Below are 70,436 nucleotides of genomic sequence, written 5' to 3'. Positions count from 1 at the left end.
CTTCCCCCGACGGGGCCCGAGGGTGTCTGGACCCGTGGCCGGATTGGAGCGGCGGCCTCTGCTGTCCACACAGAGCCAGGGGTCCCTGGACCCCCCGGGCGCCTCCGAGGGCTCGACTCCTCATTTGACGGCTCTGTCTCTGGGGCTGTGTGGGATCCGCCTGCTGCAGGTCGTCTGCTACTCAAAGTGTCTGCACGGTGCAGGCCGGTGCACGGTGGGCGGCCAGCACCGCCTTCCTACTGCCCCCGGAGACGGTCGCCCGTCCCGGCCAGGCGTTTGGCAGTGGCTGAGATGGAGATGGAGCAAGGCCGTGACACGGCGCTGCCCGGGTTGGGGTTCAGCCTGGCAGCCGCCTCTCAGCACACTATGGGCCTAGAAAGGCAGCGCCTGACCTGGGGGAGGCTCAGGCCGCTGCCCGTGGGCCAGGGAAGGCCTCAAGCAGGCTGTGGTCCCCAGCAGACAGCGTGTGTGACAGCCCACCCGGCCCAGAGGGCCCGGAGCAGGCGCCTATCCAGGGCTCTCCCCACGTGCAGCCTCACGGCGTGCAGAAGCATCCGGTCCCCGTGCACAGGGTGGACCCGCACACACCAACAGGCCCTGGGCCGTGTGGGCAGCCGGTGCCTCAGCCGGGCCCGGAGTGCGCTGCGAAGACCCACATCCTGGAGTTGGCTCCTTCGGGGAGCCCCCAAGGCAAACAGAAGCACTGGAAGTGGTTTGTTGCGGTGACCGGATGGATTAGTAAGACGGTTATTAGCAGATGCTGGCCAGACGCACACGTCCGGTCTAGTGCTTTCTGACTCGGCGTTAATACCACAGTTTTCACTGCATGGATAAGAGAGAACAAGTTTCATTTTGTCTTCAAAGGGAACTGTCTGAGAAATGCGAGGACACATTCTGGAAATGCGCCTTTGGGTTGTAAAGGAGCAAGTATGACACCTTTCCAGCCACACGCTGACCATCGACGTGTGCTCGCCACTCGTTCCGCTCATTCTGTCGCCAGCAAAAACAGAATGAGGCAAAAGAGGCTAAATTACACCAGCTTAGGGGGGTGAGCTGGACGGACTCACGCAACTAACCGATCCAGGAGTGGCTTCGGCGGCGCAGTCACCGAGCCGGGCGGTCCCTGGCAGAGCTGACCTGCTGGGGTGCTAGCCCTGGACACATCAGTGCTCGCAGGGGACGGCCACTGCGCGGCCAGGCCTGGGTCACAGACACGTCCCCGTCCCTGGGGGCAGGGTTTCCCCACAGGTCTGAGACTGCGGCTCCGCTACACAGAGGATGAGAAGCCACGCGGAGGGGAACGCACGGGTACGCCCGCCAGGGACCCCCCGCAGCCAGCGCCCCCCACCTGATTCCGAGCAGGGGTGATTCCGCCGGCGCCCACGGCTCCCTCCCGCGCTTCGCGTGCTGAAACACGTCTGGTGTGTAACACTGGGAAATGACCAACCGAACGACGCGGCCCAGGCCCCCGAATTCCGGGGCGCAGTCCCCACAGCCGGTTCTCTCCAGAGCGAGCAACGTTTGTCGTACGGGCTCCTTTTGCCGTCGTGCGTAGAATTAGGTTGAAGCGAAGGATGCACATTGACTCAGGGCCGACAGCCTGGTGAACTCAACCCGATTCGCTGCGGCTCTTCCAGGAATCGGCCAGAGAGATCACAACCGAAATCCGTGGACGTGTTTGCACACTGGCCGTGCCGACGCCTTCACAGTGTTCTGAAGGGACGACACAGAGATGTGACCTCGCATGAGTTAAAACCGAATGGGTTCTTTACCATGGACGATCCGTGGAAACAGAGACAAGCGACTGTTTCTCACGCTTCGGACGACGTGGGCAAGGCCAGGTTTGTCTCCATTGCATGTCGGTGTCGAGGACACGTGGCTGCCACCTCGACCTTGCCGGAAAAAGCGCGCGAAACTCAGCAGCCGAACCGCCTCGGGCTGCTCCGCAGGGAACGCGTTCGCTGATCGGCTGGCAGACGCCACCCCCGCTTAGCACAGCCCCCGGCACCACTCAGAGGCGCTGGCCCTCCGCCCGGGCTGGTCCGCGAGGTGGGTGACTCGTTTTTTGAATGGATGATAATTCAGATTTGAAACGTACCCAGCTGCCCACCTCGAGTGCAACAGCCTGTGTGTCCGTTTCAGAGGTGGCCGGCAGCAAAGGCCAGTGACCCCCGGAAGTGCCCACGGAGGCACAGAGCGCGTCACGGCGCATTTGCTAACCTGTCCTAGGAGGGCGGGTGTGTCCCCAGGGGCAGAGCCTCCTGAAGGTGAGGCAGGGCAGGGCAGGGCAGAGGGCGCGGGCACAGCCCGTGTCCGAGGTCCCGGCAGGCTGACGACCCCGGCTGTACCCACCCGCCCTTCACCCCTCAAACGTGCGCCACGGACCGGGGCTGCAAACCCAACCACGGTCAAGACGCAGTGCCAGGGAGCCGAGGGCCGAGGTCCGGCGTCCCGGCCGACCCCGTGTGCTCCAGACGGCGGCCGCGCTGAATGGCCGGCTTGTTCACCTGCGACCAGCGCAGCACAGCTTCGTGCCGTGCGCGAGAGCCTCTCTGAAGTCGCCCCCACCCGCTTCCAGGAAAGAGGTCGGCGGGCTGGCCAGAAAAAAGGCGGCTTTCTTTCCCAGACGTGTCCTCTGCTCGTGCCATTTTGAGGAAAACTTTTTCTTTGTTTCTGAGCCCGTGTCTTCCTGCTTAATGCTCAGATGCTAAGTGACTCACAAATGCGGCCAAGTGGCTTTTCTCGGGAAGGGACTGCACCTCGAGCCCCTGCACGAGGCACGGCACAGCAGACGTGCTCAGGAGACACCTGAACGAGCTGCGTCCCTCGAGCAAAGGAACGAAATGTGGAAGAGGCACTCGCCTGGCGTCAGAAGATCGAGGGCCAATCAGCTTCTCAGGACACAGGACGCGCTGAAATCGCGGCCATGCTCTCGGCAGCGTCCACCCAGGCTGGAGACGGGCAAAGCGGGTGGCAGTGTGAGACCTCGGCAAGGAGGGAAACGACCGGAAACGAGGCACGGACTTCGGTCCTGGCCACCTCGAACACTCCGACGTGACCGAGAGGCCGGGGCCGGATCGGGGGGCGGGGGCCGGCGGCACCGAGAGCGGGAACCGCGGCAGGAGGGCGCCTCGGGCACACGCCTCCCCTCGGATGCCAGAAGGAACGTCCGTTACTTAAAAACCAAAACATTCAAGGTGAAACGACGTACAGTGAAGTCGGAGCTCAGCGTGGACCGGCCTCCGCGGGGACAGAGACCCCCAGTGAGGGAGGACGCGGAGGAGGAGGGCGGAGGGACCGCCGGGCGCACAGCACGGGCGCATTCGCCAAAAACGCCACAGCCCGTGGGGCCCCGGGGAGAAGTTTAAATGCTAACGGATAAGAAAATACATTCAAACATCTCTTTAGGGAAGAAATGGGACTTAAAATGAAACCGAAACACAGTTTTCATTTAGCGAACTGACGAATGAGACAAAAATAAGCTGCGCTCGTAATAATGGTGCATGGCGGGGAAAGGTGTGAGCGATGCCACAAGCTGTTGGGGGTTTTTTTTGCAAAGCAGATTGGCAATGCCCACCGATAGCTATAAAATATTTCTACCCATGGACCAACTGAGTTTCCGCTCCATGACTCTGTCCTGATAAATAACACGAAAATTACAGATGTAGCAAACGGATAGTCCTACAAGTATTTTTCATAATATTAAACAACGGGAAAGAAACACACAACAAAATAACGTATATTATGACACGTGCACCGTGATGACCAGTCACGAGACTAGAACTGATAAGGATAATCCTTAGCCGTGTGAAAAAACTGTACACTCTACGATGCCAAGTGACAAACAGCAGAGAGACGGTGCTTGGGGACAGCGTGACGGGGGCAGTGTGGCTTCGACCTCAGTGAGGCTGAGGGGCCTGAACCCCACCGCCGCCGACACCAGTGGAAGCTTTAAAAGCTATATTCTGGGGGCCAGAAGCCCCACCTCACCAGCCGTCCTGGAAGACAGAAGCCCCAGGAAGCACACATGGCACCGAGTCGGGGGGGTGGGTGCCACGGAAGGTGCCGGAAACACAGGGCTGTGGCTCCCTCACCTTGGGGCCCAGAACAAGCGGCGGTGACAGCCAAGGTCTCTCACAGCCTGTGACCCTCCCTGCTCCCCCAAACCTCAAACAGGGATGGCGAGAAGTGCCTTGCTACTGAGTGGCCTAGGGTCTGCCCGCCTTTGGAAAGGAAGTCGCAACCGTGACACACACCGCAGCTGACGGGACCCCCAGCGCCCGGGTCAAGCTCACTTTAGTCCCCCGAGAAGAGGGACTGAGCGAGCGTGGAAACCTCCACCAGAAGAGGTGGGCAAAGCCCACCCTGTGACGCGCATGCTGCATCTCCTGACGGCCCCGGCCGCCGTCACCGAGCATCTCCGTCCGACCATCCCGTGCCTGTGTGCCAGCCTCGTGGGTGACCCGTCTCCCGAGACAGCGTGGGGTGCTCGGAAGAGACTCGGCAGATGTTCTTATTGGGTTAATGGATTAATAAAAATGATAACTGTTCCTGAAGTCGTGACCGTGTATTTCAAATACTCCGTTGTTTATCTGACGCGTGATGGATGCCACGGAGCGGATCTAGTGTAAGGAAAACACGTTTTTCTGCTGAGGACGGAAGCGGTCGGCAGCCACGTGCTCTCGCAAACCCCGCGGGGGCCCGGGCCGAGCTGGCCCAGCCCAGCAGCTGGGACGTGTAACCTCATCAGTGCAGACACACCGATGGAGGCAGACGGGCTACGAAAAATTGGACTCGGATCCCAGCATCACAGTAACTAAACTAACTGGGTAATTAGCAAAGTTCTAGCTCTTCTTGTAATATGTGGACATGACCAACAGAAGTACAATTGTGATTTTTTTCCCCTACTCGTTGGTAGATTTTTATTCCGAAGAATAAAGCAAGCATGTAGATATGGTCGTAAAAATCGAATTAGATTAGGTTTCAGAGGGAACTTGGAGTTTATCTAATCCAATATTTTTATTATCAAGATCAGGTTGAGGCTGAAAGGTATTAATTTGCCCCGGTTTCCGCCAGCGGCTGACATAGAGCTTCCGCTTCTGGAACGTACCGGCTCACGCTCTACGCGGGCTCGTCTGTTTAAAACGTAGATACGTTTGTCTCTCGCAGCCTATTAAAAATCAAAGGCTGCCCTGTTTCCACGTTATTTTGCTTAAATCACATAAAATGGAAACTTAGATCAGCAAAATTCGCTGCCACCGACTGTAAGCACACCCTCCTGCGTCACCCCAGACACCACGGCAGTGAAACGGAGCGAGCAAGGGCAGACGGGAGACAGAGAGCACCCACGGGCCCCGCTGGCTCATCCCGACGTCTCCGACCCCGCGGTCCTGGGCCCTCGGGGTCGGGGCGGGCAGCAGGGCACCCTGCTCGGAGCAGGGCATGCCCACGCCACCCACGCAGCCGCAGAAAGGGCCGAGTGCGGGCGCTGGCCGACGGACGGTTCCCTGTGTCACGCTCTGCACAAACTTCTCACCATGAAACGCCAAAGTCTTTAGTAGCGGTTGCTTCTTCTCTCCACTACTTTAAAGTGTTTGTTTTTCCCCGAAGGAAAGCAGTTTGCTGAATTTCTCCATCCGTCCAGTCTCCACAGTTCTCAGCATCTCTCCACATCATCCTCGACGTCGGCATCTGAACACTGAAAACACTGGACCGACAGATCGATGCTTCACCACTAGGTGTCACCCAAGAGTCACCCGTGACGCCGGCCACCGCCGGAGGCCAGCCAGAAGGACCTGTGCTCACTCAGCACGGCCAGGAGGACACCAGGCCACCTCGTTCCTCGGCACGAGCCACCGGATGCGACACCTTTCACATATCTGAAAGCAACCCCAGGGCGTGTTCACAGAGAAGTCACGTCATTGTCACCTCGAGTTATCTCAGGATGAGCACACACGGCAATACAGTGGTAGCAGATACACATCCGCATGATTCCTCCCCGTTTTCTTGGGAAAATAAGCACAAGGAGGCCATTCCCCTCTGAGACGTCCGTCAATGTGGGCATTAACGCCACCTGGCACGGAAGGTGATGCTGTCACCACGTGCGACACCTCAGCCCCAGGATGCGGAACTGGCAACTGAGTTTGCGTGTTTAATGGCCTTAAATCATTTCACGACAGTATATACTTTTCATTCATTGGATTAATTCCCAAAAGGAATTAAAATGGAACTATCTGCTTTTAAGGTTTTATGGTAGAATTCCTTTAGAGAGCAAACTTCCATGCCACAGGTATGATTTTATCTGAAAGACCGAGACCAATCGTCTCTCTTCCCGTCTAGGGTGAGTAGGGCAAGGGGCACCTGATGAGCAGGCTTTGACTCCTAAAGACATCAAGAAGGAGACGTTGATAATAAATTTAAATAATGAATAAGTTCTCTTCTACAGACCGTTTTTTACAACGTGCTCAGAGCCACTTTGGGCGGTAAATCTCTTCCCCGGATGTGCATTGCTGCAGCATCTTTTTTTCAAGACACAATGTGATATACTCGAAACTCTCGCCTGAGCATTTTTTAAGTTTTCCTTTAAACGCTCACTGGTTATAATTTGCTTTCCAGGACCTGGACTTTTTTTTTTTTTTTTTTTTTTTGCACCTGTCCTAACTTAATCTCCGTATTTCGGAGAACACACTGAACATCACCAGGATGGAATATCTAACTTCATGTGCATCACCAACTCAAGCCCTCCGAAAAGAAACGAGGCTCCGTACTCCAGGACTGCCACGTGCCACGGCGGCGGGCGTGACGGCACGTCCGGCCCACGGATCGTGGCGACGCTGACCACTCGCTTTCGCGTGGGGTTCGGGAAGGGTGGGCAGGGCGCACGGAGGCCCGAGGCCTCTCTCCGGGCCTGTTTCCTGGCACGTGCCAGTTCTCTGGGTGCTGGAGAGGGCCAGGGCCAGGGCCGAACCATGCCAGTTCAGATAGCTGTATGCACTTGAGCCAACGAAAGGGCCACACTCCGCTCTCTCAGGGGACTGTGACGGACGTCACCGGTACCGCTTGCTTTCTAAATGACTGCTTGCACCCAACGGTGTAGTTTCACTCCTTCCCTCGGAGAAAATGGTCGACACGATTCGGAGAGGAGGAACCGCGACTCCCTCTGGGTCGAGCGAACCTCGCGGTGGGGGCAGAGGCCGGGGCGCGGGAGGCGCTCTCCGTGCTGAAGTTTCGATCGTCTCTCCCCGCAGGGCACGCGGCCCACTGCGACGTCCCCCCGTGGCTCCTGCTGTCCAGCTCTGTGACCCTGAGCCCCAGACCTGGCAGCTCAGCAGACAGCCAAACCCCACATTTCCAGCCCTCGTATAAACGCAGCTCCGAACTCGCTACGGGACCAGCGTAACTCAGAACATCAGCCCTGCGTCTGTGGGGACTGACCCCTCACCTCTGCAGCGCAAGGAGACCAAGGTGGCCGCCAGCCCCCGGTATCTCAGGACAAAGGTGTTACCCCCTTCCCTCCCCGGAGGGCTGTGTGACGCCAGGGGCCGCGAGAGGCCCACTGAGCCAGCGCCCGAGTGGAGGGTGGACGTCTCCCGGTCTCCCGAGAACTGTCCTGGAACTTCTAACTCTGCCACTTCGTAACCTGTCTTCACCACTGGCAGAGAAAGTCACCGAGTCTTGGAGAAGTGACCACCGAATTCGTGGCCAGAGGTCACGGCGGCCCCGTGCCATGCCGTCACCGCGCTCGTCCCTCCGTCTGTCTGTCCTCGTCCTGGCACACCTTCGCGATGCTCCAGAAGCCGGATCGGATTGTTCTGATTCTGAGACCTGGGTCTGGTGTCTGGAACACGAGCTGCTGAGAAGCGGGGAGTGATCGAAGCAGAGCAGCGAGGCCAGTGGCGGCCAGGCCGCCGACGCCGGAGGACCGCGACCCGCCGGGCTGCTCCCTCCGACCACTGCCGACCCTCCGGCCATTTCTCTTTTCTGCCAGAGACAGTCTGCGGTCGCCTGTGTGCTCATGTCGCCCGTGACCGCCTAGACCATCAGTCCTATGTCACTGTCGCTCTCGAGTGCTCGGCCAATATTCCCAGGACTCACGTTAAGAAAAAACGCGGGCCCCGGCGTGCGTCTGCCGAGGCCCCGCGTGACCGATGTCTCTGCCCTGTGTAGGGACGAACAGGCTCCCGTGTCTTCTCCTTCCAACTGGCTGAGCAGCGGCTGGACATGTCAACCCCCGGGGGATTCCCAAGCCAGCCACAAGTAAACGGGCGAGGGTCGCACTTCGCTCGTGTCCACCGTGAGGGTGAGAAGGGCCTCTTCGCACCGCGTCTGGCGACGTGGGTGCCAGCAGCCGGACCCCGGCAGTGCTGACGGTGGCGCCTGGGGCCGGGGGAGGCGGGTCTGTGGGCGGCGGTGATGGAGCCCGACAGGAGGCGGCGGCGTCTGCGGCTCCTCGGCACCCCGGTCTCCCTCCCTCACACGCACGCTCTGTCACAACAAAGTGCCAGGCTCCCCGCTGGGCGCCGCGCGGGGGACTCAGTGCCTCAAGCACAGGACACACGTCCGGGTCACCTCTGCAGAAGTCTCCGTGCTCCCGACCACGCATCGGAGCCGACCCCAGGCGCGGACCCTCCGGGCGTCCGCGGTCGCCGCCCGCACCTACGCACGGGACACGACCCCTGCCGGGGAAGCCGCTGACTCGTGCCGGCGTCGCCTTGAGGGCGGGGCCGGGCTTCTCCGTGTACCCAGCACCCCCGACGGCGCCCGGCTCTCCCGAAACACGGGAACAGCGTCTGACTGTGTTTCGGCGAAGGCCGAGCTCGGGGCGGGGAGCGTGTGCCGAGGGGGAGCGGCATCCGACCGTGCGCGAATCCCGGTCGGGGTCACGGGCGCCCGGTTCAGCACGCGAGAGCGGTGAAGAGAAGGCGCCTCTCCATGCAAAGGAAGGAACGTGAGAAAAACAGGAGGCAGGACACGGGCGCGGGCGAGGCCACCGCGCCGTCAGCGCGTTTAGGAAGTTTGGGGAGAGAAACAGGGTCCGGACGGTGTTATCACGACCTGCAGTTTCCACGAAGGAGAACGTCCTGTTCACTCGCTCATAGAAATAGGAAATGACAAGACACGGGGCTCACGGTCCCGCCATGACAATGCTGAGGATGGAGGTGACGGGGTGATCATTAAGGGGAGTGATCGGGTAACTCGGTGGGGACAGGGAGGCGGTGGGCTGCACTTGGGGACCGGAGAGGAGCGGCCGACGGAGTGGCACGAAGCCAGGCGGAGGGGCCCGAGGGACAGGCGGACGAAGCCGCTCATCGCCACAGACCCTGGGCTCCCCGGCTGCCGACCTGACTCCACCGGGGGCCTGAGCCGGGCAATCACATGTGCCCCAGCCGAGTCCTGCCCACCTTCCTCTCCTTGGGACCCACGTGAGAAACAGTCGTGTGCCAGCTGAATTCATCATGAGAGAAAACGTCATTTGTAACTAGATTCTTGATGTAAACTTCTAAATCTCAAAGCATTTTTTTATTCTAGAAGAAGAAGAAGGACGTTTGAGAAAATACTTTCAGAGCAGGGCTTGATTCCACTGTGTAACGATTTCATCCTATTTCACAATATTTTAGCAAGACGTGGTACATGCTTTTTAGAACCTGATTCCTAAAGACTTGTGTCGTCCCACTTCAGAGCTAACTACACACACAGTATTAACGTTATACATTTGTTTTTCTTACATCCGTGATGAGTATCTGCTTCTTTTCCTACTGGCCACGGCTGCACTAAGTGTCCACGCTGGCATTTTCAGGCTCAGGGACTGCCTCTGACTCATGAGTTTTCACTCCATGGCCGTGGGCTGTCCTAGACGTCTGGTCTCTAACTGCCAGTGCCTTTGATTTGGGAACAAAACGCATAGAAGTCACCCAGAAATATATCACACGATCGTTAGCTTAAAATTTACTTTATGTGCAATTTCCCTGTTAATACTCAAAAGATCCCATTTTCTGCTAAAAGTAGGGAATATTCATGGACTTCAGCCAAAGTTCCATGAGAGTAACTAAAGCAGAATTAGCATAAGTATGTAAAATTCTTCAACATATTAGTTACTTGACATTCCAATACAATGCTGAGTGAAAGGCTAAAGTTATGTTTGTATCTAGGACCTCACTAACCATTCTCGCTGCATTGTCCTGTACTTATTCGTGACCTAAATGGAAAATTCATCCTAATATTAGAAGGACCCATGAGTTGGTAGAAAGTGCCTTCTAAAAGTGTGGGTACCATATCGAAGTCAAGCCAATTGTGCCTTTGTGACAAGGAATAGATCACTCCCTCTGCACAAAATAGTCGCTGAGTTAAAACTAACTGTACATAGAAACTAACATAGGAATAATATATTTTTAGTCACACAACATTCAGTGAAAACGTCCAGTTCCATTAGTTAATAAACGAAAATGCTTCGTAAAGAGTTAATGTCGGAGTTGGACTTCCTCGAGTAGACTCCCTGTCATAATTGCTTTATTTAAATAGCTGTATAATTTCACATGCAGCTGTCATTTTTCAGTTTAGACTTAGATTATCTATTTCTCTGTTGAAAAAAAAACCATACTAACTGGGCAGATTATCAATAATCTCGCGGACTATAGGAATTCTTTCTTAAACCACGTCCTATTTACCAGAGAGTGTGAATTATATAATTATTGAGTGACTTTTGGTTTTCATAGTTGGAAAACTAAAAGCATCCATAAAATCCTCCCACTCTGAAGCCCCAACTCAACAACCCAGATTCCTGAGTAACTGGGAACTTGTAACATTTTGCAAAAAAAAAGGACAATGTGAGTATTTTAATTGCATGCATTTCTAAGGCACTTCTTACTAAAGGTCGTTGGAAAAATGTTTTTGCTGTCTGCCAAAAATGTCTCTTGCATTTTTTGCATGAAGTGTTTTTTAAAAAGCTAGCTCAAGATCTTACTGTCTCAGAAGTATGAAGGATAAGATCTTCGAGGCATATTTTAGACAACTTTCCTAATAGAATTCATATAATTCTGAAACTTTGTCATATGAAAGTATTGTTGCGATTGTTTTTGAATATACCAATGACAAATAAGCATCCTGTGTGACTTTATATTTACAGCTTAACTGAATGAACAGAGAACGAACAATGAACTGATTGTACCTGAGTCATCAGACAGGTCACCGAACTATCCCCTCAAGTTCTTCTGTCACCTTATTTTGGGTCCCCGTTTTCAAACCTTTTCTTCTCAGAGTGGGGCCATCCCCTTCAGCGGCACCAGGTGGTGGGGAGTGGCCTTGCCGCGGAAACAGCGGGTGGCCTCGCGCTCGGCTGAGGCTCCGCCAGGTGGACAGTAGGTGGACAGCAGGTGGTGAAGGGATGAGCCACACGGTTCACACGCGCACTGCGAGCTGGGAGCACGGCCGCGCGGAAGGGGCCGGAGCGCTCAGCACGCCAGGGCCTACGCCGCGTGTGCTCCCGCGTTGCTCCCATCTGGGACTGTGGCCAGCACGGTGTGTGTGCAAGCGTGGTGTGCGTGTGTGTGCGTGTGCACACGCTCACGATCAGCCCGGAGGTAACCACCATTACACAATCAGGACTTAACACCAGCGAAAGCTGGCACCGGCCTTCAGGTCAGGACCCCGCGGCAGCAGGGGCCGGGTGGGTGCAGCGTGTGACTCTCAGGGGACACTAAGCTCACGGGGACGGCGCCAGGGAAGTGCTTACGACCTGGGCCGTGGGACAGCCAGCGGGCAGTGTGGGCTCGGGGACACAGCGCGACGCGGGCCGTGGAACAGCCAGCGGGCAGTGTGGGCTCGGGGACACAGCGCGACGTGGGCCGTGGGACAGCCAGCGGGCAGTGTGGGCCTCCAACGTGCACCCTGGGCCCCTGCCCGCACGTCCCTCAGGCACATGGCTCCTGTCAGGAGACAAACCCTGGCGCCTCGCACGCGGTCACCTAGGTGGCAGGCAGTCACCGGGCACTGAGTGTGCCCACGACAGCCCTGCGTGCTAGGTGTGCGTGCTAGGTGCGCGTGCGTCCCCCGGTTTGCCACAGGTGTGCACGGCAGAGCCACTTAGCAGTCAGTCACCCAGGGGAGTGGTCCACAACACGGTCACACAGCACGTGGCCCTCTCCGTGCCGACGCCGTGCGTGTTTCTCACCCCGTGACGCGGCCTCGGTGTCTGGGTCACCTCATGAAAAGCGGAGCAGCGGTGGGCACGGAGTCCGGTGGCCGCAGTCCCTCGGGGTCTGCATGCCGATGCCCGTGGCCTGGTGGAGGCGGGCACTGGGGACGGCCACCGGGACCCTGGCCACTGCAATGTCGCGGCGATGGCCCCGCAGGACAGGGGTCAGGGGTCAGACCACGTGGGGCGCTGCAGGCGGGAGGCCTCCGAGCGCCGTGTCCATCACGAGCCGGCGTGGAGGTGCACAGGGGACTCCCTGAGGACACTCGAGCCGAGGCGATGAGCACGGGGACCTCACCAGGAAACGAGAGCTGCAGGTCCCGCGTCTGCGCGCCCACCGGCCCTCACTCCCCATCCCTGAGAACCCCCGTTCCGCCCAGCCATGCACCAGAGCAGACGTGGACGACTCTCGTTTGCGTGGGACGTGATCATGCCCGGCCACAGAAATACCTGCAGAGACGCTTTTTAAAAAATAAATGAATAAAAACCTTCTTGAAAACTTTGCTTTATTAGGGAATCTAGCCCAAGTGTGGAAAATCGAAAAATCACTATTTACGACAACCGGCTAACAATAAGCTACTAGCAACAGACAGCAACGAGCAGTCGACAGCTCCCCTGGCATTAATTCTCAGACAATCTTAAGACCCACGTTGATGACCTTGTAAGACTAGAAATAAAAAAGTCATCGTCGCAGGTGACACGGTTTTCACACGCGTACACACATACGCATTTGTAAGGGGTTACACAGTGCGATGAAACCCGAGGAAAGACGGTATATGCGAACCACAACTATTTGTAAATCGTGTTTATTAAGTCCCATCACAGCGGGGACGAACGTACGCTCCATCATCCAGGTGTGCCGGCAGCTTCATGCGATGCCGAAAGGGGCAGGCTCAGCTCGCTGCACGCCTGGGGCCCTGCACCCCGCATTCCCTGCCTCGGCCCCGTTACCAGCGACACGGCGGCAAGATTGTGGAAAGGCACAGCACGGGCCGGCACGCAAAATGCCGTTTCAAGTATTCAGAGAGCAGCGTGTGTGCACGGCCGGGGGGCTGCCCGCGGCGGTCCCTCCGCGCAGCGGGGCTCCCGGTGGGCGGGCACGGGCCGCGTGTCATGGCGTACGCAGGGCCGGACCGCATCCGGAACTGTCACCGCTCTCCCCGTGTGAGTGAGTGTCATCAGGTAAATGTCGTGTTCTCCTACCCTCAGCTGTCAGACCCGGGACGGCAGACGGTGAACATATAAACTCAGCAGTGCGTGCGGATGCTGAGGACACAGACGGTCCACAGGGAGGCGCTGCCCTGTGCTGTCTGGTGTGCGTCTCTGTTGCCCAGCGGGTGCTGTCAGAGTCCCCGGCAGGCCACAATGGCCAGAAACGGCTGTGAGGGACTGGGCGGTGGGGTGGGGTGGGGTGGAGGAGTGAGGGGGGAACAAATTCATTTCAAAAACGGTTTTGTCAATTTCTGTCACTTCCGCACGTCACGTAAAGTCTGGATGAAGACCTCACGCTGCTCAGAGCCGGTGCCAGGACGACAGAGAGCGAACAGGCTCCCCAGGGAAGAGTTAGATGCTGCGCCCCGTAACGCGGACTGCGTGACCCAGGCCACAAGAGGCGGGGACGGGACAGTGTCTCAAGGTTAAAACTTTGGAAAGGGAACACCTGAGCGTTCAAAAATTACATTACAGAAAAGCCATCAGACAGTTACAAACACATTCAACAACAGTCGTTTAAAGATGCCACATAAACAATAATCTTTAACTGTTAAAGAACTTGAACGAAAATCTGAACCTTGCTGCTTTCACACATTTAACATAATGTTATGTAAGAAAATGAAGTAGAAAAACTACAAAATGTTTCCAGAGGCCAATCATTGGTTGGTGGAGAAGGAAGTAAAATGTGACGACTGATTCCCGCATTTACTTAATTGTAAGTTTTTCTCACAGACGCGCCCACAGTAAGGAAAGGGAAAAAGCGCCAACGGCAAACGAACGAACACAAAGCCGGGCGGGCGCGGGCGCCACGCTCTCATGCCCCGGGGCGGGGGCGTCCCTCGTGGCTCCCGCATCCCGCATCCCGCATCCGGGGGAGAAGCGCCGGCCCTCAGCGCCTTCCCGCGTCGCTGAGCGTGCCGTGCCTTCGGCCAGGCCAAAGCCCCGTCAGGACACACGCGCACGGCACGCCCCGCGGGGGCGCCTCACTGGGACGCACGCGGACCAGGACTTAAAACTCAGGTCTGACGCGGTCACCGAATCGGTTTAAGTCATCGAGGCTCCCACGAGGCTCGGTGCCAGAACCCTCCGCCGCCGGCCGGCGAGTGACGCGCGTCTCTGTCTTTGCGTTCCGGGCTGTGCTTCGGGGCGGGGGCCGGGCCGCCCGCTCGTCAGTGAGGCCGGTGGCGGTGGCCCGAGGCCGGTGGCGGGGCCCGAGGCCGGGCGTCCAGCCGGTGCGGGGCCGGCTCACTGCGCCTTCTTCGCGTGCTTCGCGGGGCGGCCGCCGTGGCACCTGCCGTTGAGGACCCCGTTGTGCGGGTGTCCGTTGGCCACGCTGTGTCTGCGTCCGGACCACCAGCCTCTGAGTGTCCTGCGGGCGAGCGAGGCCCCGCGGGACAGCAGGAAGTAGAGCGCGGCGGCGCCCAGCGCGAGCACCGAGGCCACGTCCAGCAGGAAGTACTGGCAGAAGGACAGCTGGTGCACGGCGGCCCGCAGGTGCCGCGCCCCCCGGTGCCGCAGCACGTACTCGATCCAGTACATGGTGCGGTTGACCGGGTGCCCGGGCTGGTCCCTGTGGATCTCGGACAGCTTCCGGGCGCTCTGGCGGTAGCTGTGGGCAGAGGGAGCACAGAGTGATGGGCAGACACGGATGGTGTCATGATCCCTCGTCAAGGGGGTGGCACCACGTTCTCCCATGGCCCACGCCCCGAGATGCGTGATCACGGGGCTGTCCCACGGAAGTGGGGGCTGCACTGCTTAAAGCACACGGGTCAGCTCTCAGCCTGACACTTGGCTGTGAACCTGTCAACTCAAGACATCACGATTTTTTTAGAGAGAAAGATGCTGATGAGCCATTGATCGGAGGGGATGAGCCTCAGGGTCTCTGTGACCCCAGTGCTGGGAGCCCAGTGCCGGGCAGCATGGGTCGGGTCTGGCTCGGGTTGCCACCCCAATACCTGTCACCTGGGTGGACAGCTGAGGCTCCGAGTGTAGGTGCCTCGTCTCTGCAGCGTGAGTGGTGGGACCAGGGTCGCGCGGTTATGAGTGCCCCACCGAGAGGAGGGCACACCGCACGGACCACGGTTGTCCCCACTGGTTTAGCAAATCTTGGTAGACTCTGAGCCAAGGTCAAACACGGCTGGACAAGTGATGGCTCTTTCACTGCCCAAATCACAGAGAGCTCGCACGAGGCGGCACGTGACGCCCTGGCCACCGACAGGCGGACAGTGGTGCTTGGCCCACACCCTCCGCCAGCTCTCGCAGTGACAGCTCACCTGGGGTCGCCGATCACCTTCACCAGGGCTGTGTGCAGCGCGTCCTCCGTGACCACCTTCCACTCCAGCAGGATGCCCATGCCCTTGGCCTGCACCCGCGTCATCGTGTCATAGTGGTCCCCGAACAGCGGGAGGCCCACCACAGGCACACCGTGGTACATGGCCTCGAAGATGCTGTTCAGGCCGCCGTGGCTCAGGAAGGCTCTGATGCGGGAGTGCCCTGGGCGGGACAGAGAGGGAGAGGGGGACAGCTCACGGTGCTGCGCGTCGCAGGCGGGGCTTCCAGGCGGATCCTGGACGTCGATGCCCCAATGAACGTACAGGGCTATCTCATCTGCACACTCAGCTAAAAGCCACTGCGAAGCGGCTAAGATGTGAAGCTTTAAAGATTTAAGAAGCACGTCACAACTTTCTCTTAAGAGACGAACACCAACTGACCTGCCACACCTATTTAAACGGCCAGGGACTGACAAGGGGTCCGTGGAGGCAGGACACAGCAACAGACGCAGGGGGAGACCACCGTCTGCTAAAGCTGGTGTCACGTCCTGCTTGCTCAAGCATTCGCCCTCACCCAGGTCAAACACTCCCTGCGAAAACGTGACAGCGTGGGACTGCTGTCAGAAGTCCACGGGACAAGCCTGCTCGTCCCCGCAGGACAATGGCCCATGCGCGGTGGCTGTAGCAGCCACGTCACGTCAGCACCAGCGTCTCACAGACCAGGGTCCAGAGACAAGCAAGGGCCGACGCCAGCAAGGACCAGTCGTGAGAGGCGGGACGACGTGGGACGTGTAGTTGTCGTGGGATACGGGAGGGACTGACCACAATTAAGGAGACGGTTCAGTGTCTCCTGCACAGCCCACACTCGGCGACAGGGGCACGGGCTGGGACAGCAGGATAAGGAAGCGCAGCCCTCAGCTGCACGGCCCGAGGGGAACCGGAGTTACAAAATGCAAATCCTTCGAGCTCAGTGCAGGTAAGAACCGGACTCTGGGGGCTCCGCTCCACCTGAATCGGGCCCGCCCCTGCAGTGGGTCCCAGACCTCGCCTTGCAGACCTCAGCACCAGGCCCAGCTTGACAGCAGGGACGGGGTGGGAGGGGTGGGAACTGGGCTGGGCTCCTCCTGCCCCCCAACCACAGTGCAAGGCCGAGGGGGGACCCACAAAGGCCGCACCCGGGCCTGCGGAGGACGGGACCCCAGGAGCCCTGCACTGGGGGCCTCGCGCGTGGGCTAAGCAGCCGCACCTGCTGGGAGCCACCAAGAGACCCCACGACAACTGTGCCCAGGCTCCCGGACGCTGTGACCAGCACCGCAGGACACCGGGGCTCGGCCGTGCCCGCAAGGACACAGGAGGGAAAGGGAGAACTACAAGTCTCCGGGAGGGAGGCCGCCTGTGCCCACCCCGAGCTGGAGGGACAGGAAGACCCCCCCCCCCCCCCGCTGGGCTTTCCCTCCCTGGATTTTAGTTACAAAACACAATTTGCTGAATCTTAGGAGTGACCCTTTGAGCTTCTGAAATATACTTTTTCAAAGTCTAATTTTAGGATCATAATTAAAATTTAAAGCCACTTTTACATAATTTGTAAGATTTTAGTATTATTGAACAAAAGAGGGTCAATACTGCCCAATTAATAACATTTTTATGATTTTCTTAGTAAATAATATCTTGAAAGGTAACACGGCTTTATATTTCCCTAGGAATGCAATGAAGAAAACGATTTACATTTTTAATGTCTGTGCTCACTGAGCATAATTGCTCTACTTATATCCAAATATCTTAAAAACATGCAGAAAATTGTTATTTTAATTTTGAGTTGAGCACCAGAATCCCAATAAATAAATAAATCGAAAGAAGTGAAGTGTTTCAAATGCCTGGTGATTTAGGGGCAAATTTAGGCAGGTGATCCAAGTAAAGTTACAATAACGTGACTGTTTGCTTGGGCTTCTGCTTCTCTGGTTTCAAAGGAACAAAGGACTCGACTTTCTTGGGTCCTCAGAGGTGTCTGTAATAAAACTATAACACAAATCTACGTTTTCAGCATTTTAATTTACTATTTTCAGCTGATTAGCGTAATTAAGTATAGCTTTACTCACTGCTAATCTATATGGTTGATTAAGTATATTTCCTAGAAAGTCAAAATTGGTGACCGGTCTAAAAATTTTCATTTATAGATCCAAATAATTATATTTGCAAAGCATTTCCCAGAAGACCAAGCTTTGACGCGTTGTCTGACGCTTCACACTTGAGATACTGGGTGAGGGGAGGGTTCAACGGCTCGGAAACAGCACACGCACTGCACAGCCACGCGGGTGGGCGGTCACACCCACTCGGGCCACCCCAGGCACACGTCGCGCACACGCGGGCCACTCCGGGCCGCCGGCGCCCCCGCCCCGACTCACCAAGCAGGTCGTTCTGTGGCAACCACTCCATGAGCTTCGTGTTGTTCCCCAGATTCTTCGGTTTGGTCCCCGAAAACCTGAAATGCACAGCAGACGACTCCGGCATACCGCAACCCACCCCTCGTGCAGACGCCCGGGCTGCGCGGTGGGCCCCACGCTGGGCGCTGCAGGGCCGGCTCTGATCGCTGGCAGAGGGGACCCTGCCTCCTGGTCGGCGAGGCTGGTCAGCTGCTGCGCCCAGCCCGCCGAGGGGGGACACAGACACTGGGCCAGCACTGAGGCCCCGTCCTTCGGCTGCGTCCTGTGCCACGGCGGGGACGCACTGTGCAGGCCCGTGCGCGGCCGATGCCAGCAGGACCCGGCGAGCCTGGGGGGCGCGGGGCCCCGGGAAGGGATGCGAGAAGCCAAGGTGCTTCCCACGCAGTCGCTGCAGGAGGCCGTCACTAGGCCGGTCCTGCCCCGAAAGAGAAACCTTAAAAGTCTATCGGACACGACCGTCCCCAGGGAAACGGAAGGGCGCCCCGGAGCCCGGCAGGGGCTTGGCGGGCCTGGCAAGTCCCGCAGGCCAGTCTTCAGGCGGTGCCCACGCCACACGCTGTGCCCGGCCCACGGGGACACGGCCCACCCGCGGCTGCACTGACGTCAGGGCCGACAGGCTGGGTGTGACGCTGGACGCACTCGCCGGCCGCGCCTCTCCAGGGAGCTGGGCCCCCCGAGCTGGCCTTAACCAGCGCTCACTGGCGGGTTGTGGCCTTAAAGGCCACCTCTTGGGTGACAGAAAGTTGAAAGCGTTTAAGAGGAGACAGAGGGTCCCCTGAAATGGCTGACCGCGCTGTCGTTCACGCGCACGCTCCCTCGCTGGCTCGGAGGGGCACACGTGCAGCCACGCAGACGTTTAAATAAGTAGCAGCAGCTAAGTGAGGGGCCGGGGCGGAGGAGACGTGGACACGCATCCATGCAGGGTCCCCCCGTGTCCCCCCACTCTGCGCTACAGGCCAGGCGCCTCTTCACCCGCCACAGCACACGAGTCTCAACGCACTTAGAAACAGGGCGAGAGTGGGGACCGCGGAGCCCGCCAGGGTCACTGTGCCACAGGCCGAGCCGGCGACCGTGGAAGCCGTGAAGAAGCGGCGTGTCTTCGCCTCACCTCCAAATCACCTTCTGGGGCAGCCTCCCCAGCGCCCCGGCCAGCTTGGTGGCGATGTCCTCGGACAGGTACTTGACTCCGGCTCCGAAGGACACCAGGACAAAGCCGTGTTCGTCGGTGTCGTCCACCCAGCTTTGCAGATCCTGTCAACCAATGTGCGGCAGTTAATTTTACGGGGACCAATGGGGTCCACAGGCAGCGGCGCCACCAGCCCCGGCTCCCTGACCGGCGCCCTGACCCCACTGCGCACAGCACAGGTTTGAACGGGCCCCGGGTCGTCTGCTCAGAGTGGGCAGCAAAGGTGGGGACGCAGCACGGCCCTGCACAGGCTGCCCCCGTCCCTGGCGCCCCGTCTGCCACGCACCTGGAACAAGGAGGCCGGTCGGGTAACACCAGCAGGTGACAAGGAGCCCGCCCCACGATGGCCGACCTTCGGCCTAAACTTGCAAAATAGGCAACTTGTAGCAACGGAAAGGGGCTGGGGTTGGGGCTGGGGTCAGGCTGACAAGGGTGGCCCTCGGGCAGCGTGAACAGAAAGACCAGGGACTAGGGGAAGGGCCCCCGAATCTGCCGAATGCAGCGAAGACTTCGCAACTGGAGCTTGGTGAGAAGGTCGCCCGGGTCCCCAGGGCCAGGAGGCGGGGGTGCGCGCACACAGGCCGTGTTTCCGGGAAAGGAGGACCCCGCCGGTCATAAACTGCCAGCTGGCTTAGCAACTGTGCCCCCAAAACAACCTTCGTAACAGATGTGTTCGTGTAAAAACCCAAGTCTAGAAATTCAACACAAGACAAAAGAAGCTCGGGGTGGCCGGCCCGAGGCAAATGCCCGTCAAAACACTGAGCTGAAACCAAGTGGATCCCCACGAGCCCCACACCTAAGAGTGCGGTGAACTTGACGAAGGGCGCGGGACGCCTGTGACGAAGACGGGACACGGCGCGGGAGGACGGGAGGAGAGCAGGGCGCGTGCGCGGGAAACCGCGGTCTGGAGGCGCCGAGTTTCAGAAAATGAGGTCCGTGCAGGCCCGGAGCACGGCCACGGGGCTGGACGAGCTGGGGGACATCGGCTCGAGAGCGAATGTGCAAGAAAGGCCAGAAAATGCCGAGGAGCGAGGACAGGGGGGCATGCCCTCGCAAGAACCGGGGCGCACAGCAGCCCTGGAGCCATCGCGACCGAGCCTCGGGTTTCAGGCACGTGCGGGCAGACGGGCGGGCGGACGGACAGACAGACAGGCCGTGCTGAGCAGCTCGTGAGGGAAGGAGGCTCCGGGGACACGGAAAACAGTGAGGCTGCGGCCGTCCACCGGCACCAGCAGGGGGACCGAGGGCCAGACCCCGTGCAGTGCGCCGGGGACCTGGCGGCCCGGGGGCGGCTGCTGTGCCTGGCTGGGGGCGCGGGACCCCGGGACCCTGAGTGTGAAGCCGGACAGTATGACAGACACGCGAGAGCCAGAGAACAGCGACGAGAACGGAAACGTCTGCACGGTGCTCAGCAGAGAACTGGCACCGACGACAAAATGAGAAAACCTGCGAACCCGAGAAGACCCTCGTTCCACGCGAGGGCCGCAAAGAGCTGGACGGGAGCACGCGCCACGCCCCGTCCCGGAGCCGCCGGGGCCACGTCCTCCCGCCAGCCGTTCCCTCTGCAGCCTGCCGGGCCCCTGGTCCCGCATTCCCTCCGTCCACACAGTTGGTCCATTGTTAACTGCCGCCTGGTTACAATGCTCGAGCCACGTGTTCCTTGGCAGGACAGACTGTCTTTCCCAAACGGCCTCCGGGCGTCCGGTCCCACTCAGCGCACGCCTCGCTCTCCGGGGGCCTTTCAAACGCCCGGCGATCCCGCCAGTCGTCCTACAGTTTGCTTCTCTCGTTTCTGACCTTTTGGCGTCCAGACTTCTACCTGGAAGACAGCGTGGCCTGCGGCCCGTCTTTGTCTCCAACCAACAGCCAGCGCCGCCCTTCCGGACACCTCGCCCTCCTCGCCCTCCTCGGCCGAGACACCAGCCCTTCCCGCGCTCTGTCCTGTCCCACCGGCCCAGCCATCGGCTCCGTCCAGCCCAGACCCCACCCACCGTCACTGTAGGACACGCGTCAGGGCCTGCACTGCTGCGTCTCCCCACCCCGCTGACTCCGGGGCTCCCGGGGTTCATGGGGTTCCTGTCCCCCGCCCCCGGGCCTCCTCGCACGGGCACAGCAGCGAGGCCAGAGCGAGGCGGGAGCCACCGCCACCCCTGTGTGGGCTGCTCGGTAACGTTAGGTGACACTGGACGTGACGGAACTGGGAACTGAAGGGCGATGGGAAACACGCAGGCAGGCGTGGAAGCGCGATGGGGGCCACTCGGGAGCAGAATGCCGCCAGCACGGAGCCCCCCAGCAACGGACACCTCGCGGGACACGGGACCCGGGAACGTGGGAGCAGCATTTACGAGACCACTGGCCCGAGCCAGAGGGAGGACGCGTGGGTGAAGGTGGACGGCAGGCCCTGCCCCGGCCAGGCTTCCTTCTGACACGCCGGAACCTGGACGGACCCCGCTCTGCAGTGTCAGCAGCACGTGTCCTGATGGCCGCCTGGGGCCCCAGCCCAGTCTGCTCTCCCCACAGACAGCAGCCCTGAGGGCCACGTGCGCAGGAAGTGACCCCATGTCCTGCTCGGCCCATCGGTCTGAGGCAAGGACACCGGGCAGTGCACGCGCCCCACGTGAGGACGACAGGCTGGGCCCGGTCCCCACTCCTGTCCCAACACCAAAACCAAAGGGTCTCTTCCCCATTTCTGGGCGTCGGGTACGAAGCACGTGGGCTCTGCTCGGGGGGGTGGGATGTTCGCTCTGCAGCAGCAATAGGTGACATAGCAATGGGCATCTTGGTGCAAAATGTTTTAAAAACATCGTGGGCCACGGACCGTGCTCTGACTGCTGCTAAGACAGCTCGCCACACTTACGAAGCAGCTTGCCCCCAAGATGAAAAAGCGACCATTCAAGATGAGCACGTACGAACCGCTGCCCTCAGCGACGCGGCTGGCAAAGGACGCGGGCCGGCGATGACGCCAACGCCGCAGTTCGCCGAGTGCCCTCCCTCCGGTCGCCCTGGTGCCCAGCTTTCTCTTCCCCAAACACGGTCACCGGGAAGACTCAGTGAGGCCGAGTGTAGACACGTGCCTTGTCACATGCGAGTCACTCTGCTGTCTTCCCGGGGGGCTGTGTGACAAGCAGCCCCCAGACTGTGGACGAGATGGTGGCTACTCCAAGGCCAGGGAACAAAGCTGCTCCGACCAAGGTGTGCCCTGGGTCACAGCAGGCTGTCCCCTCCACAGGCAAAGCGGGTGGAAGCACGTGCACGACCGAGAGGCAGGACAAGGACACGTTCGCAGGCCGCGCCACGCAAACCCAGCTGCACTCTCAGACTGTTCAGGCGATTGCCAAGGTTATCCAGAGGGGTCGAGCCACAAGGGACCTGGAGAAGTGACAGTGGCCCAGGGCAGGGGTGGCTCTGTGAGGACTTGGCAGACGTGGCACCAGCGCCTGAACCTGTCGGGGGCGGAGCGAGGCCCAGGCACTGGCGAGAGTGTGGCCACTGCCCCCGGGATTCGGGGGGCCCTCTCCCCCGCCACGCCGTTAGCTCTCGCCGCAGCCGTCAAAGTCACAGGAGGGAAGCGGCATCGCAGACGCTGCTTGGAGGCCGGGTCGGTTTTCGAGGTTCTCAAGACCTTCAGACCCAGATGTCCCAGGATGTCCCCGGACGTGACCGCGGCAGGGTACCGAAGACAGCAGCACGCAGAGTGACCGCTGGGCACAAGACGATGAAAATCGCACCGGAAAGTAAAAACCCGCCGCAGAAAGACGCCTGCTGCTTATGTCACGGGGCTCCCGGGGCGGGGGCGGGGCGGGGCGGTGAGGAGGAGGAAGGGGACGCACCCATGGGTGTCTCTGTACAGTCCAGGGCCCAGGACCCTGCTTCCTGAACCACCGGCTGGCGGCCAGCTGCTCGCTCACGCTGGGGAAAGGCCCGATGGCAGCGTGCCACGTCGAGTCCCAATCAGGGGCTTCACAGCCCGCTCGCTGCCCCACGAGCACTGCCGGCCACTGCTCTCCACGCCCCTCACCAGCTCTTGTCCACGTGGACAGGACAGCCCCCTTCCTGCCCCTCACCCGCGCCCCACGCCCCAGACACGGCTCCCTGCACCCTGCCGCCTGCTCCTGCTCACCATGCCCACCACGCCCACCACGCCCGAGCCAGGCGCGCTGTGCCTCTCACAGGACACACGCCACGTCGCCCGTCGTGTGGCATGACGCAGGGCCCTCCCCCCTCCTGGCCTCACGACGTGTGTCCTTCAATAAGTCGAGGAGGCCAAGAGCCACCTGCACCCTTACGACAAAGGCGTTAACTGCAGATAGTCGTGGGCACTTTAGTGGTGCCCATGGCCAGAGGAAGCAGCGGAGTGGCCGCTGGCCTGGTCTGCAATCTTGAAACGGTGTTAAAGTTCACGGAAAATTGAGAGAACACCTGAGACTCGGGTCAGAAGACAGGAACGTGGCTGAAGAGAAAGCTCGGGCGACACCTCCGAGAAGCGGACGCGACGCCCTCTCCAAGGCGCACGGTGCCCTTCGTCTGCGCCTCGCTGCACCACGTGGGTCCGAAAGGGATCTGGCGTGAGTCACCCAGAGTGACGGGAAACAGGAGAAGCGGACAGGCAGTGCTCCACAAACCACAGAAAGGAGGCACCTGCTGGCGACGGTCCCGGCACCCCCGCCAGCTGAGCACCTGGTCCCCGGAGGGCAGGCAGAGGGCGGGGTGAAGACACGGGCGCTTCCGGGCCTTCTGACAGGCGGGTGTCAGCGGGCAGAGTCTGTGACGTCACGGGCAGGACTTGGCAGCGTAAAGAGGAGCCTCGGGCAGAGGGAGGGGTGCTCGGAGGAAGAGGCAGCAGGAGAGACGCTGCGGGGGAAGGGACTCAGCATCTGTCTCCGGACACGAGAGGTGACACGGCCAGTTAAAGAGCGGGTGCCAGGCCCAAGAGCTGGAAAAGGGGACCCGAGCTCATCACGAGGTCATCCTGGGCTCCTGTCACCTGACGGTTGACCCCAACAAACTAAAAACCAGCAACCAAACGTCACCATCAACGCCAAGAACGCTTTTAATAGAGCCAGGCTGGCCGCTGAGTATTCCGCGGAGTGGTGGGGATGCACGCAGGGACACGGTGAGTGGACACGCGTGGGCGGGGCCGTGCAGACGGCTGCGGAGCGGCGAGTGGTGCCCATGTGGGGATGGGAGGGGTGGACGGGCCAGGGCCCTGGGGCCACCGGTGGTGACACAGTGCGCTCGGACGGGACCGCAGATGGGCAGTAAGAGGATGCCCGCGGGCCAGCAGCCAGTTGCCACACAGACCCTCAGGCGTGACGAGTGTGACCCAGGGGTCACACGATGGTTGGGGGTCAGGGCCCGGGCTGAGCGCCTGAGCAGAGAGGAGCCCACAGCCCTGACACGTGGCACCCCCGGGCTGGCTCGGGGAGGTGCTGCACACCGACGGGGGGCGGGGCGGACGCCCGGTGGCCGGACGAGCGTGGCCACCCAGCACGGCTCCCACAGTGCTCGGACCAGAGAACGTGGACTTAACTGCCCGTGTAACTCGGCTGTGCCAGGGACGCAGGGCAGCGAGCCACAGGGAGCATGAGCTGCGCCTGTTTGCCGGACCCGTGGGTGACGTGTCTTTATAACTGAGCGAGGAGCCGGCGCTGCCGGAAACACCCCCAGTCCTCGGCCGGTCCCGGCCCGGAGGGGCCCGTGTTCTGGACAAGGACCGGTGAGCACGGCGGGCCTCCCAGCAGGACCCCGAGGACCAGAGCTGCTCCAGGGGTTGGGGGGTCCCTGGGCACCCTGCGCTCACCACGCGCCTGGACTGCCACCTCAAAGTTTCATGTGACGCAAAGATGGGCTTGCACTGAGCGTGGCTACCGCGTTCCTCGTTGTCGTCACGGACGGGATGCTGAGTGGTGCCACCACGCAGGATGCGAAACGGGGGCTCAGAGGAGCAGCCGGCCAGGCTCGGGGCGCCGCGCGGGGCCTGGGAAGTGCCGTGACACCAGGGCTCAGCGGCACACTCGCTCCTGCTGCCTGGCTGCCCTCGGCCGGGACCAGCACACCCGCCTCCAGCGCCCGGCGCCCCCCCCCACCTGAAGCCCAGGCACCGCAGCCTCGGGCTCCGGGGAGCTGCCGCTCATGTCGTCCCCCACGCTGCCACGGCTGAAGGGCCTGAACGCGTTGGGCGGGAGGCTGTGGAGCCCCGAGCTCAGGGACCTGCACGCTGACACGCAGGGCACCCCCACTGCAGACAGCGGAGGGCCGCACCTCGAGAACGGAGACACCCCCGGCGAGCTCGCGGCCCCGCCCCAAGCGAGCGGACGGTGTCCTGTCACTCCCTGCGAGACCGAGGGCCAGGGACGTGCTCGGGAGCCCCGGCCAGGTCTGCGGCTGGCGAACGCGCCACGCTTCTTACTTTCTCTACTTCCTTTTCCTGTCCTTGGAAACGTCCTGCTTTTCTGCCTCAGTGCACAGGCGTCACCACCCCACCCCGATCACTGCCCACGAAGTCCTCTGAACGTGCCGACCGCCTCCCCTCGTGTGCCCAGCTAATCACCACTCGCGACAGAATGCGCTAGAAGCTCTGGGGTCACGAAGGCAACTTTAAAAGTCCCATCTTCCCCCAGACTGTCACCTTCAGCCCAGACGTCGGTCACGAGGTGCTCTGGGTGGACCTGAGCCAGCGTGAGGGAGAAGATGCAGGTCCCCTGCGTGCGCGTCACCCCCGCCGAGCGTGGAGGTCCCGACACTGCCCCTCAGCCGCCTGGTGCTGGCCGCTGGGACCAGCTCAGGTGCTGGATGGCACTCCGCCATGTGGCCGAGGGGACAAGGGGGTCAAACACGGGTGCTCCCACCAGCCACGCCGGGGACCGAACGGGCAAAGGGCGCTGGCAGGAAGGCTGTGCCTGCAATGTGCGCCCCCGGCCGGCCCACCGGACTGAGCAGAGGTGACCACGCACCGGCAACAGGACAGAGCACCAAGCAGGCCGGGGGGTGACCGGTTCACAGTGCGTCCCCTGCGCCCCGCCTCCACCTCCGTGAGCAGCCGCCGTCCCCAAGGGCCCCGTGAGTGGCGTCCTTGGCTCGCATTCTCACACAAGAAACTCCGCGAGGGCTTCCAAACCCAGTCACCCCCGCGCAGCCAGGTCAGTGTACCTGCCCGCCGCGCCTCGAGGGGGTTCGCAGCCCGCAGCTCTGAGCCCCGCACACACCGTGGGTTTGAGGAATGTTAATTCAGGAAAAACTGGATGTGACTTTGATGAGCTAACAGCCGGGTGAGGGGCACTAACACACAGGCACCGGGATGAGCCCCAGCGATGAGCTGAGCCCAGCAGAGTCCCACATCGGTGACAGCGTCAGGCGGGAGCCCCACGGTCAGCTGTGGAGGGAACACGGAGGGCTGCTCAGTGCCGGGCACCGGGTGCCCAGGACACATCCTGTGGGTGCTGGGCACTCGACAAGCTGCAAGCAAGCGAAAGGATATGTGGCTTGTCACCAGCATGAAGCAAGGCCGGACATCTCAGGCAGGGACAGATTTAAAGCTCACAGACCACAAGTTACAAGTTGCTTTAAGCTGTCCACTCGGCACATGCTTACGGAAGGCCCACGACATTCCAGGGACACAGAAAGATGGCAAGGAGCCTACCACGCGGCGCCCAGTCCAGCAAGGGCAAGATGAGTGGACAGACCACTGCGCCTCAGTGCAACATGCTGGCGCCGACCGTGGAATTCAAAGCAGCACAGTGAAGGGCCAGGAAGACTCTCGAATGAAGCGATGTCGAAAATGGGGATGAGCAGATGGGCCTGAGACGAGAGACACTCAGGAGCCCAAGGCCTGGCTGCCCCTCTCCAGGCTGAACTTGACCGTGATGGAAGGGAAGCGCCCCAGAGAGAAGTGACTGACCGGTGCGGGAGCACCGGAAGCGGCAGCCCCGTCAGAGGTGGCTAGGCTCGGGGGGCAGGGGGGAGGACTGCGGGTGGCGCCTGGGACACTGGCTAGAGGCCCTGCAGCTGTCTGCACGGGAGGTCACGGCAGTGTGAAGAAATCGGGAGTGGGGACGAGAAGGAGCGGAAGGAACAGGTTCCACTGGCTGAAACCAGAAAGACACATCGAAGGGGCCTGAGAAATTCGAGCTTCGTTTCTGACCGTGGCGTTCAAGACTGTCACTAAAACAGGACACGAAAAACACTGTCCCAGAGGCAGAGTGAAGCCCTCTGCGGCTGTGCACGCCGCCGCCACAGGCCTCGCTTCCGTCTGGGGAGCTGGCAGAGGCTCGCAGTGTCCCCGTGCCCCTGAGATCACGGGACTCCGCGTGCTCCCGACACTGGGCTCAGCGCCCCAGGGAGCCGCGTGACTGACGGCTTCCCACCCGAGAAACGATGCCCTGAGAGGCTGTCTGAAGGCCAAGGACTAACACCCTCACTCGGGAAAATGTGGTGACGGTTTGTCTCGCCCCACGAGTGCCTCTCTGTCAGCACCAAATGGGACGGCACGGAACACGCGGACCAGTGACCCGCACCTCCCGCCAGCACGCGGCTCTGCACGACTTCATTTCTCAAGGGCGCTCCCGCCCGGTTGTCCCCACTGCGATCCCAGTGGCTGACTCGGGCCACCGCTCACCAACGCTGTGTAACTACTGAGACGTAAACCTGTGTTCACGGTGTGTCTTTCCATCCCGAGCACACGGGCGGATCACAGGAAGCAGCTCCGAGGGCCACCGCCATGGCGTCCCGGGCAAACGGCGCTTTCGTAACTGTAATGTAAACAAGAGTCAGCGAGGCCGGGGCCGGGGCCGTGGCCATGGCCGTGGTCGAAACTCGCAGGGGCCGGGCCCGCCCTCCAGGGTCTTCACCGTGCACCTTCGGCCACATTCACACGAACTGAAACGGCTCCGAAACACCAGGGACCAGAAAGGTCTGTTTTTCTTTCAAAGCCCCCAAAAGTGAGTTCCCATTTTGGAGAAAAACAATCTTTTAAATGGGCAGCTGTTTCTGACTTTGTTCTGAGTGAAGTGTGACACTGATCGGAGATGACAACGTATCTCAGAGGTCCATGCATAATTCACGAAAACACCGTATTTTTCATTTAAAAACTTTCTCTAAACGCAAGAGGATAATTGTGTCTCTAAACGAGTGACTCGCCCTGTTTACTTTTCCATGATTCATCCGTCCGTGGTCCTTTAAAACGACATGTTCCTCTGAAACGAACACACTTTCCTCGTATGCCAACAGAGAGCCCAGTGGCGAACTTGAACCCGGCCGCTCACAGACTAGACGGCGGGAGGGCGCTGCAGGACGCACGGCGCTGAGTGCTGGGGGGCCCAGCTGTCCAGGGCGGTTCTTCGGACAGCTGCGCGATCGAGTGAAAACACTCGCGTGGAACTGAGACCGCGAACCAGCCGCGGCCCAGCGGGCCGGTGGAAAGAACGGGCTTGGCCAGAGCGTCGCGTGCAGGAGAGCACGCGGTGCGGCCGAGGGGGACGCCACAACGCAGGGTCACACTGCTGGGAGCTGCCGGCATCGGCCACGCCTGGCCCTGCCGGGCACAGAACCCAACAGTCCCTGTGACGCCAAACACGTCACGACCCGCGAAACACGCGGGGCACAGTCGCGCTCCTCACGGCGAGAGACGCCGCCGGGCGCGCGGGAGGCCCCTGCCCCGCCCGCCGCCACCATGCCGTCCGCGCCCCGTCTCCCTTCCGTGAGAACCTCCGTGCGCCGAAAACTGCAGGACGTCGTCTTGTCACAGAATCACTTTTAAAATTGTCAGTCATGTTGTAAAATCTCTCGGTGAGCAGGTAGATGGGAAAAATGACTCTAAATGTGTTTTTCTGTCAATCTGCAAAGACGAGAAGGTCCTGCAGGATCGCGGCAGGGGCGGGGGACCGCCGGGCCAGCTCCCGGACAGACCGCGGAGCTGTGGGGACAGACACGCCGTGCTGTCGGGAGAGCGCGGGCCCGCGGGTCAGTGGGACAGGACCGAGCCAGAAACAGGCCCGCGGGAACGGTCACTGCTCTGAGACAAGGCGCAGAGGCCGCCCCGCGGGGAAAAGCCAGTCTCCGCCGCCAACGGCAGGAGCCCGGACGCAGACTCACAGCCTCGCAGAGATGCGCGCGGAACGCGTCCCGGCCGGAGTGTAAAGCAAACCGTGGCCTCCTAGAGGGAACAGGAGACTGTCGCGATGACCTCGGCACGCGATGACTGCCCGGTGCGCCAGGGGAAAGCACAGCGGTCAGCGGTGCTTCGTCAACGCGTCCGCGCTGCAGAAGACGGTGTCACGAGATTGAGAGGACGAGGCACCGACCGGGAAAACATACTTACAGAATCTCGTCTGATGAAGGACAGTGACCCACGACATACGACAGACGCTTAAACGCGACAGCGAGGACACGAACGAGCTGCTTCACAAACGGGCCCAAGACCGGACCCCTCACTGCGGAAGACGTGCAGACGGCAGAGGAGCACGTGACAGACGCCCCACAGCGCAGGTCATCAGGGACGTGCGGGTGACAGCAACAGGGAGACACCGCCGCACGCCCATCAGAACGGCCACAGCCCAGGGCCCCGGCGACGCGGATGCTGGGGGACGTGGACCGGCAGGAGCCCTCGGTCACTGCTGGGGCTGCAAAGGCAGCCGCTCTGGGAGACAGCGCGGCAGAGTCTCACCAAACCAAACGTCCTGAATCACGGGACCCGGCAGGCCTGCTCCATGGCGTTCACGCAGGAACCTGCACCCGTGACACCGCGATGACGGAGGGACGCCACCACGCCCTGTCCACGCCCACGGGAAGTCCAACACCCAGAGTGAGCCCGGAGGCACTGGACTGCGGGTACGGACGTGTCGCTGGAGGGTCATCAGCTGTGGTGACATGTCACTGCGGGGTCATCAGCTAGGCATGCACAGCGGGGTGCACGCGGGGTCGGGGTGTGTGGGAACTCTGTGCCTGCTGCTCCATTTTGCTGTGACCCTAAAACTGCTCTGAAAAAATTAAGTCTTAAATTATTCAATAGCTTTTCTCCATCCTTCGCTCTCATTTTTCTGCGAATTCGCTTTAACTTTTAATCCTTTATGAATCAGTAAGTTTCTCCTCACACTTGGGGTCCTGATGCCCTCATAACTGCAGTCATATAACCCGATTTGAGCAAATCTGCTCCACGGGCACCGAGGCTGCAGACCCCAAACACTCTTTTTCTTTTCTAACTAACACTGTGTCACCCAGTTCCTAGAGCCACTATTTCGGACAGTGACGTGACTTTCTCCCCACTTTTTGATGTGGAATCTGTGACTGGGCTTTTCGGGAAGTCACCAGACCAAAACGCAATAGGGTCCAGGTCCGAGTATTGTCCTGTTCATGGGACAGAGGGGTGAGGCCAAACGAGCAGGGACAGCCCTGGCCAAGGCTGGGGGAAGGGACATTCTAAGGCGACATTCTCATTTGGGAAGGTCGCACTGCCACCCATAGTCGGGTGTCTATGCTTCTCTTTTCAGCAGCTGATTGTCAGCTGACAAAGATTAATTACAAATTGATTCACACTTCATTCTTAGCCTTTGCAAAGGCTATTAATTTTAGGTGTTAAATTCAGATTCTGTCTGTCAGGCTTTTGAACACAGCAACATTCAAAGGTTTAGCAGAAACTCTCCACAGAAATTACTCAAAACTTGACACGAATGAAGTGTCACAAAAACCAGGAGGAAAATTCTGAGGGCCTTCCCTGACCCCGCCCCAGGGGAATGCGGTCTGTAGGCCGCGACCCGGTCAGGAGGGGGCACTGAGCGTCGGGGGCAAGCAGGGCGGGAGAGCGGCAGGACACGGGGGGCGAGCCGGGCACTCGGGAAGCACACGTGAAGCTGACGGCTCTAAGCACGGCCACCCACGGTTTGGGGCATAGCGACCCGTGGGATGGTGACAGTGATGGGGTCCCTGTCGGGAAGCTCTCTGTTAAAGACTGCCTGCTTCACCCTGCAGCACAAACGCTCACTAACGAAGCCTCGCATGCGTGAAGATTATTTATTTATGTTTCTCAAACAAAAACGGTGTTGTGTCCACCGCACTGGGCAGGCTTTGTCCAGCCCGACGGCTGGTGAGCGGGTCCCAGCAGGATGAAGTGCTGAGGGCGCAGCTGTGAGGCCACTGGCTGGCCGTAACCGGCGGCGCCTAATACTGACTCCCAGAGAGAACAAAGGGCCCCACGCTGGGGACACAGCGTCCCAGGCCCTCGCCGCTCAGCGAGAAGGCAGACACTGTCACTAAGCAGTGGCCCACGCAACACACAAATAAGGCTGAAAACCGCGTCGTATTTGTCACCTCCGCTGAAAAGCTATTTGGACTAGAAAGAAACCAGCCTAATCTTGTTAACGCATTCAGTCGAACTCACTCTAATGTAACACACCGCCTGCGATTTCTACTGACTCGTCACAACTGAAGACCAGCTTTATTGCTGAGCGGGTCCACACAGATGAAGCCAGCCGCCCACACCCAAACACGATGGCGGAAGCCACCCACATCCAGACAGGTCAGGGGAAGCCACACGCCTTCTGAAGCAATGGACTTGCCTGCGTTCAGCCGCACAGGGCCGTGTGTCACCCAGCACAGAAGTCACGTCCCTTGTTGTCTCTCCCATTTTCTCAATGTTAGGCATTTCTATTTCTAACTGAGCCAATTTTTCAAGCACCTTGGCTTTGCAGCAGAATAAGAAAATACCCTACTTTTTACTACTCTACATAGATTTCAATTAATCATGAATTTTACCAACATGAAATCGAATTTGCAACTGCACTTTCCTGCAAATTCCATTTTTGCATTTAAGAAGAAACATTTTGCAAAATCTATTTAGAAATTCTGTCATCGCGAAAAGCTGAAAAATACAATTTTTAAGGTAAGAAGAAACCAAATTGTGTATATGGCTTGGTATACTTAAAATTTTTCTTTGAAATTCCAGTTCAAGGAAAACAAATCCTTCAATAAATGTGACAATTCAATTATGTTTTATTAAAAAAAGGTATTTTCTGTATTGTGCAAAACGCACCTGCACAGATGCCTGCTTGACCTGGGTTCTGCCGCCCTAACTGCACCGGAGCCAAATGTTTGGACAGAAGAATATAAGTCTGTATTTTATTTGCGCCCGGTGCTCAGAATGTTCTATTTCACACCGTCACTAAAGTGGAAGAAACGTCAAATCCAGTCGGACCTCCACCCCCTGGCCCCGCAGGAGACCCAGCACCCTGCTCCCTGGGGCCGGGCGAGGGCCCTGCCGGGACTGACGGCCGAGGACGCGGCGGGCACAGGACAGCGAGAATTCGCTCTTGCGCTGCGACAGTTAAAATCGTCCAGGGACGAGGCGCGCGCAGACGCGTCCCCACCAACCCACGGGCCCCGCTGCGGCCACGGTGACAGCTGGCCGGGCCCCTGCTGCCACCCCCGTCGCGCGCTGTGCGACGGCCCTCGCCAGCGGCCCCTCACCCGGCCTGGGGGCCACGCCCCGCCGCCCCGCCCCCGGGGTGACTGGGTGTCCAGGAGACGCCCCCGGCCGGGCTCCCCCGCCGCCTCACGCTCGCGCTCAAGGTCCAAGTGACGCTGGGGTCCTGAACCCAGAGGACGCCCTGATGACCACCGGGTGCCGGAGTAGGACCCGACTCGACCCCGGACCAGAAGCGGAACCGACCCCAGACCGGAAGCCAGACACGGATGACAGACGCCGGAAGCCGGACTTTGCGGCGCTGGGACCGGTGCCACGACTCAAGCCGACTTCTACCGACCGAAGCCGACCCGCCTGCATACCGACATAGACGCCGGAAGCTGTGACCGGAAGCGACCTAATTGGCTGAAGAGATTGAAGCCGGTCACCTCCCGGACCGGAAGCCAGACCTGCCTTAGACAATCGGCGATGACGCCGGAAGCCAGACCGGTTGGAATTTGGCATCACAGACCGAAGCCGGACTCACTTCGGACCGAAGCAGACCGCCTTCCGGCATACTGATGACAAGACAGCGAAGGACATACCAGAAGCGGAACACCAGAAGCCGGACCCAGACCACGGACCGGAAGCGGACCCGCCCCAGACACCCGATGACGGACGCCGTGCGCCAGACCCGGACCCTGGACCGGACGCCTGACCCGACCCCAGACTGGAAGTCGGACCCACTCGAGACACCGATGACCGACGCTGGAGCCGGAGCGACCCGGACGAAGGCGGCGTCGCGTGCCCCAAGGCCGTCCTCTGTGAGGCGGCTCTGCGCAGGGCAGAGTGACAGACGGGCGCCCCGACCTGGCCCCGGCCTCTGCCTCTCTCCCATGACTGCATTTCTCTGAGTAAAAGTGTCTTGCAAATGGCACGACTGGTACCAGGAGGTCGCCCTTGTTCCCGACCTCCATGCCAGGAGCAGCGGACGATGGCGGCGGACGACCAGTCACCTCCCGGGACGGCAGCAGCCCCTGCCCCTCGCACCGTGCCAGTTCACCGGCTGGGACACGGAGTGGTCCCCGCCCCAGAGCCAGAACGCTCAGCCACCAAAATGACAGCCCAACACCTGGCTCGCGGCGGCGGCGGCGGCGGTGTGCAGACCGGAGTCGGAACCGCGAAGTCGGGGTGCCGGGGAATGCGGGCGCCGTGTCCGCTAAACCTGCTTCTGGGCCAACTGCTGTGTTTGAGCGGGTCATTTACACTCAGACGATTACTGAGTGAGTGCCCGCCACTGTCCAGGGTCTCGGGATATAAAATGGTGTCCCCTGCCCCCGCAGGAGGCACCCACCCACACTCTAGTTAGAGAGAGCACCCACCGGAACACGCAGTTAGGGTGTGATTACAGATCGGGGCTGCGAGGCCGAGAAGTGGCTGACATCACGGCCTGGCACAACCAGACCACTTCAGCCAACAGAAAACCATCGAAAACCATCACCAGAGAGACATTCACTTTAACAACCAACGGCCCCCTAAGTAAACACACGGTCAACGCTGCTGCGGAGTCACGGTCATCACCCCTGGCTCCACCGCTAGAAGCTGCCACCACACCCTGTCCCTGCCACGTCTCCCTCTCGTGTAACTCATACAGGACCTGACTGGGCAGGACCCACACTCCCAGGCCTTCCTGGCCAAAGCGAACCTTTATTATTATTATTATTATTTTTTAATTTGTACCCTTGTTCTCTCCGCCCTGCTCCGACAGAGGACACAAGCTGCCCGGTGCCTGTGTCCAGCCAGGCCTCTCCCCGGCCACGCGCTGTGAGGGCCCCAGGTGGGCTCCGGGTGGCAGGCCGCCTACGAGCTGGGCGCGTTGCTGACGCGCACACAGAACGGGTCCGAGCCCTGGCCTGGGGACCTCACTCTTCCCTGATTCAGCACTTTGCAGTCAAAGCGGTCGGGTTCTGGCTGCCTCCTCCGACCACGCCTCTGAAGCACACAAACGGCTTAACCTGATGGTCACGTTATGTCCTCACAACCACTGAGCTCTCAAATAAACACAGCTCTGTATGCCCCATTAATGTGAAAACAATCGAACAGGTGACAAGCGGGGCAGGCGTCCTGACCAAACATCTGCCAGCGGCAACTCCACGCATGTGTCTGGCTCAGCCCCCAACAGCCGGTGTGGGCTGGAGAAGCCACTCGAGCTTCTGAATCTCCTAGGTGGCAAATGAATGGCGTGCTCTCTTTGCTCTGAGGGGAAAATAAACGTCGTGAACGGACCTGAACGAGACACCTTGGAGTTTCTTCAGGCGCAAACGCTATGAAAGCTTTTAACCCGCGTCTCTTAGAAACTGTCCCGCCCTTTGGTCCCAGGCTGTGAAACCAAACCATCTGGAAAGCCAGCCCGCCCCGACACCAGGCAGCCCACAAATGAGCCTGGCCGCCCCGTGGGGCATTGCCAGCTCAGTGTCACGACCGAGACCTATGAATAACACAGTATCTGAGAAACTCATCGACCTCTAGAACCCGAGACAGTTTATCGCATCAGCTGGATCTGCCAGAGAAGACCCAGTGGGAATGCATGTCTCCAAGCCCGTAAGCCTCAGCGGGACAAGGGACATCCGTGTAAGACGATCGTCTCTGGAACTGTCCTTGCTAAAGAAGTCTGTGAATGACCCTCACACACACGGGCCCACAGACACCCATGGGCACGTCCATGTGAGTTGTGCCGGTGTGCGGGGCCTTTGGCACAGCCAACATGGCCAGTGTAAATAAAAGGCAGATTTTCGCAAGAATCATCACAAAGCCCAGAAGAAAAATGAGAACGGGGAACCCACAAAGGAGGTGGAGCCAGTGTCGCACCAGAAATTATGTCAAACCAGGAAACTACCACTCACAGGAGGCTCCAAGACCACTGAAAATGCTGTCTTTTTTAAAGTGAAACCGACGGACAGAGGGACCCGTGGGGGGTGAAAAACGGCTGGGTGACGGGGAAAAAGCACGTCCCCACCACGCGCCTGGACGGAGGACGGCGCAGAAAGCCACGCGGAGAACACCACTCTGCACGTCCGCTGAGAGCTGGCCCAGGGCTGTGGGAGCAGAGCCTGCCCTTCACCCCGGCCCCTCCTTCACCCACGGCAGACCGGGGAGCAGGTGAGGACGTGCGGGCACGGGCGGTCTGCTGCTCCATGAGCCACCCAGGTAAGGCCAGGCACGCTTACCACCTCGTCTGGAAGCTGCTGCTAAGGTTTGGCTTCTGCCGCCTTCAGGAGGGCAGCCGCCATCACACGGTGCCTTGCGGGGGGACATTGTGGTATCAGTAAACCGCATGAATTCCTGGAGGCCAGGTGGGCTGGGATCGGATCACCTCCGCCCCACAGCTGACCTCAGAGGCTGCTGTGCCTCACCCATGGGCAGCATCTGTGGGAAACAGTCGGCTGATGGGCACAGACCCGGCGGCCCCACAGTCCCATGTCACATGCTTCTTAGACTTGCGTTAGTGGGAGCACGAGCAAAGTCTGCGGGGACACCCAGATCACGCTGCCACCCGTGGAGGATTCTGCCGCTGGCTGAGCTGCCCCACTGCCTGGGGGACAGAAGGTGGCCATAGGCTCCCGTTGCCCTGGCAGGTCTGGGTCTGTCAGTGTCTGGTGGCAGCTAGAAACTGGCCAGTCGGCAGAGGTGCCAGCGGCGGAGGCGGGGACTGGGCTCAGGTTTGGGGAGAGCGGGCCGCGCCCCCAGTAACTGCCCCCGGGGCGCCAACTGTAAACCCAGAGGGCGGGGACTCGCCCGCTAGTGTGAGCCCCAAACACAGACCAGGACGGAGAGCAGGATCCCAGCCATCGCTGGCAGCCCCACCACCACCAGAGAGCGGGCCTGACCCGGAGAAGGACAGGGCTCCCCAAGGGCCACAACGGTCCTTGAAATGGAACCGTGATGGGGTGGGCTGCCACACGGCCATGCTTGCTGCTGACTTCGCCAGCAGCCCCCGGGTGGGGGCAAGCACTGCCCCACCTCACTGCCGTGACACCGAGAAAACCCTGCCAGCGGCCCTGCCCGCTGGGCACCCGAGCTGGACAGGCCTGCGGCTGCTTTCAGAGGGACGGGGCCCCATTCACGTGCCATGGCCCACACCCACAAAAACCACCACCGGCCACCCTCTGCTCACGGGGAGAGGGACATAGGCGGGGTGGGATGGGACGCAGGTGGGGAGGAACGGGGGGAGTGGGGGGTACTCCTCGATGCCACCTCCCACAGCAGCAGCGACGCCACGACCCCTCCCGTCCCCTACCTGCGGCAGCGGCCCGGCCGGCTTGGTCAGGATGCCGCCCACGTACACCACGTTGGGCAGCGTGGGCCGCGGGAACTCCAGCGCCACATCCGTGCAGAGCATCCACAGGCTGGAGCCCTGTACCAGGTCGGGCATGGACGTGGCAGGCAGCAGCCGGTGCTTCCGCATGATGTGCTCGTACCTGGGCAGCACGAGCAGGCTGACCCCGAGCCTGGACACCAGGTACACGCCCGCGTTCTTCATGCGCTGCAGCAGACTCATGCGGTCGGTCAACAGCGAGTTGAACTCGGGCACGTAGGCCAGCGGCGCGGGGGCGCCCACCTCGGCGGGGTACCAGAGGCCAGTGGAGAACACGGCGTACTGCACGCCCAGGACGTGGGCCATCACGAAGCCGCACATGTCGTTGGGGTCCACCAGCAGCAGGTCGAAGCGCTCACGCAGCAGCGCGCTCACCAGGCCGTGGTTGGCCAGCATCATGTCGCAGTTGCGGGCGTAGTGGTCCAGGATGTCCAGCAGCTCCAGCACCGTGGGCCTGCCCGAGAAGATGCTGTGCATCTTGGCCTGCAGGAAGGCGTCCGAGGAGGAGCTGTTGAAGACGCCGGGGTAGCGGTGCAGGCCGTAGCTGGGGGACGGCGCCAAGTCGCGGCCCTCGGACAGCAGGAACACGGTGCGGTGGCCCCGCTCGTGCAGGGCCTCTGCCAGCGTCCTGAAGATGTACATGTGGCTCTCAAACATGATGGGCGGCACGATGACGATCTTGGCGGCCCTGGCCAGCCCCACGGCGCCGCACAGGAGGACGAGGTACGGCGTGTAGGACGTCATGGCTGCAATGACAGCAGAGCACACTGAGAACCCCCGTCCCGAGCGCCTAGAGAGCCACTGCCTCCCCCCGAGGACGGCTTTACGAGGGCCCCGAAACGTGTGCCGTCGCCTCCTTCCGAAAGGTGACTTCCTAGGTACAGACCCGTCTGCACAGCAGCTGGACCTGAAGTGAAGCTCAGTGCTGTTGAGCACCTGCCTCAGCACCTGCCTGGCTCCAACAGCCTGGGGCACCGTGTACGAGACCCACTGACTAAAGCATCTCCTCCTGAATGACAGCTGTGACGTCCGTGGCACATTCGTCCATCTTCTGGCGGACGTGAACGGCAGCCCCAGAAAGCCCAGCCACACTGGTTCCCTATTTAAAGCATTTCGCCTCAGCTGCAACATTCCCAATGACGACCAAAGAAAGACTGATTTAGAAAATTCTCTCAAGTAGTGCTTCTACAGAGGAGGCATCTTCCACAGGACACGTGTGTCTGCCTTTTACCCACGTGCCTTCAAGTCCCCTGGCAGCCTCTTGCAATTTACATCAACTTGCTGACTCGTTTTGAGGCGCTGTCCAGAATGGAGCCTTTTAAGGGCAAAGTTCCAAGAGGGCCAAGTGACCTCAGTGACTGCTCGCAGAAGAAGTAAGTGGCTGACAGTGGGTATGTCCTGTGCTGCACCTACGACTTGGAAGGTGGCTGCACACCTGACAGTAACGTCACCCAACCCTTCACTCTAACAGATGACGGACAACAGAGTCATCCACTGTCCTTCTTGTAAGTACCCAACCTGTGGGCGCACATCAGTGCGCACTGTCCCCCCCTTCCCTAACATGATGTAAGCTCACCGAATATAATAAATGTGCCTCCAAATAGACAGACGGTCTGCACAGCAGCTGCTCGTGCGAGCTGGACACTTTTGCTTTAAGGAATAGCTCAAAACAGACTGCTGTGCATGTCACCAAATATCTACTTTCACACGTTATCCTACATTCACCATCCTATTTGGACAAATCCCCACTATTTAAAAATGCAGCTGTAACAATTATACCTTCTCAAAATTCAAATACGGCAAATAACCTAAAAAGAAAAAAGAAAAAAATAAAGAATCAGTAGCAGACAAATGATAGATGAAACCATAAACCACATTATATTTCCTGGTGGTTTTTCCCTCTCATTCCAAGGAAATTGTCAAACCATTCATAGGTGAGTTGTCCCTGTACCATTAAGAATAAACTGAAATAACACATATTGTAAACACTTTTAAAATAAAACCGTATGTTAAATGTTGCTTGAATATGAGAGCCTTAAAAAATAAATTTGGAGAAAATGCAATCTCTATAGCAATGAAGTGAGTTTATGCTCTGATTCCAAGGTCAGTGGCGGGAGGAGCGAGTGGCCGGCCTCGGGGGACCTCCCAGGCCTCCATCCACGGCGCGGCCTCCCTGCGGGTCCCTCTGCTGCCACATTCATCTAACTCCCGGGAAGAATCAGAGGTTTTAGGTAGACACATTATGAATTGCAGGAATGAAATTTATGCAAAAACAGGTATTTCACCAGCTGTCACCGCCCGCCTGTCCAAGAAGACACAGCGGACGGGAGCTGTGTGTGCGCTGAGCTGAGCGGACGGGCGGCCGGTCCCTTTGGCTGCAGTCGAAACGGCTGCTCTCTCTATCCAGACAAGTGGAAGCAAAGCCGAAAGTAACAGTGGGGAAAAAGTCCTGTCTCTGTTTCTTACTTTATTTTTCCTTTTTTATTTAATATTTTATTTCAGTAATTACTACAAGATAAAAACAGATTGCTCAAAATGTTTTTTTTGTTGTTGTTTTAATGCATAGCTGCTTCCGTCCTGGAGGAAGAGCGTCCAGTAGAACGTTCCGTGATGGGCGGGCAGTGCCCTCACTGTCCAGCGAGGGGGCCTCCGCCCGTGCACGGCCGCAGAGCAGCTGACACGCACCTGGCATGACGGAGGAAAGGAAATCTGAATCTATTTAACCAGCACGTGTGGCTTGTGGCAGCTGTTCTAGAATAAGCTGAAACAGGGGGCACACATCTGTACCCAGATTCCACAAGTAACTGTTCGGAACACCAATGCTTATGTGGCCAAGTACTTTCGAACAGTGCCTGCTATGTGGCCATGTGTCTCCACAAAAAGTTCTGGTTACCGACAAAGTGACACTCAGACGGCGTGTTAGTCTCCTGTTCAAACAGAAGCACCAGTGAAACGCGATGACAGCCTCTGACCCCTAAACGTCGCTGGGGGATAAGGGCGCGCCAACACAAGCCCCACCGGCCCGCGAGGTCTGGCCGGTCCAGGATTTCCCGAGTGTGTCTGCTGAGGCACTGGACTTTGTCAGCCACAAACCTTCTGCTCTGAAACCTTCTGCTTCGAGCAAGGGAGAAGGCTCCCCAACGACTGGGACAAAATACTTACAGAAGACTCATCTGATGAAGGACAGTGACCCACGACATACGACAGACGCTTAAACGCGACAGCGAGGACACGAACGAGCTGCTTCACAAACGGGCCCAAGACCGGACCCCTCACCGCGGAAGACGTGCAGACGGCAGAGGAGCACGTGACAGACGCCCCACAGCGCAGGTCATCAGGGACGTGCGGGTGACAGCAACAGGGAGACACCGCCGCACGCCCATCAGAACGGCCACAGCCCAGGGCCCCGGCGACGCGGATGCTGGGGGACGAGGACCGGCAGGAGCCCTCGGGCACTGCTGGGGCTGCAAAGGCAGCCGCTCTGGGAGACAGCGCGGCAGAGTCTCACCAAACCAAACGTCCTGTATCACGGGACCCGGCAGGCCTGCTCCGTGGCGTCCACGCAGAAACCTGCACCGTGACACCGCGATGACGGAGGGACGCCACCACGCACTGTCCACGCCCACGGGAAGTCCAACACCCAGAGTGAGCCCGGGGGCACTGGACTGCGGGTGCTGACGTGTCGCTGGAGGGTCATCAGCTGTGGTGACGTGTCACTGCGGGGTCATCAGTTGGGCGTGCACAGCGGGGTGCACGCGGGGTTGGGGTGTGTGGGAACTCTGTGCCTGCTGCTCCATTTTGCCGTGACCCTAAAACTGCTCTGAAAAATGAAATTTATTAATTTGAGAAATAGTAAAGTGACCTGAAAAAAGCTTGAATGAAAAGATAAAGTCAACTCTAAGGAAGAATGTGGATGTATCGAATGCGCTATAGAGTTAAATGAAAAATGATACCCCAGGAAAACAACCTGCAGCACACGTGACAGACACTTAATTCCCGTGGCAGTTTCGTGACGTCGCTCTTCAGGGCAGGAGACTCGCTGCGTGCAAACTCCGGGCAGGGTTAGGCTCCCGCCGCTGGAGGTGGCTACGCAGTGTCCCTCAGCCACACAGTGCGGGCCCTAAAACCATCTTGTAAAAGAATATTTAATGGCATGGAAAGACTTTCAAGATTTAACAACGATTGAGAATGAGGTTACCAAATACTATACACAGCACGTGCCCACGTAAAAAATACGTACGCAGACTCACAGAGAAATGGCGGGCACCAAAAAGGGTGGTTTCTTCTGGATGGTGTGACTTATAAGGGATTTTTATTTAACTCTTTTTAATAATTGACAGCTGTTATTCCCCTCTTAATAAAAATAACAAGTATTACTTCGAAAGAGGTGATGAAAAAGACTGCATTTGCAATAACCATAAAGTACACGAAAATTAACCAGAAATGTACTTGTTGACCACAGTACGTACACAAGCCTTTCGCTGAAGACGCACACGCAGAAACAACCCCGAACGTAGAGAGACACTATCATTTTAGTGGGGAGGATACCCATCCTTCCTGCATCACATGTGACTGAACGATCTTGCTCAAAACTTGTCCAGGTGGTTTGTTTTGCTTGGTTTGGAATGTGACCAAATTGTCCCCATGTTTGCTTATGAGAACAAACAGACAAGAAGAGGAAATACAACTTTGAAAAGGCAACAGCAATGAGTTGGGACACAAGGTAAATACGAAAACCTAGTTTTAAGCGTAAATAAAACCCTATGGAACTGGTCCAAGGCGGTGATCAAAATCAGTGGTCAGAGTCGGTGGCCTGTAAGAATTCCTTGAACTATCACGGGCGTAACAGCGGATGAGGTGCCACGAGCAGGTGCCGAAGGGACTTCCTCCCTATGGAGTGTGAAAAACCGGCTCTGTGGCCAAGGAACAAAAGTCACAAAGTTTACTTTAGACTTTCTCTAAGTAAATCCAATTTAAAAAAGTTAAAGTCATTAATGGTGTTGTGCTTTTAAATGACCTCTTGAAAGAGAAGAAAGTTTTGAGTACAAAGGCAAGTAAAATGCCATAGTTACAAATATATCGGGTTTGAACACACGGTCTTGAAATGTCCTTGGAATGTCACAACACCCAGAATGGGAGCTCCAGGGTGGCCAGCGAGCACGAGCATGTTCCCCGTGCCCCAAAGACCAGACGGGAGAGACACGTGAGGACCGGCGTGAGGACGTGGGGTGCGGGCGAGCCGCGCCATGGAAGGCGTTTCTCACAAACTTCCAGGAAACAAACGCTGAGAAGAGCTCGTGGGAGACGTGGGCGGAGGCCGTGGGGGCACAGCGCCCCGCCGTCTTCCCCGGCACCCCACACATACCGGGGACACAGCGCCCCGCCGTCTTCCCCGGCACCCCACACATACCGGGGGCACAGCGCCCCGCCGTCTTCCCCGCACTTACACACATACCGGGGCACAGCGCCTGCTACCGTTTTCCCTGCACTTCACACACATACTGGGGCACAGCTCGCCGTTTCCTTCGGTACTCACACATACCGGGGACACAGCGCCCCGCCGTCTTCCCCGGCACCCACACACATACCGGCCGCTGCCCCCCGCCCCCGCCAGCAAGGACGCAGACCGGTCTCCACGTGGGGCAGGGGCCGCCCACAGAGGGGCCGGCACGGAGACTCGGGGGAGACCCTGTGTGGTCTGTCCCCCGAGGGAACCCCGGCACCAGGCGGCCCACCCACCACCCCAGTGAGCCCCGCGGCGAGAGGCGGCTGAGGAGGTAGAAAGAGCTCGACACATTCAAAGGCACGTCCCGGGAATGTCTGTCCCCGTGAGACCAGTGACAAAACCACCAAAAAGCTTTTCTGAGAAAGAGCAAAACTTAGAAATACTGGAAAATTCTAAATGATTGCCAAAGAACACCTGAGGACATCTCTACGAAGAGACAGAAAACACGAGAGAAAAAGTGAGCAGTCCTAAGTGGTCAGCGCACCGACGTTCCACCGGAAAACAACGAAACGGAGAAGAAACAACTTCTAAGCGGCAACTCACGGAGCCGGTCTCTGCAGGGCGACGGGCCCCGCCACGGGCCCGGGCTGCGGGAGGCTGAGCGGGGACACTGCGTTCCCTGGGCGCTCCACACAGGGGGCCTCCCGGGTGTGTCCGGCCACCTGCCACGTCGCCTCTCCCCCCAGGCCTCACTGGCAACACGGGCGTCACGTCTGAGCTGGCTCTGTGGCTGGACGTTTCTGCCGAGCCCAAGGCCGACATCGCCCCCACGCCTCGGCTCCGCGGTGGCTTCCCATGACATCGGCGGCCTGGCCAGCCGCTCAGTCTGCAGCTCGCTACCCCTACCCTGCTGCTAGGTCTCTGCCGACCGGCTGGAGCGTGCCCGTCCCTCCGGCCGCCGCGCCTGGCCACGCAGGCAGGGTGGCCACCTTGCTCGCCCTCACGCGCAGTCAGGGAGCACAGCGCTGCGCCTGCCCCGGCCGGGTGGCTGGCTGGGTGGGCGTGAACACAAAGCCCCCGGGGGCCTGGGCACTCAGGACAGTGCAGAGCCCGGCCCACGCCCGACGACCCGCACAGACAGGCGTGCGACCCCGGACACGTCTCTGCCTGCGCTCCTGGGCCACAGGAATGCCGCGTGCCGGGACACCATGGTGCCTTCCCAGGAAGACGTGACACGTCAGCACGCCCGTCGTCACTTAGCACAACTACGCAGATTGTAAGTTAACTTGAAATTGGTGCATTTGTAAAGTGTTATCAACGTCAGTTTAGGTAGATCATTAAAATAAACATCAGTGTATTTTAAATGTGGGGTTTGGAACATGTTTGGGTAACCTACAACTGCTTTTGAGGTGGCTCACATTTCAAGTGGTTTAAGTTACAAGGATAACACCATTTTTAACAGCGCTAAGACGAGTTCCAAGCACCTGTGAGCCCCACCCTGGGAGCCTCTGAAACTCAGGCCAGGCCACTGACCGCGCCTCCTCCCGCCAGGCGAGGGTGACACTGCACGGCCTTGAGGACACCGCCACTTCTGCAGCTTACTGGGAGTGCGTCTGAGACTGACGTGTGTCAGTTCAAAGACGTGGTTAAGAGTCAGAACGTGGATGCTAAGGAAACAATTAAGGAAAATCAAATTCACCTCAATTTTCCACTGCATGTTACAGAGAATCTTTACTGGGAAGACAAATCCATAGGGCCACTGTGAAAATGCAGTCTGACCGGACATCTGGGGTGGCGCCCCACGTCGCTCACCGCCAGCGAGGCTCTGGGGGCGCAGGGGGGCGCACCAGGCAAGCAGGGGTTCGGAAAACCGCGGGGCAGAGCGCATGTGAGTTCAGGGGACCGGGACTAGCCAAGGGCGTGCTCCCAGGAAGCATTCTGACATCTAAACTGAATTTGGTCCCTGGGATGACAGACAGCCTTTGTCACGTGGAAACACTGCTCCGGCTCTACTCGGTGTGGCCATTGGTGGCTCCCAAACCTCAACAAGCGTCAGAATCACCAGAAGAGCTGTTCAAACAGCCTGCTGGGCCCGACCTTGGGGTTCTGATCCCACAGATCGGCGAGGGGCCCGAGAGTTCGCACTTCAACGAACTCCCAGGGACGCGATGCCGCTCGTGCAGGGACCATTTTGAGCATCCGTGGCAGGGATGAAAGTGTGTGCCCTTAGAAAGTGCAGTTTTCCTTTCCGATGCGGAAATCTGCAGCACGACAACACCTGCGCAGACACACGCAGACACACGCGGACACACGCAGACGTGCAGGCACGTAACGCGTGGATCGGAATAACGCGCGGGCTGCGTTTTCTGTGCCTCCGCGAGACCAGCTGGGCGCCACTCATCTCCAGGCACCGTGTCACGTGGCCGACATCCAGCCAACAATAAGGAAATTCTTTCCGCTCCGATCTCATCCTTCAGCGGGTGAGGGACGTTAGCACGTCACGGGGCTGGGGCCGTGTGAGGCTTTACATTCTCACAGGCGTGAGCTTGCTCAAGACAACGACGTTCGAGTCACGATTTAAAGGGTTTCGTCAGGACTTTCCGTGACTCTGTTTCCTGGGATTTTCATTGGTGAGTGTGGGGGAGTCTGGATCCGATTTCCACCCCCTCCCCCGGCGACAGGTTCTCAGCCAAGGTCGGCCCTGCGATGCACCAGGGCTGAGAGGCCCTGGGCTGCACAGACGTGCATGCGTCACAGAAGGGCAGGCCACCGGCTCCACCGAGATGCACCAGCCTAAGTGGATGCTCGACGTCACTGCACTGACGTTACTGAGTCACAACAGAACCAAACCCGGAAAAGCAGCACGGTGGCCCCCTCGCGAGGGGACAGCAACCCTGCTGTCTCGTGCACGGTCGCCAAGGGAGGGTGTCGTGCAGTGCCACGTGAAAACGGCAGAGCCCCGACAGTCCCCAGAGACAGGAGATCTGGGTCGGCGGGCTCTGCAGAAGGACCGCGGGCAGCTCCGTGAGCGGCTCCCTGACGGACAGCGAAGACGCTGGATGGTGCCTGACGCTCTCACCGGGGGGCGGGCTGTGTCGCTGCGTGGTCCTTGCTCCCGCATGCACTACACACGCACAGCTAACCGTTGGCACGGCACGCATTCATTACAAAATAACACCACGTTTGTAGATGTGTATTTTCATTTAAAAAAGCACATAAGAGCTCTGATTTAGAAACCAAAGGTATCTGAGCTCAAACCCGCCCGTCTGCAGAGGGGACCAGTCTGTCAGGCGTGGCCGTCTCGCGTCACTGGGCTGGTGGTCGCGCCTTGCTGGCAGGGCAGGGACCAGCGCCCGGGTGTCACCCAGGTGTCCTGGACCCCACGCCCGTGCTTCCTCTTGCCTGTGACGTGTGGACTCTCTGGGGTGGCCACCGCCGTGGGTCAGGGAGCAGAGGGACCGCTTTGAGTTCCGGGGCCCACAAGTCAAAACCGCAGTCTTGGAAAAGCCTCAGTAATGACCTTCTTAAACCTTTACACAAATCCTATACGAGGGAAAGCCACCATGCACCTCGGCACCAGGGCAGAAGGCCTGCGTCACAAGGGGCCCTCGTCGGGCGGGTGGCCGAACTAGCCTGTGCCACGGGCGCCCACACGCAGGCCCCGGGGACCAGCGCGCCCGGCTCTGACGCCCCTTCTGAGGCCCCATGCACTGGAGCAGGCGCACAAATGCGGCCGCGGCATGTGAAAACGGAAAACCGAGTTACTGTCCTGAACGGAGCGAGAAACCAGAGGCTGGGGCACAGCCACGCAGGGCGCCGTGAGCCACGTGAGGGGACCCTCGCTGGCGACGGGCGGGCCCCGTCTGCAAGGCTGCGATCAATGCAGGCAGAGACAGCGGGGCTCACAGAGGGACGGCCAGAGCGGCTGGCCTCCTGCAGCCCAGCGGACATGAGACAAAGCCTGTCCGCAGCGGACGACCTAGAACTGGCAAACGACACTCAGCCACTCCTTCCTAACAGGCGACGTGAGAACTGGCAGTTTCCAGAGGAGGCGGCTCGCTGGAGCGGGAAGGGCCCCGTCTGGGCAGGGGAGGGATAGGGGACGATGAGGCGGCCCTAGGCCAGGTCCTTCGACCGTGTGTGACCGCTGTCCCCAAGCAGTGTGTCCCGGCTTCAGACACACGCACCGCACACGTAAATGCAAACGCACGGTAAGCTCCCTCGGCCGTCTGTGCCCCACTGGCTGTGAACGCGCTGATCGGAAGCCAGGGCGAGCGGCCGTCACGTCGCGGCATCAGGGCGGCGCTCAGAGGCCTTACAGCGTGACCTTCCGCAGGCTGGACGCGTTCCCGGTCGTGACGAACGGCACAGCGGCCTGTGAGATACGAGCACTTCTTGACCCTCGGGAGAAGGCACGTCCCGCGTCTGCGCGACTGGCTCCAGGGAGCGCGAGGCGCAGACACCGCCCGCGCGCACGGGGCCCAGGGCCCAGGCGCCACCGCTCCACTGGCCCTCTGGGAGCTCTTCTTGGACTCTCCTTGCCGCGCATCACCGGACACGGCAAGGAGAGTCAAAGAGAGATGCTGGGGCCGCAGTGAGGACCGCAAGGCCCGGGGTCTGCAGGAAGAGGGCGAGCAGACGGCTCCTGCCGGGCGTTCGCTGGCACGTGCCTGGGGCTGGGAGGGCCCTGTGGGACGATCGGGGTGCAGGGGACGAGGGGCCCCTGAGGCCAGCTGACCATGCTGGACCTCCCATGTGAAACGATGGTACAGCCGAATGGCCTTCGCAGGAGGCAACTGGCTGGACGGCAAGGGCAGCCGAGGGACAGAGAGGGGAGGGGACCAAAGGCCAAGGGACGTGAGGCAGAGGCACCGGTGGCCTGAGGTGACTGGGTCTCGCACAGCCAGCAGAGGGCGCGTGGAAAGTCCCGGGTGCCGGACTCCTGACCAGACTCCACATGAGGGTCAAGGAGGGGCTGGGCCCAGACGCCGAGTCCGCCCTGCGAAGGCTGAGGCGTGAGGGTGTCGGCCCAAGCTCCGAGCCGGAGCACCTGCCCGAGCACAAAGCTCCACCCGGAGCGGGGCCCACCTGGCCGAGGGACGGGGGAGGACAGAAGAGTGGCCCAGGGGACGGAAGTGGCAGGAGGCAGCAAGGTGCGGCCTGCGGGTCCAGGGAGCACGTCTCCGGGCTGGGGAGGGCCTGTGGGGACCGGAGGGCGGTGGACAGCTGCCGCCCGCTCCATGCTTGGCGAGAACGGCGGTTCCAGCACGGATCCCCCAGAGGGCCCTGCGACCCCTGGAAGGGACAGAGGCGCTGCGCCCCCACCAGGGCTGGGCAGGTGGCCGGCTGCCGGACAAGGCTCGGGGCAGAATCAAGGTAAACCGGAGACCCCACGAGCGAGAGATCTGCCAACGACAAAAGGCTGCGCGTGACATTTCTCTGTCCCTCGGGAAGTCTGGTATTCCCAAGACGAAGCCAGAGTGAGCCTGAGCCGTGACCGCTTTCCCAGCAAACCTGCCCTGGGCCGGCGGACGGCCAGCGCCCGGAGGCTGAAGGCCACAGTGTCTGCGTTTTGCTGAGCCGTGCTCAGCTCGACTCGGTGGCTTCCCGCTAGGACGCGCCAGCCTCCCGGAGGCCACGGAGCAGAGTGGACGTGTCCTCGCCCTGTCCCCGGCCCCTTCCCCTCCCCCTGTTCTGACCCCCGTGTCCTACCTCTCCCGAGCTTCTCTCTCGTGTTAGCCCCATTAGTGTGTATTCTCACAAACGCCCCCACAATATTTTCAAAACCAGGAGAAGAGGGTCTGTGACCAGCATCAGCATTCCCTAAAATAGCTTCACCCTTGACCTCATCCACGAGTGTATTGGTTCCCAATGACATGGACAGGAAAACCCGTCCGACCAGTTCTCCAGGCCCTGCTCCCACTGGCTGTGACAAGTGACCAACAGTGCAGGGGCCCAAATGCAAAGGCCATGGAAAGCACCAGCTTTGCCAGCGGCAGGACCGTGGGTGGGGGTTGGGGCACACTGACAGGGTCCGGAGCAGGAGGTGGCGGCACCGCAGGGCCACTCGCCCCACTGCGGGTGCACGCTGCTTCCTGTCTAGGCCTTGCCTTCTGAATAGTGAGTCTGGGGACAGGAGGAGGGACAGCCTGCCATTAAGCCTTTGTCCTCAGCTGGGAAGGTGGGGAGAGTCTGGTGGGTGTGACTGCAGGCCGAATCTGGTACAGAGGGTGCCCAGCTCGTGTTTGCCTGAACGGACTAGGAAAATCTCAATTTGCAAAACAGATTAATCAAAACAGGGTTTCCTTTTCAAAGGAAGATTGACCTTGATCTTGCTTTAAGTAGCAAAGTCCCTGGGTACATTTAAAATATGACATGCTATACACTCACCGTCCATGCTTTTTTTACCATAAAATATTTCAAATACACAGAAAACTATAAAGATTAATGCAACAAACATCTGTACGCCATCACCTATATTTACCAGTGTTAATTTTTGCCCGTTTTTTCCTATGGATGTTTTGAAAATTTGAGATTCTAAAACACGGTTCATTTATAAAATCTGAATGTTTACATGATTTTTCAGGAACATATTACAGAAGACACAGCATATTGTACACTTAATTCTGCTTTCCTCTTAAGAAATGTTTTAAATTCACGGGAACAGGGGCAACTATTGAAACCAGCACGTCTCACCGGCTGGAAGTTCAGCTCCACTGCCAGCACTTACTGAAGCTACGGCCAGCGTGACAGCTGCAAAATTATGACTCGGCGTCTTGAGAATATTTCAAATATTAAAGTTCTACAGAACAATTGAAAAGTACAAAGCAATTTTACTCATATTTTGTGTTAACAATACTCTAAAATCAAGCAAATCGACCAAATCGGTTGTAACGTAAGCCGATCGAGTGGCCCGGAGCAGGCGTGTTCCCTTATCCAGGTCACGTCATGGGGGACTGACTGACTGTGCCTTCGAAATAAAACTCGCGTAGTGATCACCTCGGTTATTAACAACTCAGGTAAGCAGCACAGAGCTATGAGCAAAACACAGTGTCTCTGAGACGCCCTGAGGACACGCACTGTGCACCTCACCCAAGTGTTCACACACTCACACACGTTCCAGCCGGATCAGGCGCTGACCTGGCCGCCCGGGGTGCCCTGCCGCCCCAGGTCTGCACTCCTAAATGCCGTCCGACGTGTGGCACTCAAAGCAACGTTGACATCAACTTGGCATTCGTCACCTCTGTACAGGAGCGACGAGCAGGTCAGAGTTGCTGACCACTCAACCTGGACCTGTCAGAAGTCTGGCCCAGGCCACAGGCAAAGTTGGGCCGCCTGCCGGAGGGAGCCAGCACGGGGCACACAGCGCCCAACTCCACCCCAAACGGTGCTGACGACGGAGCGTGGCTAGAGTTTCCCGCGGGGAGCAGCGTCAAGGTCCAAAGCTACATGCGTGAAGGACTTCGCCCTAAAAATGCTGAACATTTAAGCTCATTTCACTCAAAAAAACCTCCACGGGCTGTCCCGAAACCCATGTGGTGCTGTGAACGCTGTGTGAACACATGACGAGTGCAGATGTCGTCATGACCAGCTAAGCACCAATATTCCTCACGACCAATTACAGAACACTATGCACTGTGTGCTCTTGTTGGCTGGTTTCCTAACCTGTTCATTTACATAAACGTTTTCTCAAAATACCCTCTAATTACAGAGTCAAAAGGTCACGTGCATGTTAAAATAGAAATCTAACCTTGGGTGTTTATCTCTAAAACACAGCGTGATTTCACCCAGGGGAAATCCAAAGGTAAAAAGCAGGTGCACCTCGCCGTCTCTACGCGGCTCACGCACACCTGCGAACCGTCCTCCCCTTCACACAGCTCACAACTGCTTTCCACACCACTGGTCGGGGCCCCGCGGGACAGGGAGTGAGGACCTCCTGAATCGTCAGAGGTTAAGTCATATTTCGTCGTTTTGGTATCGCCTGGCTTGGTTTTTGCTTTTGTTTTCAGATTCTTTTAATCACCTTTGTTCTCATTAGCTTATCTATGAAACCAGAACTCACAACACCAAGAATCCTTTAAACAAGACGTTAAAAGTGTGTGTGATCTGATTACCAGAGGCTCTTAAAAACAGCGCACACGCAGCTGATCCATCCAGGCTGCTGGCAGGTGGCCTGTCCTACGGAACCTGCCAACTCCCCGAGACTCTCTGCGCCCTGCAGGGTCTGCACTTGCCCTATTCTACTGGCCCTTCCTGAAGGTAAGGTCACATGCTCATCTTAAATCATCTTTTCGTCACCGTCCCCAAACTCTGAGAGCAAGCTATGGTCTCTTCGGATGTCCCAGTCATCAAACCCAGCTGGCACCGACTGGCCTCGGACTGGGAGCCTCCTGGCACTGAGCTGCACAGCTGTCCGGTGTAGATGGCTAAAGGAACCAAGCTCTGGGTTCAGGATCACAGAGTCAGGGGCAGGGGCAGACAGTCTGACACCGTCGCCAGAGTCCTAGCCCCGCGCCTCCTGGCCCCACCCTGTCCCCCGGCCTTGGGTGCTTGTTCCTGTCCTTCCCTCCCCGTGCCTCTGCCCTGCACTCACACTGGGGCACCCCCGGCCTTCCTTCCCTTCCCTCGTCCTACCTGCCGCAAAGAACGTCCACTCCCTCCCCACAGTACCTGTGTGCTGGACACTGCTCGCTCCGCCCGTCCAGCCCAGACCTCTGCTCAGCAGCTCTGTGCAACTATCCAGCTGATGTTTACCACTGGCCTCCAGGTGATGTTTACAACCGCTCACATTCCCAAGTCCAGAACTGAACTGTCACCCTTTAGCCCCTGTCTCGTCCTCCTATGCCACCTGCCACTCACCAGTCACCTGGTGCCAGAGAGTCTACCACCCAGACACCCGTGTGACCAGACCCTGTCTCCAGGCTACCGTGAGCACTCGGGGTAAGGCCCTCGCCCTCGTGGGACAAAGTCCCCAAGCCCCTCGACACTGCCGGGCCTGCTCATGTCCCTCAGAGCCAGCCCGGGCCTGCTCATGTCCCTCAGAGCCAGCCCAGGCCGCGGGAGGGGTGTCTGCTCGCCACATGACTCCTTCACTTAAAACGACCTGAACTGAAAATGGCCCCTGGGCCTTCCTGCGACCCACAGCCCTGCCCGCACAGAAGGCCTTTCGGGTGGCCTTCTCCAGTCCTCTGTCCCCCGTGGACCCGCTGGGGGCCACATACCGCTCTGCCAGCACTCACGGACGCCCGCCTCTGGCACATGTTTGCGAGAGAAAACGAATGTATGTTTGTCAAGTGCTCCAAATGAGCAAGAAATGACCAGCACCGTTTCCAAGCCTAAAATGAACTGCTTTGTTCCAACTGGTTTGATCATGTGGCCCTCCATAGGCCGAATGCAAAGTGACACTGAAGTGACTGGCCCCCCACTGCCCCGAGGAAGGCCATGCCTGGCTCCCAGCGTAGGGCGGTGTGCCTGCATGACAGATGGCCAGTGACTGCCAGTGGCAGAGTGCGGTGTGGAAAGCGCCAGGGCCACGCAGTCCCCAAGCCGGCCGGGCCTGCCGCAAGAGAAGCAAGCAGCTTTTAGGGTTGCGGCCATTTCTCAGAAAAGCAAAGATTTTTCCAGAAGACCGAACTGACTAAAAGTAAGACATCTTCTAGAGAGCTCACACACGAAATTTTCTAGGGGGGTGGAGGGGGAAACAGGTTAAAACCACTTTATACAGTGGCCACCCTTCCAGAACCTCGGCCATTTGGCTGGCGATCCGGCCCAGAGAGAGCAGGAGCACGGCCAGCACCCGCCGCCCAGCCCTCAGCCCTCTGCGCGGGCCGCCGGAGACGCCAGGGAAAGCGGCAGAAAGACCGGCGCCTCCACGCGGGCTGCTGAGACCCCGCAGCCTCCTGAAGCCGCTCTCCCCGGGCACCCCGCAAACATTAGCTCCCGTCCCGGCGAGAAAGCGAGCGCCGGAAACGGCCTGGCGACCTCGCGGCTCGAGTTCTTCCCCGAGCTTCGGCAGCCAGCAGCGCGAGGGGGCAGCTGTGCGGAAAGCGCTCCCGGCAGCGAGTCCCCGCATCCTGCGAGCCCCCGCAGGGTGCCCCGGGCCTCGCCCCTGCTGCCCTCCCCGAGCCGGCGGCACCCGGGCGGCTCCGCTTGCCAGGCCCACGGAACTCCGCAGAGCGGTCCGAGAACCGGGTCGGAATTTCTCTGCCTTGTCGTCGGTACCGAAGCGCCGACGGCGCCGCGGACGGATGCGGTCCCGGAAATGCTCTGAGACCGCAGCGCGGGGCGACCCGCCGAACCCCTTCCACGCGCACTCGCGGGTCCTGACAAAGATGCTGCAGACGCGTCCGCTCTCACGGGCAGCGCCGGAACCGGCCGCAGGTCTGGGCCAGGAGGCGGCGGAAGCCGCTCTGGCTCAGCCTCAGCCCCGCTGCCGGGACCCCGCGACCCCGCGACCCCGCGACGCCGCGCGCCTCGGGTCGGCGGGAGCCGCGCGGGGACAAGGCGGGGGCGCGCGGCTCTGGCCGGTCCGGACACCGCTGCGGCCGCCGCGGAGCCGGGCCGGGTCCCCAGCGGGGCGCAGGGCCCGTGCCGAGCCCGTCGTCTGTCACTCCCGGCGGGCGCTCCCGCCGCCCCGCCCGCGCCGCCGGCCCCGCACCGCCCCGTGGCGCGGAGGTCGCCTCCGCCGCCGCGCGCACCGCTCACCTCCGCCTCGCTCGCCGGCTGTCGCCACCTGCGGGGCGCGGGGGGCTGCACGGGACTTCAGCGCAGGACGCCTGGGGTCGCCCCGAGCCGCGCCGCGCCCCGGCCCGCAGCCCCGCGGACGCCGCACGCCGCTGGGACGGCCGGGCGCACGTGGCCCCGCCCCGCGGGGGGCCGGGGCAGGGCGGGCGGACACGGCCCGGCGCCCCCGTGCGCCCCGCCCGCCCGCGCCCCGGCCCGCGCGCGCCAAGGAAGTCGCGGCCGGGCTCGCGCGCCCTCCCGGCTCCGGACCGGGACCGGGACTGGACCGGGGCCCGGACGCGCGCTGCAGACCCCGCGGGCGGGGACGGTTCCCACGGGCGCGCTGCCCTGGGCCGGTCAGGGACCCGAACTGTCACAACCCACAGGGACTAGTCCCCGGCCTAAGGGACGGTACCGCTCCCTGGGTTCATTTCTCATTTAATTCACTAGGAAAAAAAAAAAACAAACTACAACTACACACGAAACATACGAAACAGACCGATAACCGTCCCACAAGGGGGACCCTAAGCGCTCACTTTAAAGCTCTGTCCTGTCCGCTGCCAGGCTTCAGGCAGTAATTGCTCGATCCACTGCAAGCTGCTGTTGATGTATGTAAATGCTTGGTAAAAAAAAAAAAAAAATCGTTAGAAATTAAGCAAAAATTTATTTTATGAAAATCTTTCTAAAATTTGTGTCCCATTCCTTTGCTTAATAAATCTACTTACCCTTTTAATAACTTTGATTATATGATGGTACACATCGTTAGCTTAATACGTTCTTCTAAAGCAATAAGATTTTTATGACTAGAAAAATGTCCAGGAAACTTCGCTCCCTAATCTAGTCACTGATAAATTAAATCTTTTAAAATAATGTCCAAAACTTGATGACGAACCCTGTTCAGAGTCAGGTGCAGGAAACGCGGAAACAGCCAACCCGTGGCAGGGTCTCCCACCTGGAAGGTAGGGCGGTGGCCGTGCTGGATTCTCACCAGCCCTGTGTCCAGTGGCTGCCGGGAGGCCGGCCAGGACGAGTAAGGGCGGCGAGGAGGTGGATGGGCCGGGACTCCCAAGCCGGGCCGTGTGGGTGCAGCCTCCTCCCTCATGTGGGTGTCACTAGCACAGGCTGCACACTTGGCCCACAATGTCCCTGGGAAGGAAGCAGGAGCCTCACCGCATGTCACAATTGCAGCACTGTAATTCATCTGGCCTGACACGGTGCAAGCTCCGGGCAACACCGACTGCTTCTCACGGCGCAGCGCAGGGAGGCCACGTCCACCGCGTCTGCCTTCTGCTCCCAGACGCGGGTCTTTACCACCCTCTGCAGCAGCTCCAGGCCCACCCTGAAATACCAAATTTCCTGCCTGTGTCACACTGCTGATGCCATGGTCTGTGCTCCCATGGTCTGTGCTCCAATCACCAAGCTGCACCGCCAGCCGGCACCCACTGGCAAGGTTAAAGAAGCCTTCGAATCCACAACCCTTTTTTAGGATAATATTCCCCGTCTTTTAACATGACAGACTAACAAAGAAATAAGGGACCGGCCCTGGCAGGCCGGCGTAAGAGAGATTTTGTGACTCATTTCATGTGATTATCTAGCAATCTGGTCCTTAAACACTCACTTTCTCTGGTGAGGCTCTAGCTTCCAGGCGAAACTATTAGGCGTATGTTTGTCCATAAGCGTGAGGCTGAAGGCCAAGGTCTGCAGAGATAGTCTGTTTCTGTACAAACAACAGACAATAAGCCCCGAGGACTTTGCCCCGGGCCCGGACCTACCCCTGCGTTGCCTGCGCTTTACTGAGGTTGCAGCTCGGCTTCGAGTGTCTCTACTCGCATCCACGTTCACTCACCGCCTCCCAGACTTTCGTGTAATACACTATGGAGCAGTAACGAACTGTGTGAAAAGACTGTCCTGTGAAGGGGCACGGCAGGCGGAGACACGCCGAGCCAGCGACGGCACAGCCGCGAGGGGCTTTCCCGTGGGGGACGGAGGCTGAGGTTCTCACCCTAACACAGACGCAGACCGCTTCTTAACCCGTGCTTCAGAGATGATGGCTCAGAGACGCCCCCAGTTATACTGGCCAAGCCCTTCCTTACCAGACGACCCTCTCTACCAGCCGATCTTCCCCAGACTGTTTCATTAAACACTTCCCTGCCTTTAAGACGGACCCTGGGGTCAGAAACCCGGTCCAATCTGATCAAGCAAAAGGCTTTTACAAAACGCAGGTGGAGCAGGGTGCTGTCGCAAGTGTGTGCCTTTACGTCAGTCAGCTCTCTGTTTCGAACAAAAATTAATGACTAATAAAATGTAAAGGAGAAAAACACAACAATTAGACACAGAGGAATTAGGAAACGAGGTAAACACCTCCCAGAGATGGAACAGGCCAGAAACGTGCGGCAGAGGGCCGAGCCGCAGCCAGGGACACGGCTCCTGGGCCGGGCACGGACGGTGGCTCCGGAGCTGGGCAGACAATGGCCTCGGGGCTGAGCAGACAGTGGCCTCGGGGCTGGGCTGACGGTGGCCTCGGGGCTGAAGGTGCCCATAGCAGACAAACCTGGGGGAACGCCGTGACTGTCACCCCCCTGGCCTCACGTCTCTGACACTGTCCGTGTGCGGCATCTGGCTGCTTCTAGCCGCTGGACTATGGCACCGGTGAAGGATTTCTCGTGTGTCATGAGCACCCCAGAGTGGGTCGCGCCAAGCGGCTCACAAGGACACTCCCCTGGGTGGGATGACTCTAGGGTGTCAGGTGAAAGCTCTGAGGACAGGGCTCTTCACGCAGGCCTGACCACACGGCACCGTGCTGGGGCTGTCCTTACAACCGGAGACAGCTGCTAGGCCCAAGAGCGGCTCCCAACCGACAGCCAGCGAGAAGGTGTGGTGGTCCCTGTCACACTGGGGGTGAATTCCGCCCCCACCGAATGAGCTTTGGGCCGTGTGTGGTGTAGGGAGGCAGCCGGGTCGGCACCCCTGAGGCAGCCCTGGGAAGCCCGGGCCCCACAAACCGCGGGGCGGGAAGTGTGGGCTGTTTCACTCGGCGGGGCGTGTCGTGCCGTGTTGTGCGGCAGGTCACTAGCTCAGCCGGGCGGGCTCGCTGCCCAAGCCCGGGGCTGGGCCAGGACCCCAGCGTGGGATGGAGTCTGAACTGTACGGCTGGAGGCGCGGTGGCCACGAGGGTACATGGGGACTCAGAGCTGCGACTCAGGCCGGGGCGCTGGCCCCTCGAACGGCTGCACCTCGGATCGATCGCCAGCCACCGCCCCAAGGCCAGGCTTGGAGTGCGGCCGTAAAGCCTGGGTCTGCGTCGTCGGTGCCGGGGAAGGGCGGTCCCGGGCACGTGGACAGACGAGAGGGGCCGAGCGAAGGCGCGAGCTGGACCCTCAGACGTGCGGGGACCGGGGCGCTGAGGGCAGCGAGTGCCTGGGGACCGAAGCCGACGTCACGGAGTCACCCGACAGACTGTCGAGCACACGCGATGAGGGACCAGCATCCGCCAACAGTCAAAACGAAAAACCCCCTCCGCACGCGCACAGCAGAAACGCGCCCCGAGAGAAGTCTAAGCGTGAGGAAGGAAACGGAAACCCTAAAACCGCGCTGCGGGGAATAACGTGGACACGTCTGTGAGGAGGAGTCTGCGCGGCCGGAGGTGGCTCCGAGCAGCTCGCCCAGGACGGGGGAGAAACGCACGCGGATGTGAGGGAACCTGGGGGGCCTGTCAGCTCGGGGTTCCTGTAACCGGGTCTCGGAAGAAAGGACGGACGGGACCGGCAGGGAGACGGGGGGGCGGAGGCCCCGCCTCGCACATGCCCTCGCCCTTCGCCGCGTCCGCACCCCGAAGCAGAGGCGGCGTGATGGGTGACGGAACCCTGGGGAGAGCCTGGGAAACTACGCTCGCAGGCCCCACGGTTAGACGAGCCGCGGTGAGAAGCACATGCAGAAATGCGGAGTTTAGAAAAGGCTCCGTCTTCCTCCCGGAAACCACGCCCCCGCCCAGCCGTGGAAGGGCATCAGCTAAGCCCCGGCACAGGCTCTGCCCAGCACCTGCCAGGGCCCCTCACGCCTGTGAAGGTCGCCGAGAGGACATCGTGAGACAGGATGGCGGCGGACGCGGCTGAGGTGTGACAGCCAAACACGGAATGGCGTGCGGTGGAAAGCGAGGAAACACGGCGGGGACCCCAGTTGCCAGCCACGTAGCAACGGGTTCAGTCCTCGGGCCAAATGCTCCCCACTATGTGGGCCACGGAGAAGGGGAAACGGTGTGGGGCGCACGGGGCCTCACTGCCGTTTCAACAAGTTTCCTATAAACCTAAAACTGTTCCAACGTTGCAAAATTATTAAAATAAAAGCTACCAATTTTATTTTGCTCATCGGCCAGAATTCACAGTTAATCACTTTGCTCCCTCAGGTTACAGATGAGGGGACTGCGGCTCCTCGGCCGTGTGTGTCTGGTCCCCCGGGTCCTGCTGTCCAGCCCTGCACCCTCTGCCCCCCGAAACGCCAGGTGTGGTGCAATGAAGTCTCCCACTCAACTGCCACTGTCCTTTGCAACCCGGCCGTGGTTGCATTTCCTGGGAAAGGACTTCCTCCTTTGTCCTTCCTGCAGACCCCAATGCCGAAGCAGAACAGGGGAGCGCGGGGGGCCGTGCGGCCACGTTGGCTAATGCCCGGCCCCGTTGCCCAACTGTGGGGCAGGAAATCCCGGGCGCCAGCACCGAGCTGGGGCCTTTTCAAAAGCCCCAGTGCAAGCCAAGGTCGGCTATGTTGTTTGTCTTTCGACTGCTGATTGCGGATCAAACGCCCACCGTCAGAGCTCTGAGCTGCCTGTGGAGTCTGCGTTAGGCAGTGGCAGGAACCCACACGCCCTGGGATCCTGGACTCGCTGGGAGGGAGGTGTGGCAAGGGGCCCTAAGCCTGGACAAACACGTGGACACCAAGTGCTAATGACCTTCACTCACTCATGCTAATCACTCACTCCCAAAGTCTACTGAATGCGTTCTCTCGATACAAAGATAAGACATTGGTCTTTGCCCTCAAGTAGCTCACAGGTCACTGAGGGGTGTGAGAGAGAAAAGACAGGAAGAGGGAAGCCCCGATGGAGGGGGCATCGGAGGAGCCAACAGGGGCCACGGAAGCAGGGCCCGGAAATGTCTGGGGCGGCTTTTTGGAGAAAACGACACTTGAGTAGAATCCGGTAGCTAATTTATTTTCAAGCTAACGGGAGCCGCCCTTGGAATGTGCTCTCTATAGACAGAGGGAATTGGTTTTTTCGGTCACCGTCATAGCTTTGTGCCTAGAACAGTCCCGGGTCATCGCGTGCTCAAAACCGTGTGTGAAACGGATGGATAACTGCACGGCGGCTTCGCGCCCGAGGCCCCTGAACGAGAAGATGCACCCAGTCCCCTCGACAGTGGCAGCACGTCGCAATACTGGGGACACCGGCTTCCGCGCGACCTCGGGCAGCGAGCGTCCAGATGATTAAACGAGGACTGGAGCCTCGGACGGCTCGTGTGTCCACGAGAGCCGTGAAACGTTGCGGAAAATAGGAAGGCCCTAATAACGAGAACAAACAACTTCCAAACACAGTGTGAAGTTAACAGGAAACTGTTTCCTCTACTACACGCCAACCCCCCCACACGCCCCTGCGCGTGGCCCACTGCCCGGCCGCAGTGGGCGCCAGGCCTGTGCTGGGTTGAAGGCCCACTCAGCGCTGCGGCTGCGGTCGGCCGAGCAGACGCACAGGCAGGAAGAGGGGACGCGGAGGGCGCGTGTGCCACGCCCATCAGGGCACAGCGACCGTCACGAAGCCATGGGCGGGCGGGCGCGGTGGCACGGACCGTCACGGACACATGTCCCCAGCCCCGGTCGCCCCACGCGCGCCTCTCTCCGTGCCCCCCCAGCACTCCCTGGGCCGGGCTGAGTGAAACGTGCGCCCATCACCAGGCGAAGCCTGGGCAGTGACAGCATGAAGCCCGAGCCGTGCTTCTCGGCTGGCCTGTCCCAAACTCCACAGCCTCCACACTGTGTCCCCGAGAACCAAGCCTATGCCGAGGGCACCGCCGCCCCCAGGAGCAAGGCCACACGTCCTCGTCCTCCGGTGGGTCCGGCCATGCCCCCTGCACGCGGACCTGCGATGCTGCTGCTTGTCAGTCATCACTGACGCCGCCACGCCTTCTTCCTGTAAGTGGCCTTTCATGGGACCGACTGGGCCTCCTCTGCCCCGAGGCCAGGCTGGCCTCCTAGGGGTCACGCCCCTCTTCCTGGGGACACCCGGGCCCCTTGCCCTGGTGGGCTGCACATCTCGGCGGGCCCTCAGTCCGCCCCACACCCACGGGCCTCCGTGCTACTCCCCCGAACCCATGTGGCGGTCTGCGTCCTCTGCTGAACCGCAAGCTCCATCACGACGGGCGTGGTGCATGATGGGAAACGAGCAAAGGGACGGGTGACGGCAGATCTGCTTTAGGGTCCCGTGTCCACAGGCTCCCGAAGGTGCCACCCTCCCCTGCTCCATCCTGCCCCACCCCCGCCCCAGGCCGCGGCCCGGGGCTGCCTGGTGTGCCAGGCTCCCCTCCGGCTTCCCTACTGCGGCTTGGCACTGTCACAACCCGGCAGCAGTCCCTCCCCTAACCCGGCCTCGGTAACCGTGGGAGGGCGGCGCGGGCGATTAAACCCCTTTTCGGCCCTGCCGTTCCAGGGCGAAGATACTCTCACGCTGTACGCTGACGAACTCCGGACCGCCAGCATTTCCCAAATACCGTATGAAAGCGGCAAGAATAGCGTATAAAAACAGGTAAGTTTGAACTTTTAGAACTCGCTCCAAAACTGTATTACTGCCGAATGCAGTCACGTAGACTGCCATGTGCTCCCCACTTTATTGTTAACAACGTAAGCGCCTTACCGGAGAATGGCGTAGAAACACAGAGCACAGATACGCATTAGGTATCCTTTAGCAGGTCCATCATCACGCATAGCACCTGCTACCTACACCCGCCGATGCTCCTACACACTTATATTGATATCCTCTCTACACTTCATGATCTCTATCTCACATACATAAATCTATCACCATCCATCGATATCTATCGCCGATCATCACATAATCCATCAATATCTATGCCCCGTCATCACATATAGTCCGTAATCTATCACATGTATCAATATCCCCTTACGCCCATACAATCCCTCACCATCCAATTGTCTGTCATCGTCCATCTGTCTATGAGTCCGTCAATCTGTCTACACGGCCCATCAGTCTATCACCGTATCGATCATCTGCCGTCCAAAAGCTCTATCATGTATGCAGGTCCCCGTCTGTCTGGTCCATTGATCTCTGTATCTGCAAACCCATCGATCTATCTGCAGCCCATCCGATCATCATACTGTCCAAAACTTCTATCTCTTCTTGTCGTCCATCCCTTATCCTTATTGTCCGTCATCAATCTATCTGCAGCCCATCAATCTATCTCTACACTTCCATCAATCTATCTACCGTCTATCAATCTACCTATCGTCCATCTATCTACCCATCCACAGGCATCTGTGGACATAGGGCACATACAGAGCGATAGCCAGCGTAACGAAGCTAAACCTGCGTCGCTGATGCAAAGCGCACGACCCTGACCGGTCCAGCTCCCGGTCTGGGCTGTGAGAGCCTCGGTGACAGGGACCAGAACCGCACTGCCCACACCACAGCGCGTGATCACCGAGCACACGCTCCTTCCCACATGTAAAGCCAGGAGGCTGCCACTGGCACGTGCAGCTGTGGGTTTAGGGAGACTGTCTCCCCGTTTTCCCGCTCGGAGGATTTTTAACAAGGGACCTGCAGGGCCTCTTGTGCCGCTCAAACACGGCAAGACTCGCGTGTGGCCCAGAGCCACCCCCCAAGCCAGACGGGGCGTCCCCTGGCCACGCTGCCCGGCTCAGGGTGCAGACACGGAGAACGGGGTTTTGCGGAAGCGTTCCGTCGTGCGTCACCAGCTTCTGGGTTTGGGGGGCTGTGGCAGAAGTGAGAACATCGCTCTTGGTATACAACTGGACCATCGTAACCAAAATCTTGATTTTCTTAGAGTGAGTTCATCACCTCGACCGCAGTCACGCGTTACGGGGACCACGGAGTGACGCGGCTTCAAGGGCCTGCCGTCCCTCGTTCTCGGCCATGCCCCAAACCTGAAGGTCCGCACAGTCTGCGGGGAACGGGGTCGCCTCGTTCACTGGTGAGTCCCGTCCCACCTTCGCGTGTCCACAGGCTGAACGTCCCCGGCTTCTGCGCTGCCACACAGTGGGGCGGCTTCGCTCTGGGAGGACGAGGGAGCGGTGTCACCTCCGCCGCCGGGACGCGCCCTCCCTGCCCGCGCCCGCCTTCCCCGGGGTTTCATGCCTGGTTTGCAACTGCTGCTGCTCCCAGGAGCCACCCAGGGGCCCGGTTAGAAGTCGCGTTCCTGAGCTCGATCTTCAGAGCCCCTCGGAACCCCGCTCCGGGTTGGGGGTGAGGCTCGCACATCTGCAATGCCTGGGAGTCCTTAGCAGCAGCAGCTACTGGCTGGGACGCACCAGTCACTGCTCTGGTGACCAGCCAGGTGCACCACAGGGAGCGTGGACCGAGCACAGGTGTGGCACAGGGCTCCACGGGACTCCGCGGGACGTCTCGGGGGATGATCATCAGCAGGTCTGGCCCTTGGACCCGCCCGATGACTGGGGCCACCTGTGTGGCAACAGCCCCCACAGCCAGGCCACAGGCCGAGTCTCCGGGTATGAGTGATTTTTAACTTTTTCATGGAGCCGTGATTGCCATGTCACATTACATTAGTTTTAGGGCGACAACGTAATGATTTGATGCTCGCATATATTGTGAGACGAAAGCCACACCGTCTGGTTAACGTCGTCACCACGCGTGGGGACAGGGTTTCCCTTGCGATGGGCACTGTTAAGATCTGCTCTCTCGGCAAGTTCCAAACGCTGAGCACGGCGTCAGGCACCATGCTGTGCTGACGCCCCAGGACCTGTGTGTGTCACACTGGGCGTTTGCGCCTTTGACCCCTGCACCCACTTCCCCGCGGGGGGCGGACGCCCACCCACAACCGCGACCCACAGCCCCGCCCTCCCTCTCTCTGGCCTACTGCACGGGCTTTAAATGTCTGTGCGTCTGCCCTGGGATGTCAACGCGCGACCAGGCTCTGTGCGACGGTGTCGGGGGACGCCGGGCTCCAGAAGTCCAGGGTGGGGTGGTGACGACATCACCACCGCGGTCAGCTTCCCGGCCCCTGGCGGTCGCCTCCGGCCCCAGCCGACCTGCAGGCACCAGGGTTTAAGTCCTGATCGGTTGGTCTCACATTAATGAGCCTCCGTGTTGCCATGAGCCCCGGGAACGCGTCGTGCGGGAGAAACACACAGCGAGGCCGTGAAGTTGCGCCGGTGCCCGGCCGCGGGGCGCACGCGGGGCGTCGAGAGCCGCTGCATCCGCGGATAATGGGAGGCCACGGAGCTCGAACGTCGCCACTTCCCTTCTGAACCCAGGTGTGTCCTAGGCAGACCCCTGGTGTAAGTCACTCGCCCACGGAGAGCAGATTAACCAGATTCAAACGACTCGGCCGCTTCTGGTCCCGTAACGCCGCTTCTTGGTTTTCTGCAGCACCCGCTCCCCGCCCGCACGGACCTCGGACCTCAGACCTCGGCGCCTGCCCGGCTGGGCCGCCCCACGGGCGAAGCTTCCCAAAGGCTTTGCGCGTGCAACACGCCGGCCCTGGGTGTCGGGGCCGAGTCCGTGCGGGCGCTGGAAGGCTGGATGAGGACCCTCGGGGCAGGCAGCCCAGGGCCGGGCGCTGACGTCGGGGACGTGGCCTCGGCGTCCTGGGGCAGCCGTGCGGCGGGCTGCGGAGTGGGCGCAGCTGAGGCCGAGAGCAGCTCACTGCTCTGGATGGACGGTCGAGCCACTGGAGATCTCCGAGCCGTCACGTCATTCACCTTCCAGCAAGCGTGACACGGTGTCTCGTCCCAGCCTGCGGGGGAGCCGCCGCCACGACCCCACGGGCACACAGCACCACCCGCTGTGGCCGTGCAGGCGTCTGGGCCCCTCCAAGGGCCGGGCTCGCCTGGCCTGTGTCGCACCCTCACCCCGGGGCTCGGCGGCTGCATAGCATCCTCCACTAGTCACGGCGAGACCCCTGCACCCTGGGCCCCCATGCGTTCACGCATAGCGGTCAGTACGTGTCCTTCCTGCAGAAGCCAAGAGACCCCGACACCCCGGGCCGTGGGGGGAGGGCGCCATGCCGGCTGCACCTCGCTCGAGCCTCCACCGGCTCTGAGTCCCTAACGACCCCGGGAGCCAGCGTCACAGGTGCAGGCGCGGGTGCTCCCGGCGGCCCTGACCTCCGACCGCATTTGCCTGTGATCACTGCGACTTCTTTTTAAACAATCCCGTCGGTAAATTTAGCTCAGGATCACGCTGAGCGACCTCCCGCTGCGGCTAAAACACTCCGAGCCACGCAGAGGTGCAGCAGCAGGTGCGAGGGCTCCGCGCCCGACCTCAGGGACCAGCTCCCCCGGCCTCGCCGCCCGCGCTCCGCAGGGAGGGCTCGGCGGGGGCCGCGTGGTGACTCAGCGCGTTCCTGCTCTGCGGTGACAATCGGGCTGTGTTACAGTGAAACGTCCGTTTGTCTGGCTCCGGCTGTCCGTCAATGCGCCTTTGTGAGCAGCACGCGCTGGCTCGGCCTCCGCAGAGCGGGACGTGCCCCAGGCGGCCGCCCAGGGCACCGGGGCCCCAGCACAGGGACAGCGGAAGCGCGAGCACGGTCCCCCGCCCCGTGTGCTCGCTGCTTGTCACCTGAAGCCACAGGGACCGAAACCTCGCATTTCAGTGGAGAAAGGCTCCCAAACCGAGCGTGCGTTCAGCGCAAAGGGCGCCTGGACTGGCTCTTTGCTGCGTAGCTTCGAGGGTTTCAGTTCAAAACCATGCGATGACTTTAAAGAGCCACAGAGCCATTTCCTGTTTTCCGTCCCGATGAGAAATGGTCACTGTCCCCCACGTCTGTGACGCAGCTGGGACCCGCAGGGACCTATCACCCTTCCCGTCCCTGTAGCACTCAGGGCTCGGGACGAGCCCATCACGTGCGGCCCCCGCGCCTCAGCCACAGTGACGGGAAGAGTCGTATTTGTGAAGAACCCGCACAGTCGGAGAACAGCACCCACACCCCGCGTCGAGCAGGGCCCCTTCCCATCACGCCGCGGATGGCGCTCGGCGACACTTCCCCAGAGGTGGCCTCTCCGTCTCCGTCTCCGTGGGTGAGGAGCTGGGGCAGCCGTCAGGCCCCTGGGGGCAGAGGGAAGTGCAGCTCGGGCAGCGAACAGCAAGGACAGTGGGGAGGACCCACGGCCCTGCTCGTCCCACGTCTGCCGTTGTCCGTCTGCCATAGGCTGCCACGTTACTGTCCCCACCTGCCCGCCCCTCTCAGGGGCGCAGAACGGGACGGAGCCCAGCGCCACTGGCCCAGCCGGCTCCTCACGGACAGTGCTGCCCCGTCCTGCCCCGGATGACATCCCACTCCACAGCTGGCTGGCTCCTGACACACACGCCCTCATTCAGAGCGAGTCACCTGCTCCGGCGACGTGCCTGGTACCTGCGGTCCGAACTGAACTCCCCTCAGCTGGCCCCCCCAGGCCTGGGCGCATGCCGTTCTCACGTGATTCTGTGTGATTTTAACACGTGGCTCGGTGTACGCTCCGATTTTTCTGTTTTTTAATGGTGATAAACGACCTCACAACCAAGAGAATATTTTATCAAGCTGGTGCCAGCAGCTCCTGGAGAGTGACAGTCACTGTGCAAATGCCTGTTCTTCCTGAACAACAGGGTAGTCATATTTCTCCTTGTTTTCTGCCCCTTTCAGATAGTTTTTTACTGGTAACAAGATGTTCTAAGTGAAAGAGAAACAAAAATCCAGGTGCAGTGACATTACAGACGCTCGTGGAAACACGGAAGCGATTCTCAAATGATAAACACGTCCGGCTGCCTGACCCGCGCGGCACACGCCGGCCACGTGGGTCACCAGACCCTCCCCCGCCCCCCCGCCCCCCACTCTCTCCGTGGAGCTTGTGTGAAGCCAGGCAGGACGGACCCGGGGGTGCAGGGCCTGTCCTCAGAGGGGATTCGCCAAGAGACACTGACGAGTACGAGGTGCACGCCAGGTACGTCCTGCCCCCGCTCGCAGCCCGTCACTCACCTGCGCCCGCGATGCTGACCCCACGCGCCTTCTTCTAGGCTGCGTGGCCTCTGTCCTCTGTCCAGAGGGACAGCACAGGGCATCGTCACATCCCTCTCCTAAAGGCCAGCAGGCTCTCCGCCCACCGCCTGCTGAGAACTCCTGGTGAGGACGAGAGCAGAGGACAATCTGCGCTTTACAGAGAGAGGTGACGGACGCCACAGGAGCCGCGGGCTCTCGCGGCAGCTCGTGGGGCCTTCGCCAGATGGTCTCCACCCCTCGGGGCTTTAACTGGACGTCCACGTAATACAGAGACCGGCACTCCGAGCTCTGAAGTCCCGTGTTTCCACGAGACACAGCTAAACGTTTATAGCGACGGAGGAAATTAAATTGGAAGCAGGCCCCACACCTCACAAAGGCCCCGGGTGGGAAACGTCCGTGGAGGACGAGGCCGGCAAGGAGCAGCGCTTAGCAACAGGAGAGTGAGCCGGGCCTGGGCTGCCACCCGCTCCCTCTACCCCCGCGAGGGACAGAGGGTGGGCAGGGGACGCAGCCGCAGGCGCAGACGCAGGTGGGCCTGGGAGCGGCTAGGACCTTGACCGGTTTCTGGAGCTGCCTCTGGACTGACCGTGACGGAAGTGAGGACGGCGGCCCAGGGTTCAGAAGCACGTCCGCCCGCCGCCCACCGTTTCAGAGCCCGAAATCTGCTCGCTCAGCGTTGCCTCAGACTCGGTACCAATGACGATGACGAGGGCCCGTCCCCCTCGCCGCCAGCCCCGGGGCCCACGTTGTTCTGACGGCATTTCCATGAGGACCCTGAGGCACGAGCGGGTGAATCACGCGCTCAGAGTCAGCGGCGACGCACACGGCGCGGTCCGGCCACGGGGCCCGGGCAGCGTCAGCCTCCTCCGGGAAGCCGCGTGGCACGGCCAAAACCACCTTAAAACGGACCCGAAGGAGCCCTGCACGTGCTGGACGGCGCCGGGCTCAGAACGGGGGCGCGCGGGGCAGGCCGGTCCCCGCCCGCTGCAGCCCGGGTGTCTCTGCGCACACAGGGGAGGCGGCGTCTGCGTCCCCGCTCCCCGCCCCCGTCCCCGGGCAGGCGTCTGCGTCCCAGCTCCCCGTCCCCGTCCCCGGGCAGGCGTCTGCGTGCCCGGCCGCCTCGAGTGCCCGTCGCCCACTTTTCTTCGCTTCACAGAGACACACGAAGGAAGGAAAATGAAAACGTCAGGGGAAACGCCGAGTCATCACTAGAAACTTGCCGAGGCCGCCCCGCGTGAGCCCGCCGCCCCCGGCCCCCGCGCACGGCGCTCACTCGCAGTCCTGACATCTTGCGCCGCCGGCCCTGACTGCGCCATCCCAGTGGAGCCGAGCGGCCCGCGCGCCAGCCCGCCCTGCCCCGGGACCCCGTCCGACCGCACGCCTCAGCACGCAAGGGCGGGCGGTGACAGGAGTCCCCGCCTGGTCCCTGCTGGACCGCGTGCACCGTCACACGCTAGTGCACGTCCCGGACCCAGTGCCCGCTCGCTCTGTCACCTGCCTTCCGTCCGCCGCTCCTTGCGGTGCGCGGGGCTGCACGTCGCCTCGCGAATCCCCTCGGGAGCCGTCACGAGGTCCCGGTTGCTCCGAGTGAGATTCACAAACAGCCGTCACCAGACTTGTCCCCCAGAGGATGGAGCTCGGTGCGGCCTTCCCTACCCCTCCGCGAAGGGCTCGAGCCTCCCCGGGCAGGCTGTGCCCGCGGGCGCCTCGCAGCCGCCTGTGATCGCTCGGCCCGTGCGACGCCCTCCTGGTCCCTCACAAGCACAGCACCCACTGCCACGTGGCGGCCGAACACGCGCCCTGGGCCCGGACCCGCTCACCTGTGCACAGCGGAGCGCTGGCCGCCTGGGCCCCATCATCACACACACGTGGCAGGCGAGGCCGGAGGGCAGGGCCTACCTACGAGCCGCCGACCGGCGGGCCCCAGACCGGCTCTGTGCCTCTTCCCAGGGAGCGAGGAACCGACACTGTGTGGGTCACTCAGCCGCTGCCCGCTCGCCAGCTGTGCGGCCCAGTGCACCTGCGGCCGAGCTCTCTCTGGCAGGTGGGTGGTGATCAGAGGGCCTGAGTCACCCCAAGGGCGACACGTGTGCCCCTCCCCACGTGACACACGTGCCCCTTCCCACAGCACGTGCAGGTGGCCAGACAGCAGCGTGCAAGGGCCCCCGCCCACCAGCGCCCGTGCCATCCTGGGGTCGAGGTCGGCTGCACCTGAGCGGGTGTGTCCTCAGGCCGCGTGTGGCTGTGTGCGTGTGTCCTCAGGCTACGTATGGCTGTGTGCATGTGTCTCAGGCTGCGTGTGGCCATGTGCGAGTCCAGGCTGCATGTCTCGTGCTGCGTGTGACCGTGTGTCTCTCGGGTCAGTGTGTGGCCATGTGTGTGTCTCGTGTCATGGTGGTCAGCGTGTGGTGTGCATGTGCTGTCCAGGCTGCATGTGTCTGCCACGTAGGCTGCAGTATGTCCAGGTTGTGACGTGTGCACCACGATGTCAGGCTGCCATGTGAAGTCCTCAGGCGCTGGCCATGTCTGAGTCAGGCTGCGTGTCTCGTGCTGCGTGTGACCGTGTGTCTCCTTGGGCCGCATGTGGCCATGTGCATGTCCAGGCTGCATGTGTCTCGTGCCGCGTGTGGCCATGTGCGTGCCGGCAGGCAGCTTCGAGCTCAGCTGACAGGTGCACCGTGCTGTCTGGGTCAAGCAGTTCGGCCACTTTGGCGTGAGGTGCCCCGGCCGTGCCATCAGAGAACACGGCTCAGAGCCCACGGACAGGACCTCCAGAGCCAGGGGCACGGCTCGAGGGACAGCCACCGAGGCGCTGAGTGTCCTGCTCGGGGACGCCAGGCAACCAACCCCGCGGACGGGCCGCCTGTGGACGTCCTGGACCCGAAGCGCCTCTGACAGCATTTTAGTTCGAGGCAAAAGTTTTGATGTTTCAGAGTTTCCTGATCCCCACGTTCCTCGCTGGCCCTGATGAACGCCGCACGCGGCTCCACACGGCCTCCTGTCACCGTCCCGCTGCTTCGTCGTAATGTGGTCGACAGTGCGGCCGGTCGTTCCGGCCAGTCGCGGCCCCCTCGCACGTGGCGCCGTTCACGTCCACCTCGTTGCCCCGAGGTCTTCTGTGGTGAACTGAAATCTGTCGTGGGAAGAATATTCTAGAAATTAGCTTACTATTATTTTACTATGGACACAAGGGACTGACTACAAACACCAGTGAACAAGATGTCATACAAACTGTGTTAGCGATGACGGTATGCGTGACTTCTAACACGACGACATAACTCAGAAACCCGGGGACGTTTCCTGCTCCTGCTGCCACGGCCACCAGCTGCCGTTCACGGAGAACCGACCGCGTAACCACTGTGCCTGTTTTCTCTAACTTGGTTTTCACAATTCAAACACATAATGATTAAAATGGGGATTTTCCTTCCAGATTATGAAAGGGTCGAGTACTTGATGCAGGCGACACAGTTAGTGAGTAGGTAGAGAGCATGACTTCGAATCGAGCTCTAAATTTATTTGAACATGGAATTTCAGAAACACCCCTTGGCAATTCTTGGGACTGCTGTATTCCCCAGGACAGCCTAAAATGTCACCCTAGGTGTTCCAGCTTTGATCAGACTTAAGACGCCTGAATAATACAAGTAAAGCTCATGAGACAAGTACAGAGATCGGAATGCCAATTTCACGAATGTACAGTGATACGTATGTAAATGCTCAAAGGATCAGACACTTCGAGTTCCCAGACCAGTTCCCGACTTGCCCCTGTACGCGAGTTCTAGGAAAAGCGACATTACATATAGAACTTCTGCATGTTGAGAAAAAAAATCATAACAGGGAAAACTGGTTATTTAAAATTAATTCTTCAAAGCACCAGAGCAATGCATCTTTTTCTGCGGACATACCTGCCACTAGACGGGCAACGCAACCCCTAGTCCCACGGAGCTGTCTGCACATCCACGCGTGACAGGCACTCGTGGCATAGAATCTCGTAGCCCCTGCCTTTACCTCAAAAGTAAAAGGTTGGGGAGAGAGACAGAATGTAAACCCTGTTCATAAAGGTGATAGAGACACCAAACGAGCAGGCTGCAGGACACAGAGTGACACCAGACACACAGCAGGGCGTTTCGTAATGATAGAAAGGGCAGTTCTTTCGGAAGATGCAAACAATCACACCAGACTTGCGAGCACATGAGACCAACGGACAGGCATCCGCGGAGCCCGCAAGCCCACGAACGCGGGAAGGATCCCCCGCGCCCTCCCCTCGGCAGTCGACGGGCTGAAGAGACAGGTCGTGAGTGCGGGTGCGGACGATCCCATCAACGCTGCAATCAATTCGATCTAATGAGCGTGTACAGAGTTGCACACAACGAACGCAGATTACTCCCCGGCTTTTGGCTTCGACGTGGGACGTTCCCCGAGACATTCGGAAAGATGGAACCGTGGAGAGCATGTGCCTGGCCCCCAGGGAATTAAATGAAAACCCAGTAACGGGATTTCTGGGAAAGCATGAAGCATCTGGAAATCACATCGCACACTTCTAAATAACCCCAGGGTCAAATAATAACACACAGGAAAATTAGAAAATATTTCTAACTGATCGATCATCTCAAGGCCACAAATTCTGTGGGATATAGTAGAATAAACACCCAAAGGGAAATGCGTAGCTTTGAATGATTCTACGACAGAAATTTTTAAAAATCAGTGAAAACAGAGCGATAGCCAAGATGGCAGAGAAGTTGGCTCCGAGGGCCGATCCCTCCACAAAAACACTACGAAAGTGAGCAAAAGCTGCCAGGATTAGCTAGAAGAATTCTGATCCACGGTGGAAGATTTTATAGCAACGAAGAAAATGTTGATCAAGAAAAAGCAACTTAAAAACGAGGAAACCTGTGTGGCTTTTTGTGCAGAAAAAGGAAAACTGATCCTCAAATTCCTATAGCATTGCTAGGGGCCTTGAACAGCCAAAACCACCGTGGA

The 70,436-nt window shown here is 59.8% G+C and overlaps 1 protein-coding gene across 4 annotated transcripts; it reads right to left on the bottom strand.

Annotated features, from left to right (window-relative positions):
• Positions 1-12,918: 12,918 nt before the first annotated feature.
• Positions 12,919-53,336, bottom strand: UGT8 (UDP glycosyltransferase 8). Of its 4 annotated transcripts, none has more exons than XM_039846901.1 (7): positions 53,215-53,336; positions 38,844-38,872; positions 36,987-37,810; positions 19,222-19,364; positions 18,075-18,151; positions 15,676-15,895; positions 12,919-15,011 (listed from the first exon to the last, which is right to left on the bottom strand). In XM_039846901.1, exons 3-7 carry the CDS (start codon positions 37,806-37,808, stop codon positions 14,648-14,650), a joined length of 1,626 nt encoding a protein of 541 aa, XP_039702835.1. In that variant the 5' UTR covers positions 37,809-37,810; positions 38,844-38,872; positions 53,215-53,336; the 3' UTR covers positions 12,919-14,647. The 4 variants fall into 4 exon arrangements, with proteins under 4 accessions (XP_039702835.1, XP_039702837.1, XP_039702836.1 ...); XM_039846903.1 differs by lacking the exon at positions 53,215-53,336 and adding an exon at positions 51,181-51,452; XM_039846902.1 differs by lacking the exon at positions 53,215-53,336 and adding an exon at positions 40,227-40,665.
• Positions 53,337-70,436: the final 17,100 nt, after the last annotated feature.

This window comes from Pteropus medius, unplaced genomic scaffold, assembly GCF_902729225.1.
Source record: "Pteropus medius unplaced genomic scaffold, Ma_sr-lr_union100, whole genome shotgun sequence".
In the NCBI taxonomy this organism is placed as follows: domain Eukaryota; kingdom Metazoa; phylum Chordata; class Mammalia; order Chiroptera; family Pteropodidae; genus Pteropus; species Pteropus medius.
The sequence above is the reverse complement of the archived record's forward strand: the minus strand, read 5'-3'. Positions and strand labels throughout refer to the sequence as shown.

Bases quoted from the DNA above. Each gene is read 5' to 3' on its own strand.
- UGT8 (XM_039846901.1), bottom strand. From the start codon at position 37,808: ATGACGTCCTACACGCCGTACCTCGTCCTCCTGTGCGGCGCCGTGGGG. The intron at 18,152-19,221 runs GTGAGGCGAAGA...TGTGCATTTCAG, and splicing joins CCCCAGAAGGTGATTTGGAG to GTTTTCGGGGACCAAACCGA. The intron at 15,896-18,074 runs GTGAGTCGGGGC...TGTCCCGCCCAG, and splicing joins GCCACAGAACGACCTGCTTG to GGCACTCCCGCATCAGAGCC.